Below are 72,089 nucleotides of genomic sequence, written 5' to 3' on the forward strand. Positions count from 1 at the left end.
GACTCTGCACTTGTCCTTGTTGAACCTCATCAGATTTCTTTTGGCCTAATCCTCTAATTTGTATAGGTCCCTCTGTATCCTATCCCTACCCTCCAGCGTATCTACCATTCCTCCCAGTTTAGTGTCATCTGCAAACTTGCTGAGGGTGCAGTCCATGCCACCCTCCAGATAATTAATGAAGATATTGAACAAAACCGGCCCCAGTACCGACCCTTGGTGCACTCCACTTGAGACCGGCTGCCAACTGGAGCCGTTGATCACTACCCATTGAGCCCAGTGATATAGCCAGCTTTCTATCCACCTTATAGTTCATTCATCCTTAACTTGCTGGCAAGAATACTATGGGAAACCATATCAAAAGCTTTCCTAAAGTCAAGGAATAACACATCCACTGCTTTCCCCTCATCCACAGACCCAGTTATCTCGTCATAGAAGGCAATTAAGATAGTCAGGCATGATTTGCCCTTGGTGAATCCATGCTGACTGTTCCTGATCACTTTCCTCTCCTCTAAGTGCTTCAGAATTAATTCCTTGAGGACCTGCTCCATGATTTTTCCAGGGACTGCGGTGAGACTGACTGTCCTGTAGTTCCCCGGATCCTCCTTCTTCCCTTTTTTAAAGATGGTGTTAAGGCTGTATCCCCACTTTGAACTTTAGGGTACAAATGTAGGGGCCTGCATGAAAACTGCTAAGCTTATTTACCAGCTTAGCTCTGGTCCGCTGCCACCATCTTAAGAATTCCCTCCCTGGGAAGCCTTGAGAAACCTTTCACCAATTCCCTGGTGAATACAGATTCAAACTCCTTGGATCTTAAACAAGGAGAAATTGACCCTTCCCCCCTCCTTCCTTTCACCAACTCCTGGTGAATACAGATCCAAACCCCCTTTGGATCTTAAAACAAGGAGAAATCAATCAGGTTCTTAAAAAGAAGGCTTTTAATTAAAGCAAAAGGTAAAAATCATCTCTGCAAAATCAGTATGGAAAATAACTTTACAGGGTAATTAAACTTAAAGAGCTCAGAGGAATCCCCTCTGTTTTAGGTTCAAAGTATAGCAAACAAGATAAGCACTCTGGTAAAAGTTACATTTACAAGTTGAGAAAACAAAGTAAATCTAAGACGCCTTGCCTGGCTTTTACTTACAATTTTGAAATAAGAGAGACTTGTTTAGAAAGATGGGGAGAACCTGGATTGATGTCTGGTCCCTCTCAGTCCCAAGAGCGAACAACCCCTCAAACAAAGGACACACACAAAAGCCTTTCCCCCCCCCAAGATTTGAAAGTATCTTGTCCCCTTATTGGTCCCTGGGGTCAGGTGTCAGCCAGGTTACCCGAGCTTCTTAACCCTTTACAGGTAAAAGGATTTGGAGTCTCTGGCCAGGAGGGATCTTAGCACTGTACACAGGAGAGCTGTCACCCTTTCCTTTATAGTTATGACACGCCCCCCAAATCACAGATAGTGTTGGACGTTCGGTTCCACACTGGCTGTGATTTCTTTCCTGGAGCTCTAGGAGAAAACAGAGTTAATAAGACACATGTACCTTTAGACATACTACTGATTATATAAAAACTAACAATATGTTTTATTACAAGAACAATTGTTAACCAGTTAACTCTGGGAAACTTTCCCGGGAGAGTGCATTAGCCACTTTGTTAGAAGCTTCCGAAATGTGTTGTATTTTAAAATTAAAATTTTGGAGAGCTAAACTTCACCGAAGAAGTTTTTTGTTATTTCCCTTGGCGGTATGAAGCCACTGTAGCGCAGCATGGTCTGTTTGTAGTTGGAAACGTTGTCCCCAAACATATGGGCGTAACTTTTTCAGCGCGTACACAATGGCGTAGCATTCCTTTTTGCTGATTGACCAGTGGCTTTCCCTTTCAGACAGTTTTTTGCTGAGAAACACGACAGGATGGAATTCTTGATCCGGTCCTTTCTGCATTAAAACTGCTCCCACGCCTCGCTCGGAAGCATTTGTGGTTACTAGGAACGGTTTGTCAAAGTCTGGGGCCCTTAGCACAGGGTCAGACATGAGTGTTGCCTTAAGCTGGTTAAAGGCCTTTTGACACTTATTAGTTCACTGAACTGCATTTGGCTGTTTTTTTCTGGTTAGGTCTGTCAGCGGGGTGGCGATTTGGCTGTAGTGTGGTACAAATTGCCTATAATATCCGGCCAAGCCTAAGAAGGATTGGACCTGTTTCTTTGACTTTGGAACCGGCCACTTTTGGATAGCATCCACTTTGGCCTGTAGGGGATTTATAGTTCCTTGACCCACCTGGTGCCCCAGGTATGTCACTTTGTTTTGGCCTATTTGACACTTTTTAGCCTTAACAGTTAGTCCTGCCTGCCGGATGCGCTTGAAGACTTTTTTTAGGTGCTCCAGGTGTTCTGTCCATGAATTAGAAAAAATGGCCACATTATCGAGATAGGCAACGGCAGATTCTCCCAATCCCGCTAAGAGACCATCTACAAGTCTTTGGAAGGTGGCGGGTGCATTTCGCAACCCGAAAGGGAGTACATTGAATTCATACACCCCTGCCTGGGTGACGAAGGCGGACCTTTTCTTAGCGGGTTCATCTAGTGGTACTTGCCAGTACCCCTTGGTTAAGTCTAAAGTAGAGATGAATTGGGCATGTCCCAATTTCTTCAATAGCTCATCTGTGCGTGGCATTGGATAGTTGTTAGGACGAGTTACAGCATTTAGCTTACGGTAGTCCATGCAAAAGCGTATTTTCCCATCTGGTTTGGGAACTAGAACCACTGGAGATGCCCATGCACTGCTAGAGGGGCGGATTATACCCATCTGTAGCATGTCCTGGATCTCCCTTTGTATAGCCGCTTGGGCATGAGGTGACTCCCGGTAGGGTGGGGTTCTAATTGGGTGAGCATTACCTGTGTCAATGGAGTGGTATGCCCGTTTGGTCCGTCCTGGAGTGGCTGAGAAAATCGGTGCAAAGCTTGTGCACAGCTCCTTTATCTGCTGTCGCTGCAGACGTTCCAGGGTCGTGGAGAGGTTCACCTCTTCCACGCCACCATTCCTTTTTCCTTCATAGTAGACACCTGCAGGCCACTCCGCGTCATTAGTTTCCTGGGCTGTAAACTGGCAAACGTTTAATTCTCTAGAATAAAAGGGCTTAAGAGAATTAACATGGTATACCTTAGGATTTATGTTGGAGGTGGGGGAGGCTATGAGATAGTTAACAGCTCCTAGGCGCTCCTGGACCGTGAATGGTCCTTCCCACGACGCTTCCATTTTATGGGCCTGGAGCGCCTTTAAGACCATGACTTGGTCTCCTACTTTGAAGGACCGTTCTTTGGAATGTTTATTATACCAGGCCTTTTGCTCTTTCTGAGCATCCTTTAGGTTTTCTTTAGCAAGGGCTAAAGAGTGTCGGAGGGTGTTTTGTAGGTTGCTTACAAAGTTTAGAATGTTAGTTCCTGGAGAAGGCGTAAACCCCTCCCATTGCTGCTTCACCAACTGTAATGGCCCCTTAACCTTGCAGCCATACACAAGTTTAAATGGTGAAAACCCTAAACTGGGATGTGGTACAGCCCTGTAGGCAAAAAGCAACTGCTGCAACACTAGGTCCCAATCATTGGAGTGTTTATTTACGAATTTACGTATCATGGCCCCCAAAGTTCCATTAAACCTCTCCACCAGACCATTGGTTTGATGGTGATGAGGGGTGGCAACCAAGTGATTTACCCCATGAGCTTCACACAGGTTTTTCATGTTTCCTGCCAGGAAATTAGTTCCCGAATCTGTAAGGATGTCGGAGGGCCAACCTACCCTGGCAAAAATGTTTGCTAATGCCTGGCACACACTTTTAGCCTTGGTGTTGCTTAAGGGTACAGCTTCCGGCCATCGGGTAGCAAAATCCATGAAAGTCAGTACGTACTGCTTTCCTCTGGGTGTCTTCTTTGGGAAAGGACCCAGAATATCCACAGCTACTCGCTGAAATGGGACCTCAATTATGGGTAGTGGCTGGAGAGGGGCTTTAACCTGGTCTTGGGGCTTTCCCACTCGTTGGCACACCTCACAAGACCGGACATAATTAGCAACGTCCTTGCCCATTCCCTCCCAGTGGAAGGACTTCCCCAACCGGTCTTTGGTTTTGTTCACCCCAGAATGGCCACTGGGATGATCATGGGCTAAGCTCAAGAGCTTTACCCGATACTTAGTGGGAACTACCAACTGTTTTTGAGGATGCCAGTCTTCCTGGTGCCCACCAGAAAGAGTCTCCTTGTATAAAAGCCCTTGTTCTACAACAAACCGGGATCGGTTAGAAGAGCTGAGAGGTGGTGGGGTGCTCCGCGCCGCCTCCCAAGCTTTTTGAAGGCTGTCATCTGCTTCCTGCTCAGCCTGGAACTGTTCCCTTGATGCTGGAGACATCAGTTCCTCCTTGGACTGTGGACTGGGGCTTGGTCCCTCTGGAAGCGATGCAGGTGCTGGGGCTGTTTCCATTGACTGTGAACCGCTGTTCGCTGGTGCACTATGTGGTATCTCAGGCTCTGGCTGAGCCTCTTGGGTAAGGTTATCTGCTGCTTCCGCCAGTTTAGGCTTGCTGGTGTCCTCTGGCATTGGAGTTGTAGACGGGCTTGCAAGTGCTGGACTCAGTGCTGACAATGGTTCTGGTGCTGGTTGCGTTGCCAGTTCCGGTTCTGGGACTGGCTTTGGCTGGGTCTCTGGGATTGGATCCACTACGGCTGTTGCAGTCGTTGGCAGGGGATCCGGTTCCACCACCTTTGTTTGGGTTTCTGGTAACACAGACGGGGTCCTGGTGGACGGCTCAGGAACAGGGATGGGGGTGGAAGCTTGCTTAGCCTGTCTGCGGGTGACTATTCCCACCCTCTTGGCTAGCTTCACATGGTTGGCCAAGTCTTCCCCCAGCAGCATGGGGATGGGATAATTGTCATAGACTGCAAAAGTCCACATTCCTGCCCAGCCCTTGTACTGGACATGCAACTGGGCTGTAGGCAAGGTTACAGACTGTGACACGAAAGGTTGAATTGTCACTGTAGCCTCCGGGTTGATGAGTTTGGGGTCCACTAGGGATTGGTGAATAGTTGACACTTGTGCCCCAGTGTCCCTCCAAGCGATAACCTTCTTTCCGCCCACTCTTAAGGTTTTCCTTCGCTCCGAGGGTATGAGAGAGGCATCTGGGTCTGGGGTTCTTTGGTGTGATTGGGGTGTAATGAACTGTAATCGGTTGGGGTTCTTGGGGCAGTGAGCCTTTATATGCCCCAGTTCATTACATTTAAAACATCGCCCTGCCAAGGTATCACCGGGGCGATGTTGGTTGATGGAGACTGGTGTGGTGGGGTGAGAAGGCGTCTGGGGTTTCCCTTGGGATGTGGGTGGGGCCTTGGGTTGTCCCCGGTGATAAGGTTTTGTTTCGGCTTGCCCCTTCTGATATTCGCTCCAACTGCTACTAGCTTTTTTCTTTTCTGTCACCTCCACCCATTTGGCTCCAATCTCCCCCGCCTCGGTTACAGTTTTGGGCTTCCCATCTAGGATGTACCTTTCTATTTCCTCAGGAACACCCTCTAAAAACTGCTCCATTTGCAATAGGAAGGGCAACTCTTCCGTAGATTTAACATTTGCTCCTGATATTCAGGCATCCCAATTTTTCCCAATGTGGTAGGCATGTCGGGTAAATGACACATCAGGTTTCCACCTTAGGGCTTTGAACCGCCGACGGGCATGCTCAGGTGTTAGCCCCATTCTGATTCTGGCCTTGTTTTTAAAAAGTTCATAACTGTTCATGTGTTCCTTAGGCATTTCAGCCGCCACCTTTGCTAAGGGTCCACTGAGCTGCGGCCTCAGCTCTACCATGTACTGGGTTGAAGGGATGTTGTATCCAAGGCAGGCCCTTTCAAAATTTTCTAAGAAGGCCTCAGTATCATCGCCTGCCTTGTAGGTGGGGAATTTCCTGGGATGGGAAGTGGTACCTGGAGAGGAGTTGTTAGGATGGTCTGATGCACCCTGCCTAGTTCTTGCTGCTTCCAGTTCCATCTTTTTTTTTTTTAGCTCCATCTCTCTTTTATGGGCCTCCTGTTTGGCTTTTTTTTCTCTTTCTCTCAGCTCCATCTCTCTTTTATGGGCCTCCTCTTGGGCTTTCTCTTCTCTGTCTCTCAGCTCCATCTCTCTCTTGTGGGCCCCCTCTTTGGCTTTCTCTTCTCTGTCTCTCAGCTCTATCTCTTTTTCTTTCAGCTCCATAGCTCTTTTGTGGGCCTCCTCTTTAGCTTTTTCTTCTTTGGTAGTCATTTTTCTGGTTTTCTTGTGCTGGGTCACACCCCTCTGCAGTTGACTGAAACTGGGATGTACTTAGCTCAGGCTCCTGCTGAGTGCTGCTGAGTTAACAGAGACTTTCTAACAAGCTACTCCCGAGGATGTAAAAAGAAAAAAAAACAATTCAGCTTGTAAATTACCTTTACTAGATCAAAGTTTGCTCACTGATTGAACCGTTCTCTTAACAAAGGACCTTGTTAAAAAAACTTAACACCTCTGCCTTCAGGCAAGGAGAGATAAGATATGCATCTACCTTCAGCTCTGCTCTCCAAGCAGCTAGAAGGAAAAAAAAACTCTTACTGGCTTTTGGGTTTAAAACGATCCCACCGCTGTGCCACCATGTCAAGGCTGTATCCCCACTTTGAACTTTAGGGTACAAATGTAGGGGCCTGCATGAAAACTTCTAAGCTTATCTACCAGCTTAGCTCTGGTCCGCTGCCACCATCTTAAGAATTCCCTCCCTGGGAAGCCTTGAGAAACCTTTCACCAATTCCCTGGTGAATACAGATCCAAACCCCCTTTGGATCTTAAAACAAGGAGAAATCAATCAGGTTCTTAAAAAGAAGGCTTTTAATTAAAGCAAAAGGTAAAAATCATCTCTGCAAAATCAGTATGGAAAATAACTTTACAGGGTAATCAAACTTAAAGAGCTCAGAGGAATCCCCTCTGTCTTAGGTTCAAAGTATAGCAAACAAGATAAGCACTCTGGTAAAAGGTACATTTACAAGTTGAGAAAACAAAGTAAATCTAAGACGCCTTGCCTGGCTTTTACTTACAATTTTGAAATAAGAGAGACTTGTTTAGAAAGATGGGGAGAACCTGGATTGATGTCTGGTCCCTCTCAGTCCCAAGAGCGAACAACCCCTCAAACAAAGGACACACACAAAAGCCTTTCCCCCCCCAAGATTTGAAAGTATCCTGTCCCCTTATTGGTCCCTGGGGTCAGGTGTCAGCCAGGTTACCCGAGCTTCTTAACCCTTTACAGGTAAAAGGATTTGGAGTCTCTGGCCAGGAGGGATCTCAGCACTGTACACAGGAGAGCTGTCACCCTTCCCTTTATAGTTATGACAGATGGGCATTGCATTAGCTTTTTCCCAGTCATCCGGGACCTCCCCAGATCGCCATGAGTTTTCAAAGATAATGACCAATGGCTCTGCAATCACAACTGCCAACTCCTTTAGCACTCTAGGATGCAGTGCATCCGACCCCGTGGACTTGTGTTCGTCCAACTTTTCTAAATAGTCCTGAACCACTTCTTTCTCCACAGAGGGCTGGTCACCTCCTCCCCATGCTGTGCTACCCAGTGCAGCAGTCTGGGAGCTGACCTTGTTCGTGAAGACAGAGGCAAAAAAAGCATTGAGTACATTAGCTTTTTCCACATCCTCTGTCACTAGGTTGCCTCCCTCATTCAGTAAGGGGCCCACACTTTCCTTGACTTTCTTCTTGTTGCTAACATACCTGAAGAAACCCTTCTTGTTACTCTTAACATCCCTTGCTAGCTGCAACTCCTAGTGTGATTTGGCCTTCCTGATTTCACTCCTGCATGCCTGAGCAATATATATATATATATATATATATATATATATATATATATATATATATTTGTTATACTCCTCCCTGGTCATTTGTCCAATGTTCCACTTCTTATAAGCTTCTTTTTTGTGTTTAAGATCAGCAAGGATTTCACTGTTAAGCCAAGCTGGTCGCCTGCCATATTTATTATTCTTTCTACACATTGGGATGGTTTGTTCCTGCAACCTCAATAAGGATTCTTTAAAATACAGCCAGCTCTCCTGGACTCCTTTGCTCCTCATGTTATTCTTCCAGGGAATCCTGCCCATCAGTTCCCTGACGGAGTCAAAGTCTGCTTTTCTGAAGTCCAGGGTCCGTATTCTGCTGCTCTCCTTTTTTTCTTGTGTCAGGATCCTGAACTCGACCATCTCATGGTCACTGCCTCCCAGGTTCCCATCCACTTTTGCTTCCCCTACTAATTCTTCCCGGTTTGTAAGCAGCAGGTCAAGAAGAGTTCTGCCCCTAGTTCGTTCCTCCAGCACTTGCACCAGGAAATTGTCCCCTACACTTTCCAAAAACTTCCTGGATTGTCTGTGCACCGCTGTATTGCTCTCCCAGCAAATATCAGGGTGATTGAAGTCTCCCATGAGAACCAGGGCCTGTTATCTATTAACTTCTGTTAGTTGCCAGAAGAAAGCCTTGTCCACCTCACCCCCCTGGTCTGGTGGTCTATACAGACTCCCACCACAACATCACTCTTGTTGCTCACACTTCTAAATTTAATCCAGAGACTCTCAGGTTTTTCTGCAGTTTCATACCGGATCTCTGAGCAGTCATACTGCTCTCTTACCAACAATGCAACTCCCCCACCTTTTCTGCCCTGCCTGTCCTTCCTGAACATTTATATCCCTCCATAACAGTACTCCAGTCATGTGAGTTATCCCACCAAATATCTGTTATTCCAATCACATCATAGTTCCTTGACTGTGCCAGGACTTCCAGTTCTCCCTGCTTGTTTCCCAAGCTTCTTGCATTTGTATATAGGCACTTAAGATAACTCGCTGATCATCCCGCTTTCTCAGTATGAGACAGGAGTCTTCCCATCTTGTGCTCTCCTGCTCGTGCTTCCTCCCGGTATCCCATTTCCCCACTTACCTCAGGGCTTTGGTCTCTTTCCTCCGGTGAAACCTTGTGAACCAGGACCCTGGTGAGGATCTGGGTCCAGCCATGGTACCTGGGAATATACCTTTGCTACATCACAGATATCTTTGCAGTGAAGTATGTATATTCATACTCTTGGACTTTATTTATGAAGTTTCATGCTTCCACTCAGACAGCAAAATAATACCATGTGACTTAGATGACCAGTCACTCATCACAAACAGTGAATTTTAAATATTTAAACAATCAGAAGAAATAGGTTGCAAGTAACCTATATGACAAAGTAGGTTAGAGCAGTGGTTCTCAAACTAGGGCTGCCCCTTGTTCAGGGAAAGCCCTTGGCGGGCCGGGCCAGTTTGTTTTCCTGCCGCGTCTGCAGGTTTGGCCGACCATGGCTTCCACTGGCAGGAAGCGGCACAGGCCGAGGGAATAAATAAATACTATAAATAAATAGATAAATAAATAAATAAAAAAGTACTAAACATTCATAAATTTGCTCATACATAATCTGTTAACAAGGAAAAGAGCAACATTCAAATAAATTGTTATTAAATCATTCATCTTTGTAACATTTTGAATTGTGGTTGACACTGACCAGGACCTCTTTGTGCTAGGCACTGTACAAAATAGAGAACAATAGTTAGCAAATACTAGTAATAAAATGCCTATTTTACAAATAAGAAAACTGTAGAAGTTACCTGATATGTTAGTGAAACTTAATGTGTCTTGGATTGATTCTCAGACGCTGAGGGTATGTCTACCCTAGAAAGTCTACAACAGCACATTTGGAGTGCTGCAGCTGTACCACTGTAGTGTAGATACTACAACAAAGGATGGAGTTTTTCCATTGCTGTAATAAATCCACCTCTACGAGAGGCAGTAACTAGGTCAATGGAAGAATTATTCTGTTGACCTAGTTGTGCCTACACTGGGGCTTATGTCATCTTAACTACATCTGTCAGGGGACTTTTCCCACACCCTGGAGCAACATAGCTAGGTAGACCTAACTTTGTACTGTAGACCAGCGCCAAGGTCCTTTTACAGAGCCAGAGTGGTGTAAAGCGGTCTTACTGTAAATGAGAACCTGCCCCTATGACCTACATTCAGAGCTATTCAGACACTTGCATTAGTAAAGCTGGTACGAATGCTCAATTCAGATACTTTTCCCCCTCATGCAATTTTCTTATACAATATATTTATCATAGAGCGTGACACATTTTTCAACTGTTACAGCACTCTCGTGCAATGAGTGTCTGATAATAAAACCTTGCCCTTTTATTTTTTCAGACAATAACTTTTATTTTCACATTTCAATCATATGTTGATTGCTTTTATTCAATATTTCTGTTATAAATGCATTTTAATGCCTTCATTATATGCTTTCAAAATAACTTACATCTTACAGTCTTTTTATTCCAAAGAGTGACAATACTGTCACCCTTCCAAGTATCAGAAATAACATTGTTTTTTCATTATCTACAGTAACTTGCCATGTTCTATGCAGACCTGGATACTGGATTTTGTAGTGTACTGAATTGCTCAGCAGCAATTCAGACAGATGTAGTCCAAGATATTCTGCTTCAGGTCAAGACTGAAGGTGAAGGCAAAGTGGCTTTAAGTCATCTTTGCAACCCTGTATCCTGGCAACCAGGGTAATGCCTAGGAAACAGCTCACATTTTTCTATTAATGTTACTCTTCATGTCAGGGTGGCAAATATTTTTTTGTGTTTAAAACAACTTAAGTCACCTGAGGCTGGATTCACAAAAGGACTCAGGCACCTAACTACTACTACTAAATTCACTCTCAGCTGCCGCTGAACCCATCAGGCACCTAAAGTTGTTTACGTCCTAAATTTTCACAATAAATGTTCCCTAAACATCTATATTTCTACCTGTGCACATGGGCACTGCAGTCCCACACCAGGGGTCGGGAGGCCTAAGCCCCAGAACTATGCAAAAACTGGGGGAAGACAGGCACTCATTTGCCTAGCTAGCCTCCAGGGCACAATCCAGTAACTGTGTTCAGAGCTTGCCTATTGGATTGGGTTCCTGTAGGTAAGTTTGCACAAAATGGCAGGGGAGGGCCTCACAACTTTTATTCCAGTGGTTAGGGTACTCACTTTAATCAGCGGTCTCCCACGTGCTCAGTCCCCCATCTGCTAGAGGGGAGAAGGGATTTAAAAAGGGCTCTGCCACCTCTCAGGTACATGCCCTAATCACTGGTCTCTGGTATATTCTGACATAGGCTCCCTGTAGCAGGGTGGTCACCCACTCCTGCCTGAGAAGGATTAAAGCCAGCCCTGCAGAGGGCTGGGGCTGTGGAAGGAAAGACTTGGGCTGATTGGGGAAACAGCTGCTGCTGGGCCACGCACCAATCAGGCCCCAGCTGGCCTGTATAAAGAGGCTGGGAGCCCGGAGCTCAGCAGTCTCTCTCTGCACTCAGAGAGAGAAGGGCCTGGCTGCAGGGAGCTTGAGACAGGGTACCTGAGTGGAGCAGGGGAGCTCCAGCCTGGAAAGCCCCAGGCTGTAGCCTAGCATTGGGCCAAAGGTACTGGGGGTTGTAGAGGGCAGCCCAGAGGTAGGCCAAGACAGCAGGTCCAAACCCAACCTTGCCTGTGATGAGTGGCTGATACTGCAGTCTGCCACAGGGAGTGGGGCTAGATGGTGACTGGCAGTTGCCTTACACTGAGGTGAGGTGGGGTTAGTGGGTGGGGGTTCCCCTGGGAGGGGAGACCCAGTGTGTGGGTACTGCCAGGGGGCAGCACCCAGAGCAAGGGGCACCGGGGTCCTGGGAGGGACACGGGGGCTGGTAACGACAAGGTGGATCACCGGCCTGCAGAGGGCGCTCTGGGCTGGATTGAGCTAATTCCATGGATGACCAGCAGGGGGTTCCACAGGGGTGAATCCGATCTCTTACATTCCCTCAATATCTCGTGTTGAAGCTGTGCCTTTATACATTGTACTCAACCACACTCTTATTTATTATTTCTGGTAGCACCCAAAATATGCTAGTAGTTTTCCAAGCAGAAATGTAGCACAATCCTTGTGTGACCTTAAACTCTTCAATTCCAACTGGCACATGGTTTGTTGTTCTTAACAGCAATTCCTATCAGACCTGAGAAACTCACTGCACTTAAAATATTGCTTTCATAGTAGCTGTCTATAAAGAGGGTCATTTAAAATCTTAAATGAAATCATGCTGGTCATTAATATAGTTGTGAACTGTATGTACTGATATCCTAAAAAAGTTTTTTCAATGTACTGAACATATGTCCCTATGGTTTGTATCAAGGTGTTACTCCTCAGCAGAGATGAGAAACTGTTTTTCTGCCAAACCAGAGATGTTTATCCATCTAGCTGCTGAAATGTAAATTCAATCTTGTCTCATTCACAACCACCAGTCTGAGTTAAATGCAGTTTTAACAGGAAGAGAAAAGCAGGAGGAAAAGAGCTTTGTTTGAGGGCGCATTTCAAAGGTTTATTTCAACTATAACAGGGGGACAGGGATATTATGTTGTCATCCTGTATTTGAGGATGTAGACAGGATCCCAGCCTGTCCAAACACTGCAAGGAAGTTTTAGGTAAGAATCTCTTTAGACAAGGATTTTTGCCTGTTAAAATTAAGCGTGGACTCTAAGGAGTCTATTATATCTTTTGTTTCATGTGTAATCACTTCTGTTTCCATTTTCCTTTCTCAGTAACTCTTAAATCATTACCTTTGATGATAAACTTATGATTGTTTCATTATAATTACATTTCTGTGTTGTGGTGGTATAAAAGGACCAGAGCCTGAGTTGTACCAATCAAGCTGTATATATACTGTTCCCTTGAGGGTATCAAAGTTGGTAATTACTGAGAGTGTCCACTGACAGAGGCTGGACTCTACCAGGGGATGCTTCTGAAGACCTTGTGGCGTGGGGTGCGCCTATCCTTAACCTGCAAGGCAAAGTACGGCTAACTGAGGCCTGAAGAGAGTTTGGGTAGTTAACAGACTGGGGATGTCAGGGAGCTGATACCCACTTTAGCACAATGAAGTCTCTTTCACTGATGCAGTGGTGTAACACAATGACTCTCAGTCCTGAGAACCCTGAGAAAGTGTCACATCATGCCACAAAGTGCTTGCAATGAAAGGTCAGATAGGCGAGAAAGCAACTGGTCAGAAGTTGGAGTAAGGGTCCTTTTGAGTGCCGGGACATGTGCGGTCGCTAGCTTGCCCACAGCTAAAAGCCCCTCCCCCAGCCTAGGCAGGGGCTACTAAACCCAGAACCCAACCAAGTTCAGGGGACAACAAAGGCAATAACGGGAACAGGCATGGGGGTCAAAGGGCCAAAACTAGGGAACCAGAAAGGGACACTAAGCAGAGAACCCCAAACAGTTCCCATTGCTCCTTCGGAGAGTAAGGATACAACAGATGTAGAGGTCAAGGTAGCACAAACACTTCTAAATGCCTGCTTTGTAGTTCAGATTATGTTTAAATTGGGAGTTTACACCTACAGTCTGAGGGATTTTTTTTCTTCCCTTAATAAATAAAATGGCTAATTCCATTTGTCTAAAAATGTTTTCAGTGCTTCAATCTTTTCTTTACAACAGACAAAAGCAAAAATCTCACTTGCTGTTTATACACCTTTGTCAGGTCAGGAAGACCAAATGAAGTTTTGGCAGCAAATGGTTTCCCCACAAAGTATTTTACTACTATATAACAGAAATACATATGGCAGCCTTAGGATTCAGTAAGAAACTTTTTTTTTTTCATTATCCCCAGCTGTAGAACTATAAAGATGTTGTCTTTAAATAAGGGCTGTCCATTGTTTAAGGTGTCAGATTTTCTTCCTTGGGAATTTTCTAAACCATTTTGTCTTTTTCGAAGATTATTTTCTCTATTTATATTCACATTTTTTGAGAAAATCCCTCTCCATCTCCTAAGGTGACAAAGGTATACTACAGCTGTAATATATAACTAAAAACATATCAAACAGTTTCCTTAGATCACAATTACTAGACATGCTTGTCTAATCATTTGGTAAGGTCATTATATACAGTACTCAAATCAGCAGATTTATCTTGGAAGCATTTGGATCAGGGATCGACAACCTTTGGCACGTGGCCCATCAGGGAAATCTGCTGGTGGGCCGGGATGGTTTGTTTACCTGCAGCGTCTGCAGGTTCAGCTGATCGCAGCTCCCACTGGCCGCGGTTCACCATTCCAGGCCAATGGGGGCTGTAGGAAGTGGCGTGCACCGAGGGACATGTGGGCTGCCTCTTCTGCAGCCCCCATTGGCCTGGAATAGCAAACCGCGGCCAGTGGGAGCTGCGATTGTTTACCTGCAGCGTCTGCAGGTTTAGCCAAACCATCCCAGCCCGCCAGTGGATTTCCCTGACCGGCCGTGTGCCAAAGGTTGCCGATCCCTGATTTAGATGCTGGGTGACTCTGAATTTTACAAAATCACTCAATGTAATACTGTGCATATTGCTACGATAATATAATCTGGAGCTTTTTTGCTTTTAGCTTTCCTCCTCCCATTATAATTAATTACTATGGCTTCCTTTTGCTAATGACTTTTCTTGGGCTATATATGTACTTACTGGTACAAGTTTTGTTCCAGTTGTGTCAAAGCTTTCCAGTAAACCTATAACCTTGGATTGGGGGATACAAATTGGATATAAAAACTGGCCCCAGACTAAGAAACAGCATGAGAAAAAGTACAACTTGGTCACAGTATTTAAAAAAATAAATACTATTAGTTTAGGATAAATTTTCAAACCTATACAGTGCAAACAGTAACAAATACCTAATTACATAGAAGAACAATGTTAAAAGAACATTAAGGATGCAAATAAATCATTCAGCAGTTAGGAAATGCCAGAATTAAGGCTGCCTATGCAAACTTAATTTAGCCCCTGTACATGTAGTCATTATGACAATTATTAATTCCATGATAACATTATTTTTCCACAAGACCCCTGACTCATTCGGTGAATGGATAGTTATTCAATGTATCTTTTCATCTTTCCCATTCAAAATATGGTCCCAGGCCTTATTTGCTACACATCATCCAAGTGCTGCACTGAATGAAAAATTAATTTCCTCCTCCACATTTCTATGATGTTCTCACCATAGTATCTGACATTAATGAACTTATCTTTCTAATTCCCCTGTGAGACAACGTAATATTATCCTCATTTTGTAGATGGGGAACAGTCACAAAGATATTAAGGCCAAAAGTGCCTACTAATTTTGGATGCCCAATTTGAGACACCTAGGCCTTGATTTTAGAGTATTTAACAAGTTTATACAACATTATATGTTCTAAAGCACAGCTCTAATTGGCTTGCAGATAAGAGTACTCTGCACTTATGTAAGTCTGTCTTCAAATGTCTCATGGTACCCAGAAAATTAGAAACACACAATTAGTAGCCAAGTATGAAAATTTTGGTTTAAGGAATTTGCCCGGTATATCACAGTCACTCTATGGCAGACGCATGAACAGAATCCAATTCTCCAGAGCAGCATTCAGCTGCCTTAACTACAAGACCATCATTTCTCTTACTGCAATCCCCTGCCTCATTCACTACACACCTTCCAATTTCTGCAACAAATGAGGCCCACAAGGGTCCCACAGACAGCAGCCTCCTTCACTACATAACCCTGATTCAGTCACTGGGCATTGTCCATCTCGTGCACTGAATGAGGCAGGGGTCGTGGAGAAAATATTATGTAATTAAAGACTATCACAATGTACACGCACAAGGGGCAGAGATGAGGGAGAATTACTTTTGAATGGGCAACCTCAGTTCTCAAATTTCTTAACTTTAAATCTTGGCTTGCAACCTTAGTGTTCTTTTAATATAGGTTTTTGGAAGTAACTTCCTAATGTTTAAAAAAACAAACAAACTGGAAACACAAATTCTCCCGTGGCATTTTGACACCACAGTGGGTCATCAGCCAGGTTTTTCCCTTTAGATCCACCACACTGACTTCTACTTGAGCTACTGAAATAACTGATATCAATATTAGGCTGTTATCCAGGTAGGTCAGTAAATAGATGGGATGGGATGAACTTTGCCAGTGGATTTCACAGATATTTTCTGCCAGCAGAGGAATGTAGAGACTCGGAACTTCAGGGTTCAATTACAGGTTTTGGAGGGCAGTGTTCTATAAGGGTATAGAGCATTCTACTTCTGTGCCACCAGTCTGCCTCTGTACCCCTCTACTTCTAGACACACTCAACCACAGTTCCTGTCCCAGTCCCCCTCTCCTCCTGTCCAACCCACCAATAACCCAGCTCCTGCCCCTCTCCTCCATCCAATCCTGTCCCTTCTCAGCTCTGGCTCCCTCATTCTCCTCTGAAAGTATCTCCCTCCACAACCTTTGGGTCTGGCTCCCTTCCCCTGTGCACCTGTACGACCCCTGCCACTCCCAAACAAGCTTCATCCAGCTGTCTCCTGTCTCCCTCTTCCTCTTCTCCTGCCAATCACATTCTGCCAGGTCAAGCCTCTGCCCCCTTCTTACTTTGCTGCATTCAAATCGGTGACTGTCTCCTCATCCTCTACACTGTCTGGGCACCAGAAGGGGGAGCCAGGGCCGGCCTTAGGGAAAATGGCACCCCGGGAGAACTTGTATTTTGGCACCCCTAGCTCCTGTGGGTGTAGCACCCCCATTGTCCTTGGCCCCCGTGGGCTCCCCACTCCCCCTTCACCTCTAACTCATACCCCCTCCTGTGCCCCTAACCCCTGACTTCCTCTCCTGCGGCCCCATCAGGAAACTGACCTGAAGCAGCTGGCATTGCTGTTTGCTCCCCTCCTTGAATGTTGCTCCTCTGTGTACCACTAGGAGGCTTTAGGTGACTGGGGAGGAAGAAGCAACATCAGGGCTCCCTGCATCAAGGTCACTTTCTCCACCTGGAAGATATACTGGCATTAGAAAAGGTTCAGAGAAGGGCAACTAAAAGGATTAGGCATTTGGAACGGGTCCCATATGAGGAGAGATTAAAGAGGCTAGGACTTTTCAGCTTGGAAAAGAGAAGCCTAAGGCGGGATATGATAGAGGTATATACAATCATGAGTGATGTGGAGAAAGTGAATAAGGAAAAGTTATTTACTTGTTCCCATAATATAAGAACTAGGGGCCACCAAATGAAATAAATGGGCAGCAGGCTTAAAACAAATAAAAGGAAGTTCTTCACACAGCGCAAAGTCAACTTGTGGAACTCCTTGCCTGAGGAGGTTATGAAGGCTAGGACTATAACAGGGTTTAAAACAGAACTGGATAAATTCATGGAGGTTAAGTCCACTAATGGCTATTAGCCAGGATGGGTAAGGAATGGTGTCCCTAGCTTCTGTTTGTCAGAGGGCGGTGATGGATGGCAGGAGAGAGATCACTCAATCATTACCTGTTAGGTTCACTCCCTCTGGGGCACCTGATATTGGCCACTGTCGGTAGACAGGATACTGGTCTGAATGGACCTTTGGTCTGACCTAGTATGGCCATTCTTATGTTCTGATGACTGTGTAAGGGGAGGGCAGGAGAGCAGCAGGTCCTGATGCTTGCCTCACAGAATAGCCCAGGGGGGAAAGTAACCTGGATGCAGGGAGCCTTGGCACTGCTCCTCACTCCCCCTCACCACAGTCCCCTTGGGGAGCACAGAGGAACATGGGGGGGGGGCGAAGTACCTGTTTGTCACCACTCACCCCCCTGCTGGGAGGAAGCAGGGAGAAATCTGGGTGCCTCCCCACTCATTGCCTCAACAAGTTTGATGCACTCTCGTGCCAGCCAGGAGCAGTTTCTGACACTACACCGGTAGCATGCACCTCTGTGCTGCTGCACAGCCCTCCCCCTGAACCACTGTACCCTGGGCGGTCACCTAAGGTCAGCCCTGGTTGGAGCATTGAGAGCACAGGAGAGGCAGTCTCCCTGCTCTACATTCTCAGGCTTGACCTCATAGCAGCCAGGTGGTGAAATTGCAAACAAAATCCTACACAGTCCCTGGACCTTGGGATGCATCATGTTCTGTGGAGATAGCACATGTGCAGTCCAATCATATACAGGAGAATTGAGACTGGAGCATTCCCAGTGCAAGTGGAACCTTGAGAGACTTTATCTACCAGACTCTCATAAATGCATAGAGTACTCACCTGTACTCTAGTCTTCCCTCCACCTGAGAAAAAGAGATTTGAACAATGTTCTACCACCTCTCAGGTGAGTGACCTAGCCATTGGACTATGGAATATTCTGTATGAAGTCTTCCTCCGTCTCTCTTCTTCATAGAAGAGGCAGCAGTTCACTGTTCAAATTCCTTCTCCCCATCAGGTGGAAAGGGGAAACTTTTACTGGGGGGAGGGATCTATTGTAATAATTAGTCCTACACATTTACCCTAATGGTGAGCTTCACTGTAGAAAGTCAGTGAAAGTTCATGAAGTGTCAAAATAACCTATAGCAATAAAAGTTGATGGGGAAAAGGTGTAAAAAGGAGACAAAGACAGAATTAGTAAAGAAAAAGGCCTATTGGTACAATTCAAGGACTGTTAAGACCTTGCCTGGGAAACAAGAACAGAGTGGGACTGGAAATTAGGCTTTACTTCTGGATGAAATAACCAAGGGATGGGCTACTGCACTAATTGCTCCCTTTTCGAGTTCTTAAGAAGAAAAGACTTTGGAAGGAAACAAGCAGAAGAGGACACTAATGCAACAACTGCTGACTAAAAGAAGGGGAACAAGTGAGCTTCACCATTATGGCTGCCATCCCCATAGTCTCTTGGGACCCTGAGAACATACATAATACCACTGGGACTTTGTTGTCCTGATCCTGAGAGATGTTATGACCAGGCTAAGCCAAAAAGGACACAGATGACACCTTCACCATTTCTGGCTAAATCCCAGACACCAACTGGGATGTGAGACTTTTGGCATTCTCCCTCCCACCCCCACCAATGTGCATGTCCTTTTCCTTCCTCATATTATTTTTTTCATATTCCTCTCATTTTGCCTTCTGTCTAATAATAATCTGTCTGAGCCAGCCAAGACTGTATATTTTGCAATACTGCTGTGAGCCTGTTACCAGAAGGAGTCAGTTAAAAACCAAGCCCTAAACAGCTCAATGCTGGTACTAGTTTGCCAGGTCTTGGAGTGGCTAATAAGACTGTGTGCTGTGCCTGTGTTTCTTCAATAATGAAGTTGTAAAGCACAAGTCAACATCAGAGAGAGAAACTGCATTTTTCTACCTTTTCTGTTCTTTTCTTTCCCCCGTTGAGTGTGTTTGTCTTGTCTTTTAGGCAATGGGATTGACTTTAACAGCAACAACAACTCCAGCCCATCTCAACTAACTTCTCCTCCTCTTCCCAAAAAGGACAGTAATTACTGTCTTTAATACCAGCCAAGAGACTGTCAAATGATGAGGGGGTTCCTTCTAAAAACTCTCTCCTACTAAAAGGAAAGGAAACAAAGGGTGTTAAAATAAAAGCCTTAATTAGTGCTTTATATTTCACATTTTTAACTGTTGTTCCATATGTTTAATCAAGGTTAAAAATGAATTTAATGGTTTGCCATGGTATTAAGCAGGTAGAGGTCTCTGTATACTGTGATGCTTCCTGGAGATACCCAGGGTTGTGAGACACCTCGTTATCACCTGCCCTTAGCATGGAGAAGCCTTGTCTGTGCCTTCCAGGGGACAACTTCCCAACTCCACCAGCTACAGGCAACACAAACACTTCCTTCACAGGCCCCACTGTAACTTCATGTTAGTGATAAGCACATTCCAGTGCTTGATCCCTCCAAGCATCTCCCTGGAATGTCTAGTCCCCCAGACTCAGTATTCACAGATTTGCTGCTTCCAAAGAAGTAGTACATGCCAGGTTACCCGTTCCGCCTCAGATCACCGCTGCACTTAACATACAGCACTTAGATTTGTTTATAGTGAAATCAAGTATAATTGTTCAACAAAGCCTAGAGAGTCAAATAGAAGTAGCAAGTAGAAGTATTGGAAATGGTTACATATAAAATCATATCATGGATTCCACAGCCTAGAGTTAATTAACAAGATATTCTAATGTCTAATTATTGCTCACCGAAAATCCTAGCAGTGCTTTACATCCTTTTCTTTTGAGACAGAAACACTGTCAGTTTGCCTCCTCTGTGAAGGACCCAGTGTGTCTCTGCACTGCAAGATACACCAATCTAATCCTTTGTTTTATTCATGAACATGACACTCCTCTTCTGTTTGTTTCATCTTGAGAGATTGAAAAAATCTACAATTCACACCTGGTTCAGTACACAAACATGCACACCTTACATAATACACAAATAGCCAGACAGGGGGAGAGGTGTCAGTTACCTCCTGCCTGAAAGGAACATCTCTGAGGTATGTCACCTCCAGGTGACCTTCCTTAATGCTAGGATCTTAAGAGTATAAATTTCAGTATAGATACATATCATAATTTTGTTGACTAGTGAGCTCCTGACTCTTGGTAGAGACTTCACATGCCACCCTTTTGTCAACTATTATGCATGTATTAGACCCCTGTAAAAGTCTATGCAGACACCCAATTGGCACCAATGGGTCCCTGTGTCTTACATACCAGAGCCCAAACCTTGTTTAAAACTGTTTAATGTTGGACAGTTTCAGGGTCATGTTAACACCCTGGACTTTGGGGGCCCATATATTCCATCTAAAAATAATACAACAGCACTCCCACATCCTTGGTGAGTTCCCCAACCATTGGGCTAAAAGTTAAGGGAGGTGGTCTTCCTTTTTTTTTTTTTTTTTTAAGTGCCATAATCCCTAAATTCCTTTGTGAATCTAATTCCTTTGTAAACCACGGCGTGTTTTGACTCGTCAGTTGGTCCCCACTGCACCTGCCCCTATTCCTCCGCAGGGGGACTCTCTCCAGAGCGCAGAGGGGAATCTGCAGGACTCCAGATCGGAATCTCTGCAGAGGGATAAGGGGGAAATGGAAGGGCACACCTCGGGAGGAGTAATTACTAGGCAAAAGATCAAGCAAATGCAGCAGGATGCATATCCCTCCCCTGAGGATAGCCCAAAGGCTGCCTCCGCCAAACCTTTTGTGAGTAATAAAGGTGTAAATAGAGAAATGCCTTTACAGGTGCACGACCAACCTTTTGTGGACAATAATGGCCAGTTACAACATACTAATATTGTGGAATATAAAGGATGGCTAGAATGGGACTTGAAAGAGTGGGGACGGTTGTCAGGGTCCTTTGGGGAAAATCCCCGAAAGATCACAGAACTTTTAGAAAGATTGTTTTCAAGTCATAATCCTACTTATACGGATGTAGATCAGTTGTTAAGTAGAGTTTTGACTGGAGAGGAACGTAGTAGATTGTGGATGGCAGAAAGGACATGGGGGGATAGCGATGCGGTTAATACCACTTGGATGGATAGGCGGGATCAAGCCGCTGGCTGGAATCCCATAGACTGGAGTCAGCCAAGGCTGACTCAGCTGCAAACAGATCGAGAGCGATTGTTAGAGAGACTCAAAGAAATGGCTCGTCACTCGCCTAATCAGGCTAAGTTCATGCAGATTCGGCAGGAATCTGATGAGCCACCCAGAAAGTTCTGGTCGAGGCTATTGGAGGGGGCCCGAATGTTCACTCAGATGGATCCTGAGAGAGAAGCAGACCACCCTACTCTTATTTCGTTTTTTGTGAATCAGTCAGTGCACCCTGTAAGGGATTATTTCTTAAAGTTTCGCCCTGGTTGGGGAGGTGAGTCAGTCACTTCAGTGTTGGACGTAGCTGATTTTGCATGGGAGAAAGAAAGGGAAAGTAGTAAAAAGAAAGAGAAAAAGGAAGAATATAAGTTGATGGCTTCAGCTTTTCGCGGCGGTATTCAAGGCAGAGGCCGTGGCCGTGGCAGGGGATTTCAGGGTGCTCGGGGAAGACTCATAGACTCATAGACTTTAAGGTCAGAAGGGACCAATATGGTCATCTAGTCTGACCTCCCGCATGATGCAGGCCACAAAAGCTGACTCACCCACAACAGAATCTTCCAGCCTGCGACCCCTGCCCTATGCTGCGGAGGAAGGCGAAAAACCTCCAGGGCCTCTGCCAATCTACCCTGGAGGAAAATTCCTTCCCGACCCCAAATATGGCGATCAGCAGAACCCCGAGCATACAGGCAAGATTCTACAGCCGGACCCTCATTTTACCCGCGATGGCCCGTTAATGCCTAATTGACTAAAATCACATTATCCCATCAAACCATTCCCTCCATAAACTTATCAAGCCTAATCTTGAAGCCAGGGAGGTCCTTCGCCCCCACCGTTTCCCTCGGAAGGCTGTTCCAAAATTTTACCCCTCTGACGGTTAGAAACCTTCGTCTAATTTCAAGCCTAAACTTCCCTACGGCCAGTTTATATCCATTCGTTCTCGTATCCACATTACTACTAAGCTGAAATAATTCCTCTCCCTCCTTGGTATTAATCCCTCTGATATATTTAAAGAGAGCAATCATATCCCCCCTCAGCCTTCTTTTGGTTAGGCTAAACAAACCGAGCTCCTCGAGTCTCCTTTCATAGGAAAGGTTTTCCATTCCTCGGATCATCCTAGTGGCCCTTCTCTGTACCCGTTCCAGTTTGAGTTCATCCTTTTTAAACATAGGAGACCAGAACTGCACACAGTACTCCAAATGAGGTCTCACCAGCGCCTTGTATAACGGAAGCAGCACCTCCCTGTCCCTACTAGAAATACCTCGCCTAACGCATCCCAAGATCGCATTAGCTTTTTTCACAGCCACGTCACATTGCCGACTCATAGTCATCCTGCGATCAACCAGGACTCCGAGGTCCTTCTCCTCCTCCGTCACTTCCAACCTATGCGTCCCTAACTTATAACTAAAATTCTTGTTAGTCATCCCTAAATGCATCACCTTACACTTCCCACTATTAAATCTCATCCTATTATTGTTACTCCAATTTACAAGGTCATCCAAGTCTCCCTGCAAAATATCCCGATCCTTCTCCAAATTGGCAATACCTCCCAACTTTGTGTCATCCGCAAACTTTATCAGCCCACTCCTACATTTGGTTCCGAGGTCAGTAACGAATAGATTAAATAAAATCGGACCCAAAACCGAACCTTGAGGAACCCCACTGGTGACCTCCCTCCAACCCGACAGTTCCCCTTTCAGTACTACCCGCTGCAGTCTCCCCTTTAACCAGTTCTTTATCCACCTCTGGATTTTCATATCGATCCCCATCTTTTCTAATTTAACCAGTAATTCCTCGTGCGGCACAGTATCAAACGCTTTACTAAAATCTAGGTAAATTAGATCCACCGCATTTCCTTTATCTAGAAGGTCTGTTACTTTCTCAAAAAAGGAGATCAAGTTGGTTTGGCACGATCTTCCTTTCGTAAACCCATGTTGTAATTTGTCCCAATTGCCATTCACCTCAAGGTCCTTAACTACTTTTTCCTTCAAAATTTTTTCCAAGACCTTGCATACTACAGAAGTTAAACTAACAGGCCTGTAGTTACCCGGGTCACTTTTTATCCCCTTCTTGAAAATAGGAACCACATTAGCTATTTTCCAGTCCATCGGTACCTCCCCCGAGTTTACAGATTTATTAAAAATTATTGCCAAGGGGCTTGCAATTTCTCGTGCCAGCTCCTTCAATATTCTAGGATGAAGATCATCCGGTCCACCCGATTTAGTCCCATTTAGCTGGTCAAGTTTGGCTTCCACCTCTGATACTTTAATGTCAATTGCCCCTCCTTTATTCCCCTCTGTCCCGCTCCCTCTATTCCTAAGCCCTTCATTAGCCTTATTAAACACCGATGCAAAATATTCATTTAGATATTGTGCCATGCTTAGATTGTCCTTAATCTCCACTCCATCTGCAAGCTTCAGTGGCCCCACTTCCTCTTTCTTTGTTTTCTTCCTATTTATATGGCTATAAAACCTCTTACTATTGGATTTAATTCCCCTCGCGAGGTCCAACTCTACACGGCTTTTGGCCTTTCTCACCGCATCCCTACATGCTCTGACCTCAATAAGGTAGGTTTCTTTGCCGATCTCTCCTCTCTTCCATTCTTTGTACGCTTTCTGTTTTTTCTTAATCGCCCCTTTGAGACGCCCGCTCATCCAGCTGGGTCTAATTCCCCTGCCTACTGACCGTTTCCCCTTTCTCGGGATACAGGCCTCGGACAGCTCGTGCAACTTCAGCTTGAAATAATCCCAGGCCTCATCTGCCTTTAGCTCTCTAAGTATGTTAGCCCAATCCACTTCCCTAAGTAGTTGCCTTAATTTATTAAAGTTGGCCTTTTTGAAATCGTAAACCTTAGTCACAGTCATAGTTTTATTTCTGTTAACCCTTCCATTTAGTTTAAACCAAATTAGCTCATGGTCACTCGAGCCAAGGTTGTCCCCTACAACCATTTCCTCAACGAGGTCCTCACTACTCACCAGCACCAAATCTAAAATGGCATCCCCCCTCGTCGGTTCAGCTACTACTTGATGAAGGAATTCATCTGCTAGCACGTCTAGAAACATCTGAGCCCTATTATTGTTACTAGCATTTGTTCCCCAATCTATGTCTGGGAAGTTAAAGTCCCCCATGATCACACAGCTCTTATTAGTTTTTACTTCCTTAAAAACATTAAATAGTTCTCTGTCCGCATCCAGGCTAGATCCCGGCGGTCTATAGCACACCCCAAGCAGTATCTCAGGGGAGGCTCTAGTAGTTCTTTTACCCAGTGTAATTGTTGCCCAGACAGACTCCGTCTTATCCATTCCATCACTTATTATTTCTTTACATTTTAGCTCATTATTGACATACAATGCCACACCCCCACCTTTACCTTTTTTCCGGTCATTCCTAAACAGCACATACCCTTCCATACCTGTACTCCAGTCATGACTACCATTCCACCACGTTTCGGTTATTCCTACGATATCAGGTTTCATTTCTTGGACCAGGAGCTCCAATTCCTCCATTTTGTTACCTAGGCTTCTCGCATTGGTGTATAAACATCTTACCGTATGCTGTCTATCCTTTCTCCCATTAGTTATGCACTTTGGTACGGACCCTGTAGTGTCCATCTGCCCCCTCCTTCTTATGTCCAATTCCCTACCCCTACCTATATCTGTGCTTTTCTCCTCGCCCTCTTTTTCAGTGTTGGAATCTGGCGTGGAGATCAACTGGACATCTCCCAACCGTCTCCCCCAAGTTCCTAGTTTAAAGCCCTTCTGATGAGATGAGCCAGCCTCCCTCCCAGAAGTCTATTTCCTTCCCTACTCAGGTGAAGTCCATCCCGCGAGAACAGCTGTCTGTCCCCGAAAGCCTCCCAGTGGCCATACATCCCAAAGCCCTCCTTATAGCACCACTCCCTTAGCCAGCTATTTATCCTCACAATCCTGTCCGCCCTTTGCTGTCCTTCTCTAGGAACAGGCAGAATCCCACTGAAGATAATCTGAGCCTCGACTTCCTTAAGCGTCTTCCCCAGCCTGGCATAATCTCCCTTGATTCTCTCTAGCGAGAACCTAGCCGTGTCATTCGTTCCTACATGAAGGATGATCAAGGGGTTCTTACCCGCTCCTTTTAGGATCCTTTTCAACCGCAGGTCCACATCCCGTATCTTAGCACCCGGCAGACAGCACACCCTTCTGTTTTCCGGGTCCGCCCTGGTTACAGGCCTGTCTAACCTCCTCAGTAAGGAGTCCCCAATCACATAAACCTGCCTTTGCCTGGGGGCAGCGCAATCTACCAATCTATCCCCTGTTCCCTGCGGCCGTAACTCCTGTCTGTCTCTATTTTCCCTTATAGTCCCCTTATTGCCATCCTGTATCCTCCCGGGGCCAAGTGTTGATGCTACTTCCATCAACTCCTCCCCCCTGTGTATTGGACTAGCTGCCCTTCTTTTCTTCCTCTGCCTCCCACCATCAGGTACCACCTGCTGCGTCCCCTCCTCGTTAGCCAAACACCCAAACCTGTTCCTGAGTTCTATTTCCCCCTCACTAGCCCTTCTTTTCCTTGGCCTGCTTCTCACGGTCACATGCTTCCACTGCTCTTGTTCTCCCCCCGACATTCCCCCCTCACAGAGGGTCCTGGCAACCCCAGCCACCAGGAAATTGTTTTCAGTGCGGACAGCCCGGTCACTTTAAATGTGAATGCCCCTGGGGACGCCCAGAGGGTCCGGTCGCATCCGCAGATACTTACACCAGGGACGAATACACCCCTGCACCACCAGCCCAGCCCGTTCCTCAGGCCTGGATCAACTACGGGCAACAGCAGCAGCTGCAGCAAACTCAGCCTCCTCAATGACGGTACCCCGCGGGCGAAGGCAAACAATGTGATGGTCTTATTTCCTTAATGTCTTTAGCCGGCTCCTTCCTCACTTTCTCCCCTCCCAGCAAAGAGCCTCGTCTAACCCTTTCAGTCCAAGGACTGCCTGTCTCTTTCCTCATTGATACTGGAGCTACTTTCTCTCTTTTAAATCATGCCCCCTCTCCCTGGCTATCCTCTGAGGTTAAAACTGCAACTGGGGTGGAGGGCAACCCACAGTCTCTGGGACTCACTTTGCCTCTAAATGTTATTTATGCTGATAAATGTTTTTCTCACCGTTTTCTTTTTTCCCCATCTTGTCCGATCCCTTTGATGGGCCGGGATTTACTCTATAAGCTTGAGGCTACTTTAACCTGCACTCCTGAAGGGGTAGGATTATTGATGACAGTGTTAGGAGATTCGGCCCCAACTCAGGGTAATTGGGAACCCCCCCCCCTCTCTCTCCCCTGACCTCACTGACTTGCCTTTAACCCTCTGGGGAATTTCTGACACTGATGTTGGCCTGCTCCTTTTGGCAGAGCCAGTAAGGATTCAAGTGAAGCCCTCCTTAACCCCCCCGTCAGTCCCTCAATACCCCCTGTCGCTGGAAGCCCGGGAGGGCATCCGCCCCATTATCGAGGGATTCATTGCACAAAAGCTAGTCCACCCTCAGCGCACTCCCTGTAACACCCCTATACTGCCTGTCAAAAAGCCTCCTAAAAAGGACGGAGACCCTATTCGTTGGCGCTTTGTACAGGATCTACGGGTTGTTAATCAGTATGTGGTCCCTCTTCATGCAGTAGTTCCTGATCCAGCTACTATCATCAGCCAAATCCCCTGGGATGCTGAGTGGTTCACTGTTATTGACTTAAAATCAGCCTTTTTCAGCATTCCTGTGCACCCAGACTCTCAGTATCTCTTTGGTTTCACCTGGGAGGGACAAAGTTATGTCTGGCAACGACTTCCTCAAGGATACAGAGACAGCCCCACGATTTTCAGCCAATGCCTCCGCCACGACTTGGAAGGCTTCACCAGTCCGCAGGGATCCACGTTAGTCCTATACGTAGATGACATCCTATTAGGTAACCGCGAAGAAGCTGCCCTCCGCATCGATGGTAAGGCACTTTTATTATACCTACACACCAGAGGCCACAAGGTAGACCCTAACAAGATTCAGTGGGTCTCACAGAAGGTCCGATATCTGGGCTTCCTGTTAACCCCAGAGGGGAGACAAATGGACCCAGTCCGCATAAAGACTATCCAAAACTGCCCTCTGCCAAACACCAAGAAACAACTTCAAGGTTTCTTAGGATTAATTGGCTTCTGTCGCCCCTGGTTGCCGTCCTGCGGGGAGTTAAGCAAACCGCTCCACCGACTCACTGCTAACCTTGCTCCTGACCCTTTGCAGTGGTCCCCAGACACGATCCAAGCCTTTCAGTTACTCAAGGACAGTGTGGCCTCCTCCATGTCTCTCCGACCCCCAATTACAGCAAACCCTTTCACCTTTTTGTCCACGAGAGGGGCGGAATTGCTAGTGGCGTCCTTACCCAGCTGAGCGGGCCCCACCATTTCCCGCTTGCTTTTTACTCTCAGCAGATCGACCCTGTCGCTCAGGGAACCCCATCCTGCACCCGGACTCTGGCAGCAGCTGCCCTGCTGATCACAAAGGCAAAGAGCCTGACCCTGGGTCATTTTACCACGGTTTGGACCTCTCATGCCTTGTCAGCCCTTCTGCGTAGGGGCACAACCCAAGTCTTTTCGGCCCATCGTCAGCAACAGCTAGAGGCCGAACTCTTAGAAGACACTAACCTAATTTTTGAAAGGTGTGGGCCCCTTAATGCAGCTACCTTGCTTCCTGACCTGCCAGTCCTCCAGGATCAGCACGACTGTGTGGAAGTAGTTCATAGCATCTTACAGATAAGGAACAACCTGTTTGACGTGCCACTGGACAACCCTGATTGCATCCTCTTCTCGGACGGAAACTCCTTCTATGTTGATGGCAAGCGTTTCACCGGTTATGCAGTCACCTCTGAATGAGACATTCAAGAGGCCGCCTCACTGCCAGGCAGCTGGGGAGCCCAAGCCGCCAAACTCTATGCCCTGGCCCGAGCTTGCCAGTTGGCCGCTGGTAAGACCGTTACCATTTTTACTGATAGCAAGTATGCTTTTGGAGTTGTGCATTGTCACATCCACCTCTGGAAGTTTCGAGGTTTCCAGACAGCTGCCGGTAAACCCATTCAGCACCTCCCCCTCATCCACAAGCTTTTGGACGCCCTCCAAGAACCCTCGGTCCTGGCTGTAGTTCACTGCCGGGCCCATACTAAAGATGATAGCCCCGTCACCCGTGGGAATGCCCTGGCTGACGCCTCCGCCAAGACGGCTGCCGTCTTACCCTTAGCCATGCCCACGTTGGCTATTGTAACCTCCTCCTTTACTCCACCGCACCCCGTACCAGTACCCGCTGCTGAACTACAGTCGTGGGAGAGCCTCGGAGCCACTCTGGTCAAAGGGACCTGGCTTATGCCGGATGGCCGAGCCTGCCTCCCTCGCGCCACATACCCCGTGGCAGTTCACTGGCACCATGATAAGGGGGGTCACTACGGCACGCACGCCCTTGTGGACACCATCGCTCGCTTTTGGTATGCTCCAGGCATTCAACCCTACTGCCTGTCAATAGTGAAAGCATGCAGCACATGTCAGCGTAATGGACCTGCTCCGCCTCTTAACAAAATTAAGGGTGGAAGACCTCCGCCTGCTGCTCCATTTCAACATCTTCAAATTGACTTTGCAGATATGCCAAAGGCTTTTGGGAAAAAGCACCTCCTTGTTTTGGTTTGCCCTCTGACTTCATGGGTCGAAGCTTTTCCTACTGCTAATTGTACTGCTGCCACAGTGGCGAAGATTCTCCTTAGAGACATTGTACCCCGTTTTGGCATCCCTCTCGTGCTTGACTCAGATCGCGGACCCCACTTTACTGGTCATGTCCTTGGCCGTTTAGAACAAGGACTGGGCATTTCACACTCCTTTCATACACCCTACCACCCCCAGTCTAGCGGGAAAGTTGAGCGTATGAATAGGGAGCTTAAGCTTACATTGGCTAAATACTGTCAGGAAACAGGGTTAAAGTGGCCTCAGGTCCTGTTTCACCTTCGTACTCGCCCAACCCGTGTATTGGGATTATCCCCCTTTGAACTGCTCTATGGACACCCCCCTTTCAAAGGCGGGGCGCTACCACGTGCTGATGTTTCACTATTGGGAGGGGATCATATGACCGCGTGCCAGTTTATCTCCCTACAGGCTCGCCTCCGTACCCTTTGGAAAGCCTTGCAGTTTTCCCAGACCGTGCCGCTGGAAGAACAGATCCACCCATTCCAACCAGGGGACTTCGTCTGGGCCAAAAAGTTCGTTCGTGGTGACACCCTCCAGCCGAGGTTTACTGGACCCCACCAGGTTCTTTTAACAACCCAGACTGCAGTGTTCCGGGAAGGACGCAAATCCTGGATCCACCACTCCCACGTCAAGCCAGCCGTAGTGGACCACAGTGATGGACCAGCAGCTCTTGCCACCACTGAGGACACTGCCTCTGACCAGTGGACCAGCTTACCTCTTTCAGACATCAGACTCCCCTTCACACCCATTCCCCTGACCACTGCTAATATGACTTGGATGCCACCGGCTAGAGTAAAAGATCCAGTCCAACACAATCTTACATGGGACAAAACAGGAGTGCCAATTAACAGATATCTCAGGGTAACCAATCAGACAGGATCACTGTGTTTTGTTAAAGAAAAGGGGTCAACTTTTGTGGGAACAAGTAAATGCAACATGTATTTTAATGGCACCGCCTTTAGTAAAAATCTTGGCTTCAAGCCTGGCGCATCCCACTTATCCCATATGTGGATCCCTCACACCGATCCAACTTTTTCATGGGTGGGCAAGCCTTCAGAGTCAGCTTTTAAGAAGCCCTGCTCAGATCACGAGGGTGTCCAACTAATTGTTAAGGGATATACGATTGCCTTCTACAACTGCTCAAGCAGTACTACACTGCACTTTGAAAACACCACTACCAAATTGTGCCTCTGCAGTTCGCACAACGACCCCTCTGCGTTACCAGGGGAACAGTGGTCCAACGGGTGGTGGGTTACCTCCTACTTTGAGAAATGGAATACCCGAAACGCACTGTATGGAACATACTGGGTCTGCGGGCCCAAAGCTTATTACTTTCTCTCCCCTGATTGGGCAGGGTCATGTTATTTAGCGTGCCTAACACCACCTTCTCGCATCTCCCTCACTCCCCCTCATTTTCCCCACGTTCGTAACATCCGTGAAACCTTCAGAGATATTAATATCCGTGATGGTTTGTCGTGGCAGCGGTGGGCTGGTCTCATTAGCTTGAGGGGTGGTGTCATCCGTCTACAGGGACTACTAGAATCTTTAACCAATGAAAGTGCGACCCTATTTGAGAATCAGGCCGGGGAAATGTCCCAGCTGCGCCAGTTAGCTTTGCAAAACCGAATGGCTTTAGACATAATGTTAGCAGCCCAGGGAGGAACTTGTGCTCTCATAAATGAAGAATGTTGTGTTTTTGTAAATGACACCTACCCTGACACTTTTCAACGTACCAAACATCTAAGGGAAATGGCTAAGAACTACTCCTCTGGCCAGCCACCTTATGATTGGTGGGGAGCCTTATGGAATTGGCTGCCTGGATTTGGGTGGGTTAAAAAACTCTTGGTGGGTATTGTTGGGGCCATAGTAATCCTTATAATACTGTGTTGCTGTATTCAGTGTGTCCCCTCCCTCATAGACTCATGTGGGTCAGTTTATTCTTTTCCTACTTCAGCCAAAGGCCTTACTCTCTTCGAGTTGGCCCAGGCTGAAATTGCCAAGCGGCCCTTGGCTCCTTAAAATGGGGTGTAGCTTTTGGTAAATAGTTATCCCAAAGCTACAAATGGAGGAATGTTGAGTCTGAACTTTTGATGAGCTTAAACTTAACCCAGACTTGATGTCTCTGTATGAAAGTTTTAATCAAAGCTCTGACCTGCTAACTACTCATGACACCCCCCTCCCCTTAAGTAGCCATCTCCCCTTTTGTCTTTTTAAGTTTACATTTTAACCTGTTTTATCCTGTAGAATCTCGATTGATTATGCATGACTATTATGATCTGTTAATCACTTTGTTTACTTCTGTGTATAAATATTGATGCTCACCCCTAATAAACTTGCCACACTTACTCCGAAGCCTTTTAAGCTAAGGATAGTGTGAGCCCGTTGATCAATGAATTGGTGTCTGGTCTCTGACAGATTGTGAGCCCCATACCAACTCCGCAGGAACTCTGGTGCTGGAGAGGTGAGTAAGGACTTGCTTTTTACCTAACACTATTTCCAGCTCTCTTAAGAATAATAGTTCCTCTGAGCTGCAATTTTGTTTCAGAATGGCTCTGTAATGATTTCAACCCTTTTTAAAACAATCCCCACTTCAGGTAAGAATAGCCCTTAAAAACTTGTAAGTTTTGTGTCATCTCTGCTGCAGTAGGTGTCTGTAGCATTTCAACCTCACTCCTAGAATTCATTTTTCTGGAGGCACTGATTCATTATTCCTGGAACATTAAGGATGTGGTATTTCCAGGGACATCACTGTTGGGTATTTGCAGGTACAGTGTGTGTAGATACTGGACAATAAGAAGCCTTCACATACCTGCTTCAGAGAGAGTTCTTTATATTCTCTTGTGCACTGGAAATATTGTGTTTATTCATTTTCTATTAACTGCAGAAAAATGCTGTCAATCCTGAAGTCAAGATCAAAAACTTGAGTGAAATTAACTTACCCAAGTTGTTCAGTCATAGAATAGAGGGGTCCCTGTCCCCACAGACACTGATAATGCAATACCTAACCTGATGTTGGGTAACAGAAATGTAAGTTATTTTGTTTTATGTATTTCTTTAGATACATTTAAAGTTCCTATTGAAGCTGTAGGCTCCAGTACATGTATTTCAAATGCATAAAAAGTAAATATCCTTTAGGTAAGAGGCTACATTGCCACAAATAGCCTAAAAAAGAATCAGTTATTGTTGAAATAACCAGTCCCCAAATCCTTCAGACCCCCCTTAAAAGATTGATAAAACAGATTTGCTTTGAATCATACCCTAGAGGTTAGCAGATTCAGGCTACAATTTATATTATTGATTCCAGAGGCTTATCTTAAAGGGCAAAAACCAGGCACCTGGTAACCCTAAATGGCACCTGGACACAAGCCAAAAACTGGACTGTCCAGGTAAAACTCAGACAGGAGGGAACCCTAAAGTACAGTCTCAGGCTCCACAGCCTTTGGCTGGGGCAAGCCACACACAATGCACAGGCCTTCTGGCATAGGGTGAATGAGCCACCACCCTGGGGGTGGAGTCAGTGGCAGGGGAGTAAGGGGACTCAGGCCCACCCTACTCCACCATGTCCCAGCCCACGGCCCTAGCAGTGGTGGGTGATCCTGCCATTGGGTCAGTGCAGATTAGGGTTACCACCTTGCTGGTATTTGACCTGTCTGGCTTGTTTTTTTGACAGTTGCCAGAAAAATAATTTAATATGCCAGGTTCTTTTTTACGTGGGACTAAAGATTTGCATTATCACAATACACTAATGATATCTAATGTTAAAAGTTCCTGTGTCCAGCTAAAGATGCTGAAGTGTTCCCACTTCCTCAGTTTAAGTAAGAAAATGAGGTTTTCAATCTTATCTATAAGTGTTATCTCTCTCTATACTATAAGTGGCTCTTGAAGATGGGGTTGCGGAGTTGCCTTGTGGTGAGGGTTGCAGCAGGCTTGCCTTGTGGAGGGGGTGCCAGGTTGTTTGCATTTCAAAGGTGGTAACCCTAGCGGGGATCGCACCACAACATGCTGACTCGTATTGTGACATCACAACCCAACTAATGTCTGGTTCCCCTGGGCTACTTCCTACCACTGTCCATTGGCACGGGTCCATTGATGGTGAGTCCTCAGCCTCCTCGGGGTAAACAGTGGAAGTCAGTCCTAGCAGCTTCTCTCCGCACTCGGTTTCCTACAAGGTCAGGGTGCTACACAGTTTGGCCATAGGGTCAGAGTCTTGCAGTGGCCTGGAGATGTCTGGTTCTATCCCAACTGAGCTGAAGGGATCGCTCTTATACTTCCACTCCCTTCCTTCTGCTCCAGATGTGGGGGGAGAGAGCAGGTCTGGCTTGTCTCCACCCACTGGGGAAGTGTAGTGGTCCCTCTGTGTCAGGCTCAGAGGGAGGCCACTCAGTCTCACTACAGTGATCTAGTGTTAGTGGGAATCTGTCTTTTTGACCCAGTAGGTCACCTTGTAGGCTAAAGGAAATCTGTTCCCTTTTTCCTAGTGTAGTTTCTTCAGTAATTCTAGGGAAGCCTGCCTCAGGGCCAGATTATGAAATACTCAATTAGCAGTGCAAGATGTTCCTGGGAGAAGCTCAGTACCCTTGGCTACCCTTTAAGGCCATTGGAACTCTCCACAATCAGGGTAAAGCTCATTTGTGTGGGAGACAGAACTTTCTCAGAGGCTGGTTTGAGACTGTGGAATGAATTCCCCCTGGAACCATCACAAACCATACCACCTTCTGCTTCAAATGCAAGTCACATTTCTTTGATCTTGCCTTCTCTAACACAAATACATAGATGTATATTTACCAAAATAGCACACTCCACTGCTCATACTTCTCCCTCTGGGAGGAGGATGAAAGAGCAAACACGTGACAGATGTTAGTCGTGCTGCTTAGTACACTACTAGAGGGTTCAGATAATATTGTGATAAGTGCAGTACAAGAGCCTATATAGAACAGAAGTGGAGGATACTAAGCACTTGAAAGGATCAATCCCAAAATTTAAGATCACAAGTAACAGTGAATACATTATCCTTTTAAACCTTATGCTAGGAATTCTAAGTGGATTCATCTTCATTTTCTTCTTTCTGACTAATGGCTTCCTTTGATTATACTACTATGCACAGGGACAGTTTGGTAATATTTATAAAAATGGTCATTCATTTTTCATTCATTTAGATTTCATTATGATGTTTATACACAACTTCAACTATGACATAAATTCTTGATCTTATCAGGATCCAAATCAAGGTAACTAGCTGATTTCTAAAATACTTTGCAAGAATGCTCATAGTGAAAGAATGGCAGATATACAGCAGTTATTTGATGTCATATGTGACTCTTAAGCACAAAATAAATGAGGCAGGAGTCCTATAGACTACTGGCTCCAAAACTATATAGACTTGATTCATTCCCAAAGCAATAAGCATTCTGTGCACTGAATGGGGCAGACAGGCTTTTGGAAAAATTAGTATGATCCCATACAATTAAAGACTATCATAACACATACACACAATGAGCTCAAATTAAAGTTGTACAGGCAACATTGATTCTGACTCTTCTAAAATTAAGTGTTTGACTTCACAAACTTGACCTGCTTGTAATGTAGGTTTGTATACAGATATGTAAATCCTCATTTTCAATTGTGACAATTCAATAAATTACAACAAAATAATTCTTTAACAAAGTGTTTGTTTTAATTATGATCTAGTGATGAAGTTATAATTATTATAACAGATTGATTATGTAGCATGTGGAGAATCTATCTATATATTAAACTTAAATGGTTTGCTTTGGAGACTTCTGTTAAAAAGCAAAATCTGCAAAGATACCTGCATGAATGGATGGATCCCTGTATTTCAGTACTTAGATATGTGGCTTTTAGATATCTTGCTTTAAGCATCCCTGTTTATAAATTAATCTCATTGAGTCTTCATTGCTTTACCATGTTTCAGCTTGACATTTTAATCATCTAGTTAATTCTATGAGACAAACAGTAAGGCAAGTGACTGAAGGGATTGGTTTCTATTTATAATATTTTACTCCAAGAAGCATAGAATTTAAGAATTGTGGATCTCTGATTTCACTGGAGTAATATGGCATTTTATGATGGACTGAAGAAAAACCACGTAGGGAAGGGCATGAGAAATCAAAGGAAAGAAAATTTTACTTAGTGGAAATTGACCCATTGGGAAAGTTCAGAATAAGAAAAACTGGACGAATGGTACTGAAAAAATTGGAACAACATGAGTCTTTATCAGAAATTCCAAGTAAAAAGTTTTCCCATCAAAACATCAACAGCTACGTATATTAAAAAAAATATGCAAAGAAATGGTGACGGAGACTGGCTTAGGGAATCACCATATTAGAAGTTATAGCATGATTCAGCAATCGCCACTTAAACCCAGAAGAACCAAATAAATGTAATCAACATGATAAATGTTTCAGTGCAAACACTAGAGTTCACACGGGAGGGAGAGCACAAACTAATACAAGAAGTATGGGGAATAAGTAGGAAGAACTCAAAATGCTAGTAAATAAACACAACTATGACATAGTTGGCATAACAGAGACCTGGTGGGATAATACACAAGACTGGAATATTGGTATAGAAGGCTACAGCTTGATCAGGAAGGGGAAAAAAAGGAGGAGGTGTTGCCTTATATATTAAAAACATATACACTTGGACTGAGATTGAGATGAAAATAGGTGACCGACTTCTTGAAAGTCTCTGGGTAAGGATAAAAGGGGTAAAAAACAAGGGTGATGTCATGGTAGGGGCCTACTACAGACAACCTAACCAGGAAGAAGAGGTGGATGAGGCTTTTTTTTTAAACAGCTAACAAAATCATCCAAAGTACAGGACTTGGTGATGACGGGGGACTTCAACTACCCAGACATCTGTTTGGAAAATAACGAAACAGGGAACAGATTATCCAATAAGTTCTTGGAATGTATTAGACCAATTTTTTTTTTATTTCAGAAGGTGGAAACCTCTACAAGGGGAGCGGCTGTTCTAGATTTGATTCTGAGAAATAGGGAGGAACTGATTGAGAATTTGAAAGTAGAAGGCAGCTTGGGTGAAAGTGATCAAGAAATGGTAGAGTTCATGATTCTATGGAATGGTAGGAGGGAGAACAGCAAAAAAAGACAATGGGTTTAAAGAAGGCAGACTTTAGCAAACTCAGGGATTTGGTAGGTAAGATCCCATGGGAAGCAAGTCTAAGGGGAAAACAATAGAAGACAGTTGGCAGTTTTTCAATGAGACATTATTAAGGGCACAAGAGGAAACAATCCTACTGTGTAGGAAAGATAGGAAGTATGGCAAGGGATCACCCTGGTTAAACTAGGAGATCTTCAATGATCTAAAAATCAGAAAAGTGGAAACTAGGTCAAATTACAAAGGACGAATATAAACAAATAACACAAGTATGTAGGGACAAAATTAGAAAGGCCAAGGCACAAAATGAGATCAACCTAGCTAGAGACATAAAGGGTAACAATAAAAAAAAAACTCTACAAACACATTAGAAGCAAGAGGAAGACCAAGGACAGAGTAGGCCTGTTACTCAATTGGGGGGAGGGGAAATAATAGACAATGTGAAATGGCAGAGGTGCTCAATAACTTCTTTGTATCGGTTTTCACCAAGAAGATTGGTGGTGATTGGACATCTGACATAGTGAATGCCAGTGAAAATGAAGTAGGCACAGAAGAGGCTAAAATAGGGAAAGAACAAGTTAGATGTCTTCAAGTCACCAGGGCCTGATGAAATGCATCCTAGAATACTCAGGGAGCTGACTGAGGAGATATCTGAGCCATTAGCAATTATCTTTGAGAAGTCATGGAAGATGGAGAGAGTCTAGAAAAGGGAAAATATAATGCCCACCTATAAAAAGGGAAATAAGGACAACCCAGGAAATTGGAGACCAGTCAGCTTAACTTCTGTACCTGGAAAGATAATGGAGAAAATAATTAAGCAATCAGTTTGCAAACATATAGAAGATAATAAAGTGATAAGTAACCGTCAGCATGGATTTGTCAAAAATAAATCATGTCAAACCAACCTGTTAGCTTTCTTTGATAGGGTAACAAGGCTTGTAGATAGGGGGAAGTGGTAGATGTGGTATATCTTGGGTTTAGTAAAACTTTTGATGCTGTCTTGCATTACCTTTTCATAAACAAACTAGGGAAATGCAACCTAGATGGAGCTACTATCAGGTGGGTGCAAAACTGGTTAGAAAACCATTCCCAGAGAGTAGTTATCAGTGGTTCACTGTCATGCTGGAAGAGCATAACGAGTGGGGTCCCACTGGGATCAGTTCTGGGTCTGGTTCTGTTAAATATCTTCATCAGTTATTTAGATAATGGCATACAGAGTACACTTACAAAGTTTGTGGACGATACAAAGTTGGGAGGGGTTGCAAGTGCTTTGGAGGATAGGATTAAAATTCAAAATGATCTGGAGAAATGGTCTGAAGTAAATAGGATGAAAGTCAATAAGGACAAATGCAAAGTACTCCATTAGGAAGGAACAATCAGTTCCACACATACAAAATAGGAAATGACTGCTTCGGAAGGAGTACTGTGGAAAGGGATCTGTGGAAAGGGAAAGGGAGTCATAGTGGACCACAAGCTAAATATGAGTCAACAGTGTAACACTGTTGCAAAAAAAGTGAACATCATTCTAAGATGCATTAGCAGGAGTGCTGTAAGCAAGACACAAGAAGTAATTCTTCCGCTCTACTCTGCTCTGATTAGGCCTCAACTGGAGCATTGTGTCAAGTTCTGGTTGCCATATTTCAGGAAGGATGTGGAAAAATTGGAGAGAGTCCAGAGAAGAGAAATAAAAATGATTAAATGTCTAGAAAACATAACCTATGAGGGAAGATTGAAAAAATTGGGTTTGTTTAGTCTGGAAAAGAGAAGACTAAGAGGGGATATAACCGTTTTCAAGTACGTAAAAGGTTGTTACAAGGAGGAGAAAGAAAAATTGGTGGTCTTGACCTTTGAGGATAGGATAAAAAACGAATGGGCTTAAATTGCAGCAAGGAAGGTTTAGGTTGGACATTAGGAAAAACATCCTAACTAGCAGGTTCATTAAGCACTGGAATAAATTGCCTAGGGAGGTTGTGGAATCTCCATCATTGGAGATTTTTAAGATCAGATTAGACAAACACCTGTCAGGGATGGTCTAGATAATTAGTCCTGTCACGAGTGCAGGAGACTGGACTAGATGACCTCTTGAGGTCCCTTCCAGTTCTATGATTCTATAAACCAGTGGTGGGAAACCTCCACCCCACGGGCCGCATGCGGCCCATCAGGATAATCCGCTGGTGGGCCGAAAGACAATTTGTTTATATTGACCGTCCGCAGGCATGGTTGCCTGCGGCTCCCAGTGGCTGTGGTTTGCCATTCCCGGCCAATGGGAGCGGTGGGAAGCGGCGGCCAGCATGTTCCTGTGGCCCACGCCACTTCCCACAGCTCCTATTGTCCAGGAATGGCGAACCGCAGCCACTGGAATCTGCGAGTGGCTGTGCCTGCAGACGGTCAATGTCTTGTGGCCCGCTAGTGGATTACCCTGATGGGCCACGTGTGGCCTGAGGGCTGCCGGTTGCCCACCACTGCTATAAACAGTTCTATCTCAAGGTTTTGCTGTCCCAAAGAAGTTGTTAAACATCTTTTCCCCACAAACACACAATCATTGATCTGGTCGAGTTTGCTGACCCTAAGATCTAGCAGAAACCTATCTATTCCACCCCACCCCCCAGCAAGACAGATACCACCTTTCATCTAAGTGCACTTCAGTGAATGCAGGAAAAAATTCTGATTACACACCGTGCTTATACTATAGCAGTGCATCGAGTCTGAAGAGACATCACACACAGGAAATGCACTGATTGTGAGAAAAGCTTTTGGGAGGTTGGGGGGAACAACAACCCATGAATTCCTATCACATCAGAGAGTCCACCCAGGAAAGAAAATGTATTATAGTAGCAAAAGAAAGGTGAGAGACAGAATACATTGGAAAATCAAATATGTGTAACAAGGATATCCACACAGGAGAGAAAGATTGTGCATGCCCACATACCCCTACTGATAGTGAGAAAAGCATCAGGAGGAAATCAAATCCTCTAGCTCACCAAAAGCTCACCTACAAGAGAGGTTATACAAATACAATGGTGAGAAAAGCTTAGTCAGAATCAAGGTTTATATCACAAAAGAGAATCCATGCAGAAGAGAAAGGATATAAATATACTGAATCTGGAAAAGGCTACTTTCATATATCAGATATTGAAAGACAGTAGGGATTCATAAAAAGAGTCAGATATTCTCTCTCTCTCTCTCTCTCTCTCTCTCTCTCTCTCTCTCTCTCCACATACTCCACATCCACCCTTTCTCTCAGGTGCTGTCATCAGTAGCAAGGCTATCAATAAAATCATAAGACAAAACCATCTCAAACCCCACGCAGAAACCTGGAAAAACTAATACCAATTGGAACCCATAATAGGCAAAACCTACCCACTGACAAGAACAGAATCTGTGTATAACACAAAGAGGAAGGAACATAGCATTAATTTGTGGAAGATGCAGCAACAGTGAATCGGTATGTGAATACATATCGCACCCATATCACATATCATAACCGTGTGTTAATTCATATCTTTGGCAATTGTCCTTCACCTTCACCTCAGTCCTGCCTCCCGTTCCCCTGGGAAGGATCTCCAATCAACAAAGATCCCTTTAATATACTTCTTTCCCTCTTCTTTCCCTCTTTCTTGTGCTGTACCCAACTCATTGTTTGTTGTCAGAGGTTGGCAAAGTCTTTGGAGCCTCTTACCCCTGCTGACAACTGGCTGCAAATTGTAACAATATTTATTGATGTTCATTACCTAACCCCTATTTTATGTTAATTAATAATAAATAATAACATCCCTGCTTAGATTTCAAGGATGTTGAGAGTAAGGCTAAATAGCCAACCAGACACCTTGCCCATCTTGTCCAGAGGGAAAAAACTCCTTCCCAAAACCAAAAGGTTAGACCAACAGCAAGCCTGGACACCCATCTGTCTATACCATCCATGGATAAGGGCAGCTTTCAGCAGCAAGAATGGCTTCTGTGCACTCAGGAATGCTTTACCACATACTAGGGAGGGGGGAAATCAAGTGTTCACTGCAGCCTATCAGTTCATTTGACCAATGTGTGGCTAGGAGAGGTGGAGATTCTGCTCCATTCGCCCCAGTCCCTGCTCCAGCCCACACATTATGAGCATGGAAACAGTATAATCAGAGCAGGTGCTGGTGCCTGAGAACACGCCCTGCCTCCAGCAAGGTCTCTAGCGGCTACTCTGGGGAGTAGTCATCCCCCTGTGGGTTCAAACAAAACCTACCTACCCCACTATAACAGGGAGGGAATGCATTATGCTCCCTACATTATGCCATGAAATGAGCAGAATTAGGTTCTCCTAAAATCTTGCAAGAGGCTTTAATTGACTTTGAATGTAATTTTTATATCAGAACTTTTTAAAATGTTTGATATTTCAGTCAGGAGACTATTCCTCATGAAAAACCATGCCAAGTATTATTTTTAATTCATCCATTTTGCAGTTATTGGTGAATAAAAACCCAACTACTTTTTTAAAGCTAAAGCAGTCACTTGAACCCCACACTCCCATAACAAATAAGGACATTTCCTTACAAGATATAAAATTTCAAATATAAATATGCATGAATCAGGTTAAAATCAGGTTAAAAAAAGAAAGTGAAGATGGGGAGGCAAGTCCTATTTGTGATTATTTTTTGGGGGGGTTGTAATCTAGCTCCAGCCACCGGATGTAGTTTAAAGGGCAAGGAGATAATACATATGTCAAAATAATATGCCATTTTTCTGGTTTGCAAAATGCATTACATGCAGTCAAACTAAATTTAAAAAGGCCATAAAATACACATAAAATATTCTTAACCCCCCCCCCCACAAAGTCTTACAAATGTGAATTCAAAGTGAAATTACTCCTGCTCAAAATTGAGCATTACTGTAACCGTTTGCAAGATTGGGGCCTTGATTCGCAGTTGTTGGAAATGCCCGCTCTGACTTTTTACTGGGAAGTCAATATTAAAGTAGGAATGATAATGATAAATCATTGAAAGTTTTAAGAACAAATCTTCACAAAATAGTTTCCCCATAAACTGTGCACCAGCATTTCATATACTTAATCTAACACAGGACATTCTGTTTCCACTTAATCTTTCAAGAGCAAAAAAAAATTTGGGAACTTTCTCAAAGCACCCCGAAGAGAATTCTCCCCATGATACACAATCCTTGCAAGTGTAAAAGGGAGATTACACGCCTTTATTACTGCATTAACTGAAATCTTCATTTCATCTAATCTCTCCATATAAAACTTAAAACAAGCAAACAAACAACATAGCTGATGGAGTACTTTTAAACAATGGAATACAGAGATTTACAGAATTAATTGGGCACATTAAATTATGAATGCTGGACTATGACTACTAAAAGGTGTAAACGGAATTAAAGCAACTTAAGAGACATCCACTGAGATAAAGTTAGCTAAACTCCTATTAGGGTGGCCAGGGAAGCTTTTCATTTAGTTCACTTGGTAGATTGTTGGTCTCTGTAACAGGAGGTTTGAAGTGGCCTGATTTTTGTCTGAAGTGGTTTATATGCTGCTTATGACTATGATTGTGAGGAGTAACTATGACACTGTTTGGAGGGTGGTGTTGACTGGATAGTTGGCACAACAATCAGCATCTCTTTTAAAAAGCACTTTCCAATTCACATATCTGAAATGTGCTGGCTTGATCAGCATTTGTTTCAAGAAATGTTAGATGTGTTTAATAGTGTGTAAATAAGTCAGCTATTCCATTGTACTCCAGAGAAGGTGTCAAGTGGTCCATCCTGGTTGAGTAATAACATGCTTAAAACCACATCATGGATCCATGGCCAGGCATATATATTTTACTACAAACTTGTGGTATATTCTAGGCCAGTGGTGAGCAACCTGTGGACCGTCAGGGTAATCCACTGGTGAGCCACCAGACAGTATGGTTACATTTGCACAGCCACCCACAGCTCCCAGTGGCCGCGGTTCACCGTTCCCGGCCAATGGGAGTTGTGGGAAGTGGCCTGGGCTGCAGGAACATGTTGGCCGCTGTTTCCCACAGCTCCTATTGGCCAGGAACGGAAAACTGCGGCCACTGGGAGCTGCGGGCGGCCGTGAAAATGTAAACAAATGGTCTGGCGGCCCGCCAGCGGACTACCCTGATGTGCTGCGTGCGTCCCGCGGACCGCAGGTTACCCACCACTGTTCTAGGCTATCCTGAGCCTTTAAATAACATATATGAAGAGATTAGTTCTGCAAGATTGGTGGCAGTTTCCGCAGGCTACTGAGCTGTCATTGAGAGTTGGGAGCTTTCAGTACCTCATGAGCTTATCACAATTTTTTCAACAAAACTGTTTGTCACTGAGAAACCAAAACTTTTTGCAGAACTGTACCAGTTTCAATTAATCTTCCATTGGAAAAGGTTCTCAGGTCTAGGGTGGACTTTCTGGTCAATGTTTAAGTAAGAGAATGATCAGAATTGCCTTGACCACTAGGCTATCAGAAGGGAAATAGAAAACCCTGATTCAAGTCCCTGGGGTGCCTAATTCAAACCAGTGACTTGAACTTTTCTCTCCGTGCACCAATTGAGTGCACTGCCCAGCTGGCTATTGGCTATATTGGGCTCACATTGTTTTTTTTCAAGATTACTTTCAAGAAGGTCTCAGTTTCATCCTAGTGCACAATGGGAAATTTTTGGAAATCTGAAAAAGTTTCCTGGGAAGGTAGACTGTTTCCCACAAAATTCTATGCAGGAGTGCTCAATATAGCTGGGAAAATAAATGATTATTTGTAGGTTTGCTGGCTGTCCAGTGGGGAGGAAGAGAATCAGTTTGGGTAGAACTGAAGCCAAGCATTGAAAAAAAAAAAACATTGTTTAACCTAAAACAAGTTTTTGTTCCCAGGAAGAAGCCTCCTTTATAACCTTAGCCCAGTAGTTAGAGCACTCCCCCCCTTGACCTAACATGGAGGAGAGATGTGACCTTGCATTCCCAGTATTGAAGAAGAGTGCCCTACCCAACGGGCTAAGCTGAGACAGTGTGTTTGTCGGTTCTTTTGTTGAAGCTATTCCACTGTGCATAAATAATTAAATAAGTCATTGGGGCAGGGACTTGAACTAGGGTCTCCCACATCCTAGGTGAGTGCTATAACTTTTAGCCAGGGCCGACTCCAGGCACCAGCCGACCAAGCATGTGCTTGGGGCGGCACCTTGGGGTAGGGCGGCGCTCGATTTTTTTAAATTTTATTTTATTTTTTTTTATTCGGCGGCATGGCGCTCAGAGGGGGGGCGGGGCTTCACGCGGTGTGGTGCTTGGAGGGGGCGGGGCTTCGGGCGGCGTGGTGCTCGGAGGGGAGGGTGGGGGCTTCGGGCGATGCTCGGAGGGAGGGCGGGGGCTTCGGGCGGCACGGTGCTCGGAGGGGGGGCGGGGGCTTCGGGCGGCGTGGTGCTCGGGGGGGGGCGGGGCTTCGGGCGGCATGGTGCTTGGGGGGGCGGGGCTTCTGGTGGCGTGGTGCTCGGAGGGGGAGCGGGGGCTTCGGGCGGCATGGTGCTTGGGGGCGGGGCTTCGGGCGGCATGGTGCTCGGGGGGCAGGGATTTCGGCGGCACTCGCGGGGGGTGGAGGGGTACGGCAGAGCGGCTCTCTTCTTTTTTGCCTGGGGTGGCAAAAAAGTTAGAGCCGGCCCTGCTTTTAGCCTAGTGCGGTGATACTCAATAGGTGGCCCACAGGTCAAATGTTGCCCACCAAGGCTTCGTGTGTGGCCCACCAGCCCTCAACTTAAAAAATGTTTATAAATAAATTCAAGAACATTGCTGCACTGCCTATCATTTGCCTATGACTTCCTTAGTAAGTAACATATTGGCAGTCTTTAATTTGAAATGAAATAGGTGCTGGGATTCATCCCTAGCAAGCCCAGGCACAAATTAAGTACTGGCTGGGAGGCTGAAGAACAGTAAATGCTGGCTAGGCACCCAGCTCTGAAGTCAGCGCCACCATCAGCAGCAGTGCAGAAGTAAGGATAGCATGATGTAGTGCATTGCCACCCTTACTTCTGCACTGCTGGTGGCTTTTTGCTAGAGATAAAAACAAAGATGACATTGTCAACCATGTGAAGCAAGTTCCCCTGTCTGATTTCATAGCAGTGTGGAGATTGGAGGTAATTTCTGAGGATTGTTTGCCTGCATTGCTTTCCTATTTAAAAAAACAAAACAAAACGCTAAATGCATGTCTCTTGCAGGGGATGAATCAAGCAATTTAAGTAACACTGCCCAGCTATCACAGTTTGTTAGATTTTATGATTGTGAAATTTTCAAGGAAGAATTTTTGTGCTTAATACCATTAGAAACCTACATCACAGGAGAGATCATTTTTGAAAAGGTAAAAGGCTTTTTGAAAAAAAATGGTTACATCTGCAGAAAATAAACTTGCTTGTTACAGATGGAGGTCCCTCCATGACAGGGAAAGAGAAGGGCTTTGCTTCACATTTGGCAGCAATGTATCCTTCATTAAATACACTTCACTGCATCATTCACCGGATTGTCCTGTGTGGTAAGTTGTCTGGGGACTTGAAAATAAATAATGGATATTGTGATGAGATTAGTGAACTACGTATGCTCAACTTCTAGCTTGCAACATCATCTTCTTTAAAGCTCTTTTATAAGACATTTCAGCTGAATACAGTTACCTGTTGCAGCAGCAGGATATTCTATGGTTAGATAGGGGACATGTGTTAGAGAGGTTTTATGCTCTTCAAAAAGAAATAATTTCTTTCAAACCACAAGACCAACAAGGCTTGTGAGTTCCTAAATTTATGAATGATGTCTACTGTGTCACAGGTAGCTTTTCTGTGTGATATTACTGGTCACTTGAATTCCGGCAATTTGCAGCTCCAAAGTCGTGCAAGCAGTGTCAGGGATCGGTTTCAAAAAGTGTGTGGCTTTCAGAGGAATCTTAAAATCTTTGAGACAGACTTAACAGGAAAGATTTCCCACATCGCATGTTGTTGCCCCAGATAAAACTTTGATAAAAATGATGCAAAAATTCCTAAACAATCTGATTGAAAATTTTAAAATATGATTTGAGAATTTAAAAATTCCAAAGGATTTGTTTTTATTTGTTCGTGATCCTTTTGTTGTCTCTGCTAATGGACCCTTCTGAAGCAAAGAACATTCTTGATTTAATTGATGAAGGTGCCTTTCAATTAGAAATTGTAAGGCTCCAGAGCTCAGGTGTCTTGAAGGCAAAATTCATAGACAATGGGACTTCGTGATTTCTGGACTCAATATGCTGACCAATTTCAGAATAGCCAGAATCTAACCATCTATCTTTTAATGATGTTCTGATCAATGGACCTCCGTGAATCTGGGTTTTCTACCATGAACATTAAAAAAACAACACTGCAGTCGCCTGACAGATGAAATTCTACACCAGTGCACGTACCATGCCCTGACCTTCTACAAACCACTTTTCACAGAGCTTGCCAGAGATCACCGATGTCACTGCTCCCATTAGATATTGCCACAAACACAGGCAATAATGTTGATTTATAAACTTTGTTAAAAGATAGAATCACTAATACTTATGTTGCAATCAAGATCTTTATTTATAGGCAGAAGATTTTTTTTTTTTTTTGTCAGCCTCCTGTGCAAATGGGAGCCTCTTATCATAAAATTCTCAAATCGGCCCACGGGTAGATCTAATTAAGTATCACTGACCTAGTGGTTAGAAGAGAGGCACTTTCCTCCTCTGCTGCTGCCATGTAATTCCCCGGGAGGCGGGGGTAGGGAGGAGGGGAAATAATGTTGATTAAAACTCTTGCCTGAGGACTGGTCTACACTACCCGCCCGGATCGGCAGGTAGAAATCGATCTCTTGGGGGATCGATTTATCGCGTCTCATCTAGACAGATAAATCGATCCCCGAATCGACGCGCTTACTCCCACCTCGTTAGGAGGAGTAAGCGCTGTCGACAGGGGAGCCGCAGCAGTCGATTTGCCGCCATCCTCACAGTGGGGTAAGTCGAATAGGATACGCCGAATTCAGCTACGCTATTCATGTAGCTGAATTTGCGTATCTTAAATCGACCCCCCCCCCAGTGTAGACCTAGCCTGAGTCTCTATGGTAGTCCCATTCAGGGCTATGAAGAGTGTTTCTCTCAGTCCTAATAGGGTGTACAGGTTTCCCCTCCTACTAAGAAGAGTTAGCTAGTCCTTGTCCTCAGGGGGGCTGGAGAGACCTTTGATTCTTAAGTCTCTGTTGAGGGATCAGTAGGGGAACCCAGGCCCACCCACTCCTCTGTGTTCTGGCTCAAGGCCCTTAAATCAGGCAGACAGAATCAAGCCTCAGAAACTCCTGCTGCTGTGTTCTGAGCTCCTTCCTAACTCTCTTGGTTCTGTAGTCTTCCCCAGTATGTGCATCCAGTCATCCCTTCTCTAGGCATCTTCTCATCAGCTTGATGGCAGAATTTTCCTTCTCCAGCTTGCTTGCTTCTCTAGCAGCCACCCTGCCCCTCTGCTTCTCAGCTCTTTTATTCTCCTAGCTGTGTGGGATTGCCAGTCAGTGCTGGCTAGTGGTTGCTGCATTAACTTCTGGGTTGCCAGGCCAGCATGTGATCTATCCACCCCATGACACAGTGGTTTCCAAAGTCTTAGTGGGAAATCAGAAGAGATCTGTCCAAGATATTACAGTTTGGTAATTAGCTGCAGGGGGGGAAATGATTGTAAAACATAGTATTAATTCCTTTCCTTTTATAGCAAGGCCTTTAGAAAGTTAAGACATCTTTTTTAATTGTATTTCCAAACTGACACGTCTACTGGATGAACCCTTCATGAACCCGAAGTTCTGTTGTGCTCCTTTATCTCAAGTAATATTGTGTGATATGGCTGAGGTTATCCAGCATAACCCATTTAACATGTCACCCGGACATTTGAATAACTAATTTTAAATAGCTAACTGAAAATTGTTAAAAATCACACATTTCCAAATAAAATATTTAAATGTTTAATTAGGCAGGACCTTATTTTTATGGGGGAAAATGGGCATATTTTATGTTCCTGCTCTGAATTTCCAAACAAAGGGGCTGCTAGTTAGTATAATTACAGTATTGTAATAGAAAATTTCACATTTATTTGCTAGTTGTGAGAGCAAGTTATGAGAATTCAGGGTATATGTTTAATTCCCATGAAACAACAAAGTTAAAAACGATGTCAATACTAATGCCTAAAGGCTGCTCTGACTTACACCAGTTGTTTATGGTTTCACTGGGCCCTTCTGGCAACCAGAGATTACTGCAGCTATGTCCCCTTTTCCACAGACATGCTCCTGGACACTGGGAGAGTGGCATATGAACCATTAAGATGACACTGCATTATGTGAGGATTCCCTAGCACTGATCCAGCTAAATCTACTGACTTTACAGATGCTTCTGTGTTGCTGAAATGGTACAATCAGACCACAGGCCAAGATTTAACCTAGACATTTTTATTTTACTGGCAGAAGTGATCCTTTGTAAGGGCAAAGGACTGCTGGTGCAATTACTAGCTCTGCTAGTGCATGTACGTCTTTTTTTCCTAACCTCAACAATCTGCACAGATGCAACAAAGCCAAACCCTCTCCTCCCCCAGTGCCTGTTTCAAATCTATTTCTTGCTTTCATGGGTTACATAACATGTTGTGGCTGCCATTCTCCTTTGCTGTTTGGGTAAAAGCAATTGCAAAGCCATGATGCAAATGTGATGATGTTGCAGCCAATCCTATCCTTCCATGGAAACCTCAAGGCTTGGCAATCATACTCCATTGAGTTAAACCAAAAATATTAATAAAGTTAACCAATTATTTTACTAATTTTGATAGATGATACACACAGATGGCAGCGTAGTCAGTTGTAGTATTAAAACTGAACACTGTAGCAAAATTATCACTCCTTGCATGAGGGAGCTGCTGAAAGACTATACAAAAATAAAACTTCCTTTGGTCTTTCTCCAGTCTTGGGCTTTCACAATAGTAAATATTTTTGACGTCCACTACTACAGTTTCTGCATAAGACATTCTACTTAATCTGACTTTTCACCAGTGCTGCAGTTGTTACAAGTTATCCAGTATCACAGGTCTGCTAACACATGTCCGCAGGGAAGCTATCCATCTCACACCTGGAAAGCCAAGTTGCTATGTTGCATCATTCTTTTCCACAGCTCACTGCCTGAAGAAACATTCTTAATTATCCTCAGAATTGTTGTTCAACCCACAGCAAAAACATACAGATTACAGATGACCTGCAAACTCCAAGTTGTTGCCTTCAGCAGCAATTTGTTAGGGTAAAATCACTTACCAAAGTAAATATCTTTGGGCCATATTCTAATACCCTTCCTCATTCTGAATAGTACCTTAGCCCAGAGCCACAAAGGTACTTAGGTGCCTAAACCCCAGATTTGGGTGCCTGAGTTCCAGTCTTAGGCACTACAGTGGTACACAAAACCCCATTTGGCTGCCATCCCATAGGCATTTGTATTTGTTCGGTACCTAAATTTTTGCTATAAAAGTATCCCTCAGCACCTACGTTTCTTTCCCTGGGCATGCAAACTGCTGCCTTTGGATAGGCATCCAGGTGCCTATCGTCCACCTAAACCCCAACACAATCACAAAACGAATGAGTGCCTGTCGCATCTGTGGGGTCTGAGCCAGTAGGTGACCTCAGAGGCTACCTACTGGATAGGGTCACATTCAAAATCTGGCCACCAAAGGATGAGGTGGTGATGGTGGTATCCACCTTATAACTTTTAGCCCAGTAGTTAAAACACTCACTTCAATTCCCTTTTCTATCAGATGGGGACAAAGGATTTGAACAGGGATCTCCTACCTTCCTGGAGAGTGTTCTAACTGCTGAACTATGGTGTATGCTGGTAGGGAAGGAGCCGTTCCCTCAGTCTCATGTTGAACCTGTTCCACTTTGACCCACTGATTCTAAGTATGTAATCCAGAGTTTGTGAAAATGACTCTATAGTCCAGTACTTAGAGCACTATCTCAGAGACCCACAGTCCAGTCTCCCTGCACCACTGACTCTTTAGTTATTCATACATAGTGAATAGTATTTTGTGAATAGTGAATTTCTAAGCACCTAAAGGCGAGGGGCTGTGACACTGAGCATCATAATGCCCAAGTCCCTTTGTGGATCTGGAACGTAATCTACAATTAGTTCCAATGGAGTTACTGGGACTACTTATGGATTAAGGTACTAGTCAGAGTAAGAGTATAAGAATGTGGCCTTTTGTGTGTAGCCTCCAGCCAATCAGCTGTAGGAAAAAGGACTTGCCTGTTTCATGTGGCAGAGTCTACCACTTACTAGGGTGCTTACTTTTTTGATGTGATGTCTTCTTGGTTTGAATGATGCAAAGGAAATATTAATTTTCTGATGTTAGCATATACTATACAAATGCCATTTGAGAAAATATCATCAGTTTCCTACAAATGTCACATACCTCTCCATTACCCACTCCTTTGTGTCTTTAACAAGTCTAAATAACATCATGAGTCAGGCTCCGATTACCATGTTATCTAGGCAGTTCCTCCCAGGCATTTCAAGGTGATAACTTGCCACCAACCACAAACAGTAAAACATGTTATTCAGAGAAAACTATCAGTTAAAATGAACACTGAAACAAATGAGGCATTCCTCTTACAGATGGCTTTTCAGCATCTATGGTGTCTTATTAAACCTTCAGTATTACGTAGACTGATGCTCCCTTGTTTTTCACTGCCACTCCCAGCAACAGCAGCACAATTCAGTATGGAGCTGCCAGCATAGAGTTATCTTGTCACAAAATAGCATGCTGAGAGCCTCTCTCTGTATATCCTTAGGGTGACTGCAGCTGGAAAACTGGAGTCTCTCCTACAGCCTACAGTTTTGGCTTCCTCAAGTTGGGGCTGATTCTACATAATCCTCAACCCCATCATAGATTTTTGCAGCATCAGAACTGCTCTAATACATGCCAGATGGCTCTGACCCCTACAAAGCCATTTGCTAGCAACCTTCTTGACCATCCCCACCCTGCCATGTCCCCTGTGATGGCTCTATGCTCACTGGGGTTTGACCCATGCTTGTACCACCACAGTGATGCAGATAGAACAAAGTGGGACAAAGAATCTGGTCCAAAATATTGTGTACACTTCTGGATAGCTCATTAAATCTATAGACAAACTGGAGGGGCTTCAGAGAAGAGAAATAAAACTGAACAGGGGTCTAGAAGGATTGATTTATGAGAAAAAAAATAAAAGAACTAAACATATATGACTTGGCTAAACAAACTACTATGAGGCATAGGGCCAAATTTTCAATTTTTTTCAAAGGTATGTAGGTAGAGCTGGATGAATAACTGAATTAACATCCTAATGCCCTTAAGAACTTTTGAAAATGCCACTAGGCGCCTATCTGCATCCTCAGGAACTTAAATATATTTGAAAAAAAAAAAACCTTGCCCTAAGTGACAACGTGTAATGAGACCTAGTAATTTAAGGCAAAATTTTGGAGGTATTTACATGCCCAACTTTCATTGAAATCGAAGGGAATTAGGTACTTAGATACCTTTTGTAATCTGGCCCTTTAGAAAATGGGATTTAGGCCCTTTTGAAAATGTTACCCAAGTCTATAAACATCTGAAAAAAATATATGTAATATCATCAGGAAGGAAGAGGAATTATCTAGGGTTGTACCAGGGACTATAACTAAAAGTAATGGCATGACATTTAGAAAGGTAAAATTGAGGCTGAATATCAAGAAATATTTCCTAGTAATGGGACACTGACAGAATAACAGCATCCCAAGGTGGAACCCTTGCACATACTTTGGTCAATTAACATTAGACAGAAAAAATATAGCAGTAAATTCACATAGGGGACAATCCTGCACTAGATGTGATGACTGAATAGATCATCTCCATCTTTAATGTCTATAATTCACAAACATTACAAGACATGCAATTGTAGAAGTGACTATTTTGGTGTACTTTCTTGAAATTAGCATAAATGGGAGACATGAAATTGCCGAGAAAAGTGGTAACTTTAAAACAAATGCATGGTAACTGTCAATGCCAAATAAGTGACATCAGCTGATAGAAATGCAGGAATTATAAATGATATCTTGCAAAAAGTTTATTTTTGCTTTTTGTCATTCAAATTAAAATTATTTTGTTCCAGGTTTGGGATGTGTGGGGGGATGGGGAGTGTGAGGCATTCATCTCTTATTTTAATATTTATTCATCTCAACCCATTCGGTCTCATCTCCTATGTAAATAATGTAACTATCCTTTGTGATAATGGAAATAGATAATGTCTTAAAAAAATATTTTATTGTGTGTACTGTCATTGGGACAAAGAGTCCTGTGGCACCTTATAGACTAACAGATGTATTGGAGCATAAGCTTTTGTGGGTGAATACCCAATACGTCTGTTAGCCTATAACGTGCCACAGGACTCTTTGTTGCTTTTTACAGATCCAGACTAACATGGCTACCCCTCTGATACTTGTACTGTCATTATCAGTCAATAAAAATGAGTATGTTTGACATACCAGAGTGCAATCCAGACCAGTGAAGGTCTGTGTTTCCCCTGCACTGCAAGTTTGGGTGCCGTACAATACCTTGCTGCAGTAGCTCCCTCCTGGGCCATTCACAAACATCCTTACAGCATGCAAGTCACACCCTGAGTATCTGTGTGTAACTGCAGCCTGCCAGCCACACTTGGCTTGCACTCTGGCTTTTGCCAGCCTTTGTTACCTCTGTTGGGTAACCCCAACACACTTCCAGTCCCAGATTTCCCCCCCTCTCCCCCCTCCCAAATGTATGTCTTGTACTGTCCAGCCCTCTCCTGAACAGTTCAAATGCATTAAGTCCATTATTCCTGTTAGGGAATAATATACAAAAGTCTGTTACCTTAAATAAAGTTACCCAGACACTTACACTTAAACACACTGGATTAGATAAAACTATAAAACAAGTTTATTAACTACAAAAAGATAGATTTTAAGTCAGTACAAACAAGTATGAGGCATACAAGTCAGAAATGTTTCTTTTTCTTGTAAAGATAAACCTTTTCTAGTGCCTAACTTAACAAACTGTATTCAATTCAAAGCAAAGTTTCTCGCCACATGCTTCCAGCAGCATTATTGACTAAACTCTTTATGTCAGGACCCTTTGCCCAGAGTCCAACGGCCTTTTTTGTCTTCTCAGGTGCAAAGAGTGACATGGACAGGAAGAGAGAAGAGGGGTCTCTTGGGGTGCTTGCCCCTCCTTGTTATAGTTTAATTCCCTGGAATCTGTGTGGAAGGATGTTCCCTGCTGTTTTTTTCCCCCACCCGTGTATGGCTTCATGTAAGGTTTCTTTTGTTTCCTCCCTTCCCTCTTTCTGCCTGATGACTCAGTTTACTGCTTAAATGCAAATTAAGAACATATTCCTTAGTTTAGGACAGACCTGTTTTCCGACTTCTGCCTGGGTATGGCTGTGTGGTTTTGAACATGTGCTAAGAACGTCATACAGGAGGATTTAATAACTTGAATATGCAGCAGGTTTAAAACAAACAAAAGGAAGTATTTCTTCACACAATGTACAGTCAACCTGTGGAACTCTTTGCCAGAGGATGTTGTGAAAGCCAAGACTATAATAGGGTTCAGAAAAGAACTAGATAAATTCATGGAGGATAGGTCCATCAATGGCTACTAGCCAGGATGTGAGGGGATGCAAATCCATGCTGTGAAGTGACCCTAGCCTCCGTTTGCCGGAAGCTGGGAATGACAACAGGGGATGGATCACTTGATGATTACCTGTTCTGTTCATGCCTTCTGAAGCACCAGGCATTGGCCACTGTCAGGAGACAGGATAGTGGGCTAAATAGACCATTGGTCTGACCCCATATGGCCGTTCTTATAATGTTTCTACATATATTTCACCATGATATTGACCTGCGAGTTATTAGTTTTCAAACGATACCTCAATGTACAATCATTACTGCAAGACTGGTGTGAATACACATGGTGAATACAGGGGTGCTTTCAGTTACATCTATACATTCCCCTCAATTATATGTCTGTGGAATGTATGTGATTTCAATTGACTCTGCACACACGGTTCATAGTAGTAATTAGGCATATGTGAAAAGGACCTTGCTTCACATGAAAGAAAAAAAAAAGAGGCCTGGAGGATTCTTAGGAATTATGAACCCTAGCACGTAAGCAGGCTTCTTAGACATCGTCCTTAGACAAGCAGATGAACTCATTGCAATTAACCCCTTATGGTGTATAAATAATAGAAGTACTTTATATTATTTGAGTGTGACCTATGTGAGGAAGATCTTTAAGAGCACCACACAAAAACGGAATATAAAAGTTATTTGTTATCTCATGGTTACAAATTCTCCTTTAACTTAAATTAAACTCTTACTAGGCTTTCAAATTTGGGATATACTTTCTTTAAAAATATATATTATTTACAGTTACATTTAACAGACCATATAATAATCCAATGAGGGAATCTGACACCATAAATTGTGAGAAGTGAGGTCAAGTGGTTCGGTTTAGTCAATATTTATACAGAAGCCAGTAACTGGATATTAGTCTAATCTATGAGATTATATAGCAAATGAAATGTCTGAACTTCTACAGTATCTTTCTTAGCAATCTTTGAATATACACTATTTTAAAATATGCGGTATGGCAGGAATATAGGCAGTACCTTTCAGAATGCAGCATTTAAACTGATATTACAAATAAAATAATAAGTCATTGTGTATTCTCAGAACACTGTGAAGTAATAATTGCAAAATAATTCCCACCTGTATTGGGGCATAACAGAAGCCAAAATGACATTTATTTAGATTTATGCAAAATATTATAAAAATACCTACCAAGAGCTCTAGATGTCCATACCATATACTACAAATATAAGGAATAAATAAGCAAGCCAGGAACGGAATAAAAATGCACCAAGTATCAATTCTGATCCTTAATGTACAATTCCCCACTACTGGTTTGAAGTGGACAGGCCAATTACAAAGATAAGGCCATTGCAGAGAAACTAAGGCCTTGTCTACACTACGAGAGTACTTCGATTTTAGTTAATTCGACTATGTGGAATCGATATTACTAAGTCGAACGTGTGTGTCCACACTAAGGACAGTAATTCGACTTTGTGAGACTTTGTGAGTCCACACTAACGGGGCAAGCGTCGACATTGGAAGCGGTGCACTGTGGGCAGCTATCCCACAGTTCCCGCAGTCCCCCCTGCCCATTGGAATTCTGGGTCGAGCCCCAAATGCCTTCTGGGTAAAAAAATGTGTCGAGGGCGCTTTTGGTCGCCTGTCGTCATCCGTCCGTCACTCACGCCCTCCCTCCCTCCCTCCCTGAAAGCGCCGGCGGGAAATCAGTTCGCACGCTTTTCTGATTACTGACAGCGCGGACGCCACAGCAGTGCGAGCATGGATCCCGCTGCGACCATCGCTGCAGTTGTGGCAGTTCTCAACGCCTCGCAGCTTCTCCTCCACCTGTACCAGAGGCAGCTGCAGATCAATCATGAGAGGAGGCTACGGCACCACCGTGACGGCATGAAGTCGGACACTAGCTCCGACCTCTCTGAGAACATGAGACCCAGCGCCCAGGACATCTCGCTGTCACTGGGTCTTGTTGATACTGTTGAACGGCGATTCTGGGCCCGTGAAACAAGCACGGAATGGTGGGACCGCATAGTGCTGCAGGTCTGGGATGAATCCCAGTGGCTGCGCAACTTTCGCATGCGGAAGGGGACTTTCCTCGAACTGTGTGAGTTGCTGTCCCCTGCCCTGAAGCGAAAGGACACCCGGATGCGGGCAGCCCTGACTGTCCAGAAGCGAGTGGCCATAGCCCTCTGGAAGCTCGCAACGCCAGACAGCTACCGGTCCGTCGCTAACCAGTTTGGCGTGGGCAAGTCTACCGTGGGGGTTGCTGTTATGCAAGTAGCCAGGGCAATCGTCAAGCTACTGCTATCTAAGGTAGTGACCCTGGGAAACGTGGAGCTCATCAGAGATGGCTTTGCCGAGATGGGATTCCCAAACTGCGGTGGGGCTATAGATGGGACTCACATCCCTATCCTGGCACCGGACCACCAGGCCAGCCAGTACATCAACCGGAAGGGCTACTTTTCCATGGTGCTGTAAGCACTGGTGGACCATCGGGGACGTTTTACCAATATCTACGTTGGATGGCCTGGCAAGGTTCATGACGCTAGGGTGTTCAGGAACTCTGGTCTGTGTAGACGGCTGCAGGAAGGTCTTTACTTCCCGGACCACAAAGTAATTGTTGGGGATGTGGAGATGCCTACAGTCATCCTCGGGGACCCTGCATACCCGCTAATGCCCTGGCTCATGAAGCCCTACACTGGCGCACTGGACTCAGGGAAAGAACTATTCAACTACCGGCTCAGCAAGTGCAGAATGGTGGTGGAGTGTGCTTTTGGCCGTCTCAAGGGGAGATGGAGAAGCCTACTCACTCGCTGTGATCTCAGCGAGACCAATATCCCGATTGTGATAGCTGCTTGCTGTGTGCTCCACAATTTGTGTGAGAGCAAGGGGGAGACCTATATGTCAGGGTGGGAGGTTGAGGCAAATAGCCTGGCTTCTGATTACGTCCAGCCAGACAGCAGGGCGATTAGAAGATCACAGCGGGACGCGCTGTGCATCAGGGAGGCTTTGAAAGCCAGGTTCCTGACTGAACAGGGTCTCCAGTGACTTTTTACTTTGTGGACACAGATGCTGAACCTGCCCCCGTTTCTTTACCCAGTTACTGTTGACTATCCTTCCAAGTTACATACCCCCTTCCCCACCTTCCCAACAAATAAAATCTGTTCTGTTCTGTTAATGAACAAGGTTCTCTTTTTTACTGTTTTCGCAGGAATGTTTTAAACCGGGGACGCAGACTGTGGCGGGGGGCGGGCTTAGTGTTTTGATGCAAATGATGCTTCTAAAGTCCGGGAATGACAGGCTCCGCAGTGCTGGATTGGTTGTTTCAACGCAGCCTGCCAGCAGTCCTGGGCGGGACTGCATGTATGTGTCGGCCAAGTGACTTTCTGGCAGGGGGCGGAGGGTAACAGATCCCCTGCTGCGTGGCTCTGTGATCCAGGATAAGGACCGCGGCATAGGATCTCTAACTGCCCTCCCCCGCCACAAAGTCACAGATCAACCCCCTCGCACCCCAGAACAAGAAAACCGCCTCCCAGACTGACTAGGGTAACTGGTGACTGTGCTGTGTATGTGTCCTGATGCTGGACCTGCCCCCGCCTCTGTAGCCTGCTACAGGTGACTGTCCTGTCCAAGTAACAAACCCCTTCCCCCCCTTCAGACAGAATCCCCTCCAAAAGACACTCTCGGAAACAGTACTTAACAGAAACAGATGTTTTATTATGAACCGCACATGAAAAGGGGGGGGAGGAAACTTGGACGTGGGCTAGTGTGAGATGGGTAGGAAAGGACTTTTCAAACTTTGGAACGAGAGCCTTCCATTGCTGCAGCAGTGTGCAGGGGCCGACTGACAGTTTTAACAGCCCTTGCCGCCCCTCCTTCTTTGTACTTTTGGTGAGGGGGGTGTGGGACTTGGTGGCGGGGGAGGGCGGTTAGAGATAGACAGCAGCAGGGCTCTGTCCTCCTGCCTCCGGTCTTGCAGAACATCCACTAGGCGCCGGAGCGTCTCCGTTTGCTCCCTCATTAGTCCAAGCAGGGTTTGAGTAGCCTGCTGGTCCTCCTGGCGCCACCTCTCCTCCCGTTCCATGACTGCTCTGTGCATTTGTGACAAGTTCTCCCTCCACTGTGTCGTCTGGGCTGCCTGCTCTCGTGAGCACTCCATAAGTTCATAAAACATGTCTTCCCGCGTCTTTCTCTTCCTTCTTCTAATCTGCGCTAGCCTCTGGGAGTGTGATGCCAGGCTGGGTTGGGAGACAGTCGCAGATGTGTCTGTGGGAATGGGAAAAAGGGAGTAAATTCCTGAGACAGATAAATGAAGTTGCTAACAAAGAACATAGTCTTTCTCTGTGAACAACACCATGCACTGGACCTTTCACATGCGCACTCAGGACAAGGTCGAATTTTCGGCCCTCGCCTTATGTGTCTGGGGTCCTGCAGTTGCGATCAGAGAAGCGTTGCAGGACACCTCTACTTCTGCTGCAGGAAAACATGGTAAGCCGTAGACTTGTGGCAGCTTAAAAATGTAATAGTAGCACTGGGCTCCTTTCGCACTGAATGCAAGGCCACTCTCTGCTGGCAGCAATCAGGGAAGCATGAGCTCTGCCCCTGTCCCACCACCTCGCGGCTGTCCCCGGGAAAGATCCCTGTATGCTGCCCCTCTGCCGCCTCCACCGCGTGGCTGTAAAGCAGTCCCAATACTAACATTCCCCTCCCTAATTTAAATCAGGGCGTCATGTGTGACATTACACTCATGAGGATCTTGGAGACCGAGAGGGGAAGGATGCTGCGTGAGAGCATGCAGAGGCCTGGGCCGTATGCCGCCATGCTGTGCCGCGCACTGATCCCCGACTACCTGATGGACTCATGGCGTGGGAACGTGTGTTACCACGGGGGACCGAACAAGATCGCCCTGCCGTGGAACCTCATGCGCATGCTGGAGCGGTACCTTCAGGAGAGCTATGCCGAGCTATCCCAGGAGGACTGTCTGTCCATTCCCGGGCACATTGACCGCCTTTTCATTTAAGTTCAGCATAAGGGACTACAGAGTGGAGCGTCCTGTGGTGGACTAATCATGAATATCCGGACAGTACTTGATTTTCTCTACATAGTTAGGAGTAAATAGTTCACTAAGCCAACTAAATCATTAATATAGTTACTAATTACTAATATAGTTAATATTCCTGTTTTGTTATAAATAAAAGTTTCTATGTTTACATGAGTGACTGAAAAGCCCATTCTTAACAATATAAATATTCCAGTTATGTTAAAATGAAATGTTGAGATGTTTAAAGCACTCACTGCTTGATCCTTCCCCTGATTCGGTGTCTGGGGTACCGGCTGTGGACGGTTGGTAGGGGATCTCGGTAAGGGTGATGAAGAGCTCCTGGCTGTCGGGGAAATCAGCGGTGCAAGCGCTGTCGACTGCCTCGTCCTCCTCATCTCCTTCCTCATCTTCCCCGTCACCTAACATTTCCGAGGAGGAACCGGCCGTGGACAATATCCCATCCTCGGAGTCCACGGTCAGTGGTGGGGTAGTGGTGGCGGCCGCACCTAGGATGGAATGCAGTGCCTCGTAGAAACGGGATGTGTGGGGCTGGGATCCGGAGCGTCGGTTTGCCTCTTTGGTTTTTTGGTAGCCTTGTCTCAGCTCCTTGATTTTCACGCGGCACTGCGTTGCATCCCGGCTGTATCCTCTCTCTGCCATGGCTTTAGAGATCTTCTCGTAGATCTTTGCATTCCTTCTTTTGGAGCGCAGCTCTGAAAGCACGGACTCATCGCCCCACACAGCGATGAGATCCAAGACTTCCCGATCAGTCCATGCTGGGGCCCTCTTTCTATTAGATTGCACGGCCAACTCTGCTGGAGAGCTCTGCATCGTTGCCAGTGCTGCTGAGCTCTCCACGCTGTCCAAACAGAAAATGAGATTCAAACTGGCCAGACAGGAAAAGGAATTCAAATTTTCCCGGGGCTTTTCCTGTGTGGCTGGTCAGAGCATCCGAGCTCGAAGTGCTGTCCAGAGCGTCAACAGAGTGGTGCACTGTGGGATAGCTCCCGGAGCTATTAGCGTCGATTTCCATCCACACCTAGCCTAATTCGATATGGCCATTTCGAATTTAGCGCTACTCCTCTCGTTTTCGAGGATTACAGAAGTCGAATTTAAAAGAGCTCTATTTCGAACTAAGTAGCTTCCTGGTGTGGACGGGTGCAGGGTTAATTCGATGTAACAGCGCTAAATTCGATATAAGCTCCTAGTGTAGACCAGCCCTAAATGAATTATTTGCATCGGTCTTCACGGCTGAGGATGTGAGGGAAATTCCCAAACCTGAGCCATTCTTTTTAGGTGAAAAATCTGAGGAACTTTCTGAGATTGAGGTATCATTAGAGGTGGTTTTGGAACAAACTGATAAACTAAACAGTAATAAGTCACCAGGACCAGATGGTATTCACCCCAAGAGTTCTGAATAAACTCAGATGTGAAATTGTATAACTACTAACTGTAGTTTGTAACCTATCATTTAAATCAGCTTCTATACCAAATTACTAGAGGATAGCTAATGTGATGCCAATTTTTAAAAAGGACCCCAGAGGTGATCGCAGCAATTACAGGCCAGTTAGCCTGACTTCAGTACCAGGCAAACGGGTTGAAACTACAGTAAAGAACAAAATTGTCAGACAATTGATGAACATAATTTGTTGGGGAAGAGTAAACATGGTTTTTGTAAAAGGAAATCATGCCTCACCAATCTACTAGAATTCTTTGAGGGGATTGTCGTGGAAAGAATCACCCACGCATTGATTTTAGTTCACAGACTCAGAGCCTGAGGCCTTTATTGCAATACATACCAACGCGTTGGGGTGCAGTTTTTTTAAACTGGCACACCGGGCAACAGCTCGCAGGCTGCCTTTATTCCATTAAACCACAAGCAGGGTACAAACAATACGTCATGAATTAAGTCATTGGGGGCAAATCACAAGCTGAGCAAGGGTTGAGCACGAGCTTTGGGGACAAATCACAAGCTGGGCAAGGGTTGAGCATGAGCTGATTACGAGCTAGGAAGCAGGGGTTGGGGTCAGTCTTCTCACCCCCCTCCCTACCCTCTGACTTAATTTCCGAGGAGTGGGTGTTTGTTTGGGTAGAAGGGCGCTTGGTGGTTTCCGCAGGGGTGGTGCTCGGCCCTAGCTTGGGTACATTTTTCAAGACTTGGACTATGTCATTTTTCGGGGGATTTTGGGGGGGGGGGTTTCCAGGGGACGCTTAAAGGAGAGCTATCATTGGTTAAATTGCAGATAGCTGGACTTGGAAAATATTGCAAATAGTTATAGCAGCAAGGATGATTAACTCTCTGCAAAACAATTTACAAATCACAAGCATCTTACGTTATTTCCGTAGCTTCTTACGTTATTTCCGTAGCTTGCGGTTATCATATTTCATTAGTTATGAACATATTTTATTAGTACTGCTGCGGGGGGGGGGGGGGGGGTTATTCTCCCATTCCCTCCTCTGGACATGACCCTTGACTGAGTTTGGCAGAAAACTGTGCAGTTTAGTCTAGTTTAAGCTTTAGGCCTGCCCTACTCTGTGCAAAGGCCATCAGCATAACAGATCTCTGTTGGAGGGTTTATTTTGTGGCCTTCAGATTCAAAGCTCTGGCTATCAAAAAGAAGGCCCCCCTCCTCTATTTCCCCACAGGATCATCAAGCATGTGGGGAAGGGGGATTCAGTGGATATAGTGTACTTAGATTTTCAGAAAGCCTTTGACAAGGTCCCTCACCAAAGGCTCTTAAGCAAAGTAAGCTGTCCTGGGATAAGAGGGAAGGTCCTCCCATGGATTGGTAACTGGTTAAAAGATAGGAAACAAAGGGTAGGGATAAATGATCAGTTTTCAGAATGGAGAGAGATAAATAGTGATGTCCCTCAGTGGTCTGTACTGGGACCTGTCCTATTCAATATATTCATAAATGATCTGGAAAAAGGGGTAAACAGTGAGATGGCAAAATTTGCAGATGATACAACACTATTCAAGATAGTTAAGTTCCAAGCAGACTATGAAGAGCTACAAAAGGATCTCACAAAACTGGGTGACTGGGAAACAAAATGGCAGATGAAATTCAATGTTGATAAATCCAAAGTAATTCACACTGGAAATCATAATTCCAATTATACATATACAATTATGGGGCTTAAATTTCCTGTTACCACTCAAGAAAGAGATCTTGTTCTTCTTTGGGAAAGTTCTCTGAAAACATCACTCAATGTGCAGCAGCAGTCAAAAAAGCTAACAGAATGTTGGGAATCATTAAGAAAGGGATAGATAATAAGACAGAAAATATCATATTGCTTCTATATAAATCCATGGTATGCCCACATTTTTAATACTGCGTGCAGATGTGGTCCCCCATCTCAAAAAAGATATATTGGAATTGGAAAGGTTCAGAGAAGGACAACATAATTGATTAGGTGTATGGAACGGCTTCCATATAAGGAGAGATTAATAGGACTGGGACTTTTCAGCTTGGAAAAGAAACAACTAAGGGGGGATATTACAGAAGTCTATAAAATCACGACTGGTGTGGGGAAAGTAAATAAGGAAGTGTTATTTACACTTTCTCATAACACAAGAACTAGGAGTCACCAAATGAAATTATTAGACAGAAGGTTTAAAACAAACAAAAGGAAGTATTTTTTCACACAATGCACAGTCAGCCTGTGGAACTCCTTGCCAGAGGATGTTGTGAAGGCCAAGTCTATAACAGGGATAAAAAAAAAGCAAGATAAATTCATGGAGGATACGTCCATCAATGCCTATTAACCAGGATGGGCAGGGATGGTGTCCTAAATCTCTGTTTGCCAGAAGCTGGGAATGGGCGAGAGGGGATGGATCACTTGATGATTACCTGTTCTGTTCCTTCCTTCTGGGGCACCTGGCATAGGCCACAATCAGAAGACAGGATACTGGGCTAAATGGACCTGTGGTCTGATCCAGTATAGCCGTTAAGAACATAAGAACATAAAAAATAGCCCCCATCATATTGTATGTATAGTTGGGGTTATTTTTTTCCAATGTGCATTACTTTACATTTATCCACATTAAATTTCATTTGCCATTTTGTTGTACAATCACTTAGTTTTGTGTGATCTTTTTGAAGTTCTTCACAGTCTGCTTTGGTCTTAACTATCTTGAGCAGTTTAGTATCATCTGCAAACTTTGCCACCTCACTGTTAACCCCTTTCTCCAGATCATTTATGAATAAGTTGAATAGGATTGGTCCTAGAACTGACCCTTGGGAAACACCACTAGTTAACCCTCTCCATTCTGAGAATTTACAATTTATTCCTACCCTTTGTTCCCTATCTTTTAACCAGTTCTCAATCCATGAAAGGATCTTCCCTCTTAACTCATGACAACTTAATTTACATAAGAGCCTTTGGTGAGGGACCTTGTCAAAGGCTTTCTGGAAATCTAAGTACACTATGTCCACTGGATCCCCCTTGTCCACATGTTTGTTGACCCCTTCAAAGAACTCTAATAGATTGGTAAGACATGATTTCCCTTTACAGAAACCATGTTGACTTTTGCCCAACAATTTATGTTCTTCTATGGCCTGGTCTACACTAACCCCCAAATTCGAACTAAGGTACGCAACTTCAGCTACGTGAATAACGTAGCTGAAGTCGACATACCTTAGTTCGAACTTACCGCGGTTCAGACGCGGTCCACACGCGGCAGGCAGGCTCCCCGTCGACTCCGCGGTACTCCTCTCGCCGAGCTGGAGTACCGCAGTCGACGGCGAGCGCTTCCGGGATCGATTTATCGCGTCCAGACCAGACGTGATAAATCGAACCCGGAACTTCGATTGCCAGCCGTCGAACTACCGCGGTAGTGTAGACCTGGCCTATGTGTCTGACAATTTTATTCTTTACTATTGTTTCAACTAATTTGCCTGGTACTGAAGTTAGACTTACTGGTCTGTAATTGTCGGGATCACCTCTAGAGCCCTTTTTAAATATTGGTGTTACATTAGCTATCTTCCAGTCATTGGGTTCAGAAGATAATTTAAAAGACAGGTTACAAACCATAGTTAATAGTTCCGCAATTTCACATTTGAGTTCTTTCAGAACTCTTGGGTGAATGCCGTCTCGTCCCGATGACTTGTTACTGTTAAGTTTATCCATTAATTCCAAAACCTCCTCTAATGACACTTCAGTCTGTGACAATTCCTCAGATTTGTCATGTATAAAGGACAGCTCAGGTTTGGGAATCTCCCTAACATCCTCAGCCATGAAGACAGAAGTAAAGAATTCACTTAGTTTCTCTGCAATGACTTTATCGTCTTTAAGCCCTCCTTTTGTATCTCGATCATTCAGGGGCCCCACTGGTTGTTTAGCAGGCTTCCTGCTTCTGATGTACTTAAAAAACCTTTTTGTTATTACCTTTTGAGTTTTTGGCTAGCTGTTCTTCAAATTCCTTTTTGGCTTTTCTTATTACATTTTTACACTTAATTTGGCAGTATTTATGCTCCTTTCTATTTACCTCACTTGGATTTGACTTCCAGTTTTTAAAAGATGCCTTTTTATCTCTCACTGCTTCTTTTACATGGTTGTTAAGCCACGGTGGCTCTTTTTTAGTTATTTTACTGTGGTTTTTTTTTAAATTTGGGGTATACATTTAAGGTGGGCCTCTATTATGGTGTCTTTGAAAAGTGTCCACGCAGCTTGCAGGGATTTCACTCTAGTCACTGTACCTTTTAATTTCTGTTTAACTAACCTACTCATTTTTGCATAGTTCCCCTTTTTGAAATTAAATGCCACAGTGTTGGGCTGTTGAGGTGTTCTTCCCACCACAGGACTGTTAAATGTTATTATATTATGGTCACTATTTCCAAGCAGTCCTGTTATAGTTACCTCTTGGATAAGATCCTGCGCTCCACTCAGGACTAAATCAAGAATTGCCTCTCCCCTTGTGGGTTCCTGTACCAGCTGGTCCAAGAAGCAGTCATTTCAAGTATTGAGAAATTTTGTCCCTGCATTTCATCCTGAGGTGACATGTACCCAGTCAATATGGGGATAATTGAAATCCCCCACTATTATTAAGTTCTTTATTTTGATAGCCTCTCTAATCTCCCTTAGCATTTCATCATCACTATCAGTGTCCTGGTCAGGTGGTCGATAATAGATCCCTACAGTTATATTCTTATTAGACCACGGAATTACTATCCATAGAGATTCTGTGGAACATGTGGATTCATTTAAGATTTTTACTTCATTTGATTCTACATTTTCTTTCACATATAGTGCCCCTCCTCTCCCCCCCCCCCCCCCATGGCCTGTTCTGCCCTTCCGATATATTTTGTACCCCAGAATGATTGTGTCCCATTGACTGACCTCACTCCACCAGGTTTCTGTGATGCCTATTATATCAATATCCTCCTTTAACACGAGGCACTCTAGTTCACCCATCTTATTATTTAGACTTCTAATATTTGTGTACAAGCATTTTAAAAACTTGTCACTGTTTATTTGTCTGCCCTTTTCTGACGTGTCAGATTCTCTTTTATGTGAATGTTTCTCATCTGATCTGGCCCTTACATTATCCTCCTCCATCCTCTGCTCCTGACTATAACCTGGAGATTCTCTATCATTAGACTCTCCCCTAAGAGAAGCCTCTGTCCGATCCACATGCTCCTCTGCAGCAGTCGGCTTTCCCCCATCTCCTAGTTTAAAAACTGCTCTACAACATTTTTAATGTTTAGTGCCAGCAGTCTGGATCCACTTTGGCTTAGGTGGAGCCCATGCTTCCTGTATAGGCTCCCCCTATCCCAAAAGTTTCCCCAGTTCCTAATAAATCTAAACCCCTCCTCCCTACATCATCGTCTCATCCATGCATTGAGACTCTGAAGCTCTGCCTGACTACCTGGCCCTGCGCGTGGAACTGGAAGCATTTCTGAGAATGCCACCATAGAGGTCCTGGATCTCAGTCTCTTTCGTAGCAGCCTAAATTTGGCCTCCAGGACGTCTCTCCTACCCTTCCTTATGTCATTGGTATCTACATGTACCATGACCACCGGCTCCTCCCCAGCTCTACACATAAGTCTATCTAGAATACTCGAGAGATCTGCAATCTTCGCACCAGGCAGGCAAGTCACCATACGGTTCTCACGGTCATCACAAACCCAGCTATCTATATTTCTAATGATCAAATCTCCCATTACTAACACCTGCCTTTTCCTAATGACTGGAGTTCCCTCCCCTGGAGAGGTAACCTCAGTATGGGATGATACCCTAACATCATCTGGAAGGAGGGTCCCAACTATGGGAAGGTTTCCCTCTGCTCCCATTGACTGCTCTCCTTCCCTGAGCCTTTCATCCTCCTTAACAGCGCAGGGGCTGTCTGACCGGAGGTGGGAGAAATCTACAGTGTCCTGGAAAGCCTCATCAGCATACCTCTCTGCCTCCCTTAGCTCCTCCAGTTCCGCCACCCTGGCCTCCAAAGCCCGTACGCGGTCTCTGAGGGCCAGGAGCTCCTTGCATCGAAAGCACACATACACCACCCGCCCACAGGGTCTACAATTGGTCTACAATTTTTGAGAAGTCGTCTGCTTCAGAGATAAAATGTGCTATTTATTATGTATTTTGATGTGCTGAATTCAAATATGACAATTAAACAACTGATTGGCTACTGTTTCTAAGATATTTAAGTTTTTACATTTTATGTCTATGTATATTGTGTAGATAGTAGAGTTTTAATCATAAATTTTAAACCTAGGTCTTTTCATGTGTTTATGGTTGCTTTACATGATCATATTTCACCTGTCCTTTTTATGTAACACTTTAAAAATCAGCAAATGGGTTATATAAATAAAATGTATTATGAAACAAAAGGCAAAAAACTATTCTGTACATAGTTTAGTCCTATTCAGTGTCTACTCGGCGCTTCTTGGCTTGTCTCTTGTATTCATTAAATGGAGCATCTCTTGTCACTGTCCAGCAATAGTCTGCAAGCATTGATGGGCTCCATTTGCCCTGATAGCGTTTCTCCATTGTTGCAATGTCCTGGTGAAATCGCTCGCCGTGCTCATCGCTCACTGCTCCACAGTTCGGTGGAAAAAAATCTAGATGAGTGCAAAAAATGTATCTTTAGTGACATGTTGCAACCAAGGCTTTTGTATGTCTTGAGGATGTTTTCCACCAACAACCTGTAGTTGTCTGCCTTGTTGTTTCCGAGAAAATTTATTGCCACTAACTGAAAGGCTTTCCATGCCGCTTTTTCCTTGCCACGCAGTGCATGGTCAAATGCATCATCTCGAAGAAGTTCACGAATCTGAGGACCAACAAAGACACCTTCCTTTATCTTAGCTTCACTTAACCTTGGAAATTTTCCATGGAGGTACTTGAAAGCTGCTTGTGTTTTGTCAATGGCCTTGACAAAGTTCTTCATCAGACCCAGCTTGATGTGTAAGGGTGGTAACAAAATCTTCCTTGATTCAACAAGTGGTGGATGCTGAACACTTTTCCTCCCAGGCTCCAATGACTGTCGGAGTGGCCAATCTTTCTTGATGTAGTGGGAATCTCTTGCACGACTATCCCATTCGCAGAGAAAACAGCAGTACTTTTGTGTATCCAGTCTGCAGACCAAGCAAGAGAGCAACAACCTTCAAATCGCCAAAAAGCTGCCACTGATGTTGGTCATAGTTTATGCACCTCAAAAGTTGTTTCATGTTGTCATAGGTTTCCTTCATATGGACTGCATGACCAACTGGAATTGATGACAAAACATTGCCATTATGCAGTAAAACAGCTTTAAGACTCGTCTTCAATGAATCAATGAACAGTCTCCACTCATCTGGATCGTGAACAATGTTGAGGGCTGCCATCACACCATCAATGTTGTTGCAGGCTACAAGATCACCTTCCATGAAGAAGAATGGGACAAGATCCTTTTGACGGTCACGGAACATGGAAACCCTAACATCACCTGCCAGGAGATTCCACTGCTGTAGTCTGGAGCCCAACAGCTCTGCCTTACTCTTGGGTAGTTCCAAATCCCTGACAAGGTCATTCAGTTCACCTTGTGTTATGAGGTGTGGTTCAGAGGAGGAGGATGGGAGAAAATGTGGGTCCTGTGACATTGATGGTTCAGGACCAGAAGTTTCATCCTCTTCCTCGTCTGACTCAAGTGAGAATGATTCTGGTGCATCAGGAACTGGCAGTCCTTCTCCATGGGGTACTGGGCGTATAGCTGATGGAATGTTTGGATAATGCACAGTCCACTTTTTCTTCTTTGACACACCTTTCCCAACTGGAGGCACCATGGAGAAGTAACAATTGCTGGTATGATCTGTTGGCTCTCTCCAAATCATTGGCACTGCAAAAGGCATAGATTTCCTTTTCCTGTTCAACCACTGGCGAAGATTTGTTGCACAAGTGTTGCAGCATATGTGTGGGGCCCACCTCTTTTGCAGCGAAAATAAAGGTGATAGGCTTTCTTAACCATAGTGGTTATACTGCGCTTTTGTGATGCAAAAGTCACTTCACCACAAACATAGCAGAAGTTATCTGCACTGTTCACACAAGTACGAGGCATCTCTGCTCACTTTGGCTAAACAGAAATGTGTCCCTTTGCAAAATCAAACACTGACAAATAAGAGAGCACGACACTGTATGATTTCTAGAGCTGATATAGGGCAATTTGTTCAGCAGAGTGATGTAAGCTTTGTTATGATTGCATCATCCATGACTTCTAGGAATAACATGATGCAATTCATATCATCTATGACGCAATACCAGCTTCAGACTGCATCCTTCATTGTTTTGCCTAAAAAGCAAGTACTGTCCAAACCCAGTCATAGATTTATTCATAGATCCAGTCAAAGATGTATTTTAGTCATTTCTGGTTTAAATTGAGATCCCTTCCCTTTATAACTCACTTATCCTCCGCCATTCCCAAGTCAAGGGTCATATATACTGACCCAATAGCACATCTTGAAAACTAGAGCCAATCAACAATTTTAAGCATCATTTTCGTTCTCAGTGACCCAGAATTAGTAAAGTTTGACTACATTTATTTCAGAAGCATTTTGGCTGTAGAGCAGTGTAATCATACATGCTACACTAAGTGCAATAAACAGGATAGCCCCCCTCTGCTGCTGGGCTTCTGCCTGCATTCTCTCCTGCAGCTACCTAGGTTAATGAAAGGGTTTTTGTTTAAATCAAGAAGTTTTGATTATAGTTTAGTTTAAAGGTTTTAAAGAATGGCAAGTGTACCTCACCCCCTTCCCACTCCCCTTCCAAATTCCCTGTGGAAACTCCCTGTTAGCGGCCCCTGTTAGTGGCACCTGGTCATTCTTATGTTCTTATTGCGTCAGTGGAGTTACCCTATGCCTACACCAGTGCAACTGATAGTAAAATTTGGCCTATGGTGTGCAGAGATCTCTTGATCTGTTTTTGTGTGTGTTTAATATATTTGTCATTGTAGTTAATATGGGCTAGACAATGCTAATATGACAGAGTCCATAATACAGTGAAGTGTGGAGTTCCAACACCCCAGAGGGCTCACAAGTAGGAATTGTGCTGGGAGGCAGAAAGTCTCCTGGAGCTTCCTGGCTGCAGGGTGGGGAGTGTGCTCTCTGTAACATTTCATGTGATGAAGCACACTGTCCTTTGTGTGGCTGTCCATCTGTACTGGTTAGTGCATAGAAGAGGGTGGAACAAGTGCTATTTTTTTTATTTAAAGCATTGTCACTTATAAAGACTCCTCCACTCTCTGGCTTACGGTAGCAGAGCAGGTTTACAGCTCTCCCTCCTTCTTGGTACACGGAGATCTCTCCATCCAGCTTTTATGTTCTTTAACCAAAGGGCAAAGCTATGGCTCTGCCTATTCCAATTCCCTTTCCACCTATCACTACAGGGCTTGTAGCAATCTCAGACTAACTATCTATAATGCTTGTGGTGGTGTGGAGACCTCCCCCCTTAAAGAGGCAGACAATACTCCCACCACTGCTGGGTTCTGTTTGTCCAGGCTAGAGCTGCATTGGTAATGTGGCTTCTGTAGTGGAAGCTAACCTGTATTATACTGTTCAGCCATGAGGTGATGCTGTGTGTAAAATACCTTATTTAAAGGAAACTCAGCCATACCTGGCAGAGCAATATATGATCTTATGATGAACCCATTTGTTTTGTATAAGCAAGCTCTGTGACCAATATCTGATACAGAAGAGTATGATAGCTTCCATCCCCTGTCTGCTGCTCATGTGGTGCAGGACTTTGCTTTTAAAAAGGCAGACACTTTCCCCTACCCTGCCTAGGCAGGAGCTAACCCTAAAAGTGAAATGCCCTAGGACAGGGATCGTCAACCTTCAGCACGCGCCGCTTCCTGCAGCTCCGATTGGCCAGGAATGGCGAACCACAGCCACTGGTAGCTGCGGAGGGCTGTGCCTGCGGATGGTCAATGTAAACAAAATGTCTCGCGGCCCACCAGTGGATTACCCTGATGGGCCGCGTGTCGAAGGTTGCCGACCCTTGCCCTAGGATGCCATCTACTTAGATTACCTCCAACACCAGCCTTGCCTCACCATCCTCTTTTGAAATATCACTCCAAGGGGGAACAATTCTGTAGCACCCGCTGAACATAGCAGAGGTAATTCTGGGCCCCTCACTGCATACATTGCATGTAAAAGGGATGTGGGCATGAATTTGCCCTATGTAATTAAATATTGAATTGTGAGTATATTCAACCTTTTTTCCGCTTGTAAATAAACAGTGAAACATTGTCTTATCCACCACAACATTTGAAAAGAACACAAAACCATCCATAGACACTGCAAGAATCATATTTTAGATAATTACATTGATTATCCCATCTGTCACTTACCTTTGCAATAAGTCTAACCAAATGCATGAATATCTTTAATCTCTACTGACCCTATGAAGATTGACACTATTTTGAAACTCCTCAAAAATCTGTTTCAGAATAACTTCTAAACTGATTCCCTTCACATTTTTCATTATGAGGCTAAACTTTCAGACCTAGTTTAACAGTCAAGATGGCAGAAGATCATTCAGCCTCTTCAATGTCCTTAGAATCTTGCTGGCTTCAGCAATAAAGAAAAGCACAAATGCACAGTAACAGAGAGAAACAATGAACACCATAATGAGGAGAAGATTATAGAATTGACAATGTACAGCACATTAGATCGTAATATAGTAGCAAATTTGGCCAATGTGATCTTTGGCTGTACTCAGAAGTATCATATCAGAGATCAGAATCCTTCTGTATATTACTTGAATACTGTGTTCTGTTACAGGCCAATTAATACCAGAAAGATTTAGACAAGTAGAGGGAGTTCTAAAAATAGTAGAAAAAACAAACAAACTGGGGGCTAAAGAAAGTGATTCGTAGGAAAAACAATGGTGTGCACATAAGAATATTCTTAGATTACTGATATCTCATCCTTCATTTACCTTCATCCTTTTTTTGGTCTGATCTATCCAGTGTACCTCATTATCAGTAATCTAGATTACAAACTTTTAAGTGATAAATTGTCTGTCTATTTTACTTCACTTTTGTGCAGAACCTAGTTTGGGGGCTACTGGCACTTCTGTACCTAATTAATAATACTAAGAGCTACTGTAACTACATATACTTGGTTAAGCAATGACTAAAAAAGAATGTGATTTATATAGTACATTTTGTAAATGTACTATATAAACACCGAGGAGACAGGGTGGAACATGAGAAATAACTAGTAGTAATAGGCTGAAGTTAAACAAAGGAAAATGTAAGATGGATATCAGCAAAAGCTGCCCAATATTGTAGTTAGGTCTGTTTCACTGTGGAATAGAGCTGAGCGGGAAACAGATTTTTGTGTCATGGAAGTAATGCACGTTCAAAATCATTTCCCAGTAGAACAAAAGCAAAAAATTCAAAATTTCCTGTGAAACAAACAACAAATGTTTTGCATCGATAAGAACATTTTGTTTTGATAAAAAAAAAATCAGTGATTTATTCCAATCTTATTTTAAAAAAATGAAACTAAAAGTGGTTTTGAAAAAGAAAATCACAACCACTCCTTCCCAAAAGGCTGAAGCAGAACACTTCAGCCTCATCAAAATGGTTTTTTCCCCCATTTTTCTTTTGAGATGAACTTTCATCAACATTGACACATTTCCACAAAACATTTACCTTTTGATGAATCAGCAGGTTCTAACAGAAAAACATTGTCAGAAAATCTCTAACCAGCTCTACCGTGGAGAAATGTCACAAGGAGAGTGATGGAATTACCGTCATTTGGCACAATAAAATTTAGGCTGGAGAAAGCACAAATACTTTCGGGCAAAAATCCCTAATCCACATGATCTAATAATCCATTTCTGGCCTTAATATCTGATCAGCAATTATCCCAGCATTCAATGCATGTTTCTGTTCTCTTTGCAAATCTCCTGAGCACCTCCTGCTGCTGCATGCGGCACTGCGCTCCTTTTCCAATCCTGGCACCCCCTGTATGTTGGCGGGTTTTCGTTGACTTGGTCCTCCAAACAGGTCACACAATCAAAATGAATTCCTCCCAGGGTAGCAAAGAGTCCAAAAGAACTGTCTATCTGCTCTCACGAGGGTCTCCAACCCCAGTTCTAAGCCCTTTAAATTCAGCCATTGACTCAGGCTTCCAAACAAGCTTTGCCCCCTTCTTGGGGACTTGACTGGTGGTCGGTGGGGGAACCCAGACCCACTCACTGCTCCAGATTCTAACTCAGCAACATTGTAAACAGCAGCCATGTATTGCTCACTTTGCTCTCTCCCAAGTTCACCAAATGCATCAAGAACCACCTCTGGTTATCCCTCGATCTTCTTTGTCCAGAGCAGAGCACCTTTCATTGCCCCTCAAGTTCCAGATGGGAACTGACCTGCTAAGGCAGGGACAGGCAAACTTTTTGGCCTGAGGGCCGCATCGGGTTTCGGAAATTGTATGTATGGCGGGTTAGGCCCAGCCCCTCCCCCCCATCCACCTCCCCCGAGGACTCCTGCCCCATCCACACACCCCCCCCGAACCCCTGCCCCTGACTGTCCCCCACTGCCCCATCCAACCCCTTCTCTCATTCCTGACGGACCCCCGGGACTCCTGCCCCATCCAACCACCCCTTCTCCCTGTCCCCTGACTGCCTCTGGAACCCTGCCCCTGACTGCCC

The sequence above is a fragment of the Emys orbicularis genome, chromosome 1 (genome assembly GCF_028017835.1).
Source record: "Emys orbicularis isolate rEmyOrb1 chromosome 1, rEmyOrb1.hap1, whole genome shotgun sequence".
Taxonomy (NCBI): domain Eukaryota; kingdom Metazoa; phylum Chordata; order Testudines; family Emydidae; genus Emys; species Emys orbicularis.